This window comes from Phytophthora infestans, genomic scaffold, assembly GCF_000142945.1.
Source record: "Phytophthora infestans T30-4 supercont1.126 genomic scaffold, whole genome shotgun sequence".
Taxonomy (NCBI): domain Eukaryota; phylum Oomycota; class Peronosporomycetes; order Peronosporales; family Peronosporaceae; genus Phytophthora; species Phytophthora infestans.
In genome coordinates this window covers 133,664-205,752 of record NW_003303633.1, presented here as the reverse complement: position 1 = coordinate 205,752, position 72,089 = coordinate 133,664, and the positions used below count along the sequence as shown (strand labels likewise).

The window sequence follows — 72,089 nt, the reverse complement described above, 5'->3', positions numbered from 1 at the left end:
ATTCGAATATCTCGATGCCGCTAGGGGTGAGCAGAAGAAGAAGGACCCTCCGATGTATGCAGGAAAGTATGGTGAAGACATTGAATTGTGGATCTTTGCCACCGAGCAGTACTACGCAAGCAGACGTGAGTTAATGGAGGCAGAATCGTCAGATTTCGTGACGATAATCTCCAGCAACTTAGGCAAGTCAGTGTTGAACTGGTATCGCGCTTTTATAGCCGAATGTGAGAGAGCGAGTATGAACCCCACGTGGTCGTTGCTTAAGCAACAGCTGCGCACGCGCTTTCGACCAAAGGACTTCGAGTATGATCTTCGCGAGAGAATGTTTCGTCTCAAACAGACCGAGACTATTCACGAGTATGTCTCCAAGTTTCAAGACTTGCTGTCGCAGACAGAATTGACGATCAGTGAGTTGGAGAAACGATTCTTCTTTCAAAACGGGTAACGTGAAGAAACAGCAAAGAAGATCAAAGAAGAAGTCCATCAACGCTACACGAAGCCATTGAAATTGCTTCGAACTTCGAGTTTGCGCACTACTCCGGGTAACCTCCTCGAGCACCTTCGAAGCCTTCACAAGGGTCGTCGGAATCGGGGCATCATCCGCCTAAATCGAAACAGCAGAAGAACAAGCGTTACGAAAAGAAAAAGGGCAAGAACGATGATTGGAAGAAGACAGCTACGTGCAGAAATTGTGACAAGGTTGGTCACATTTCTCCAGATTGTACTCAGCCAAAACGTACGGAAGCAAACCGGTACATGCAGGGCGCAGTGTATGCGATCCTAGAGGCTGAAGCTCGAGCATTCAAGACGGAAGACCAAGAGAGGCCCGTCACGATATTCATTGACAACGGCAGTAGCCTGAACGGCGTAACTGAGGAGTTAGTGATGAAGCTTGAGTTGGATGTCACTGAAGGTGACATGATGCAAGTTGATCTCGGTTATGATCAGATTGTGCATCGTCCACGTCGGACTGTAGAGATGTCTCTGCAGTTACCAGGATTTCCCTTGACAACGGGAACATTCCAAGTCATGCCTGTTCCTGAGGGAAAGGACATAGTTTTAGGCATGATGTGGCTGCGGGAGCAGAACCCTGACAACGACTGGAGTACTGGACAGATTGCACCTCGCATCAACGTGGAGAACACGCAGACTGTGAAGTTGAGACTGCCCGAAGACACGTCCAGCCCGTTGGGTGGCAGGACAACGCCGCGCCAGAATTGCGCAGAGCCGTGAGATCTACAACTACTATCGGCAGCATGGCCACAACGGCCAGTTTGGACGAGCGAAGGTTATTTCGTCCAACCAGTTCCAGCAAATGTTGCGTAGGGACAAGGACATCGAAGCGGTGTTTGTTATCAATCCGCATGACTCGGAGAAGGCGGAACGCTTCAAGAGTCAAGGATGGGATGCTCTCAAGGACAATCCGGCGTACGATACGCTACGTAAGTATGCGGATACGGTTTTTCGCACGGAACTTCCGAATGAGACACCCCCAGTACGTGAAGGGATTGAGCATGAGATTCTGCTCAAGCCTGATACTTCGCCTATTTCGGTGAAGCAATGGCGCCAAAGTCCTGATCAGAAGAAAACGATACAGGAATGGACCAAAGAGATGGTTCAAGCTGGCATCATTCGACCGAGTACGTCAGCGTTTTGTGCACCGACTTTCTGTGTGAAGAAACCAGGCGGATGGCGAAATGTGCACGACTATCGTCAGTTGAATTGAGCTACGGTTCTACCGGCTATTCCGATGCCTCGCAAAGAAGACACCTTTGATGCGATGGCCGGCAGCTATTAGTACTCGTGCATGGACTTACTCTGGGGTTACTACCAAGTTAAGCTACGTGAATCAGATATACCTTTTACTGCTTTTTCGACTCTCGACGGTCTTTTTGAATATCTCGTCACGCCCATGGGACTCAGCGGTAGCCCGGGAACCTTTAACAGGTTGTTACAGAAGGTTTTTAGGGATTTACGTGACGTGATGCGGATCTACTTCGACGACATTTACGTGTACACCAAGAGTGAAGATGTTGACGAGCATATTGCCGCGTTGGCCAGGGTTTTGAGGAGATGTGAAGAGCAGAAGCTATACATCAAGCTGTCCAAGTGCCAATTTTGTGTCGACGAAATCTCATGTTTAGGTGACTTTGTCGGACGCAAGGGCGTTCGAATGGACCCCGATAAGGTGAAGATTATCACAGATTGGCCTGTTCCCAAGACAAAGAAGTAAATGGAAAGCTTTCTGGGGACAACCGTCTATGTTTCTCGATTTTGCAAGGATTTCGCTCAGTGTGCAGGTCCTTTGCACGAATGTATCAAGGGAAAACGCTCTAGAGATGCGATCGAACTCAATGAGGACCAGCTGCGGTGTTTTGATGAGCTAAAGAAACGCTTGTCATCACCACCAGTTCTCCGTCTTCCTGATGTCACCAAGCCTTTCGGTATTCGAATGGACGCCTCAAATTTCGCAATTGGGGGAGTCTTATTTCAAAAGGAGGGAGAGTTGGAACATCCAATTGCCTTTACTGGCCGGAAGATGAAACCTGCAGAGCTGAACTACCCAGTACGCGAACAAGAGCTTCTCGCAATTATGTATGCTCTGAAGGCATGGCGTGTATATCTGCTAGACAAGCCCTTTCTTGTCGAAACCGATCATAAGAGCATCGAGATGATTCTTACACAGAAGACAGCGAATAGACGCATTGCGCGGTGGTTCAATGAACTCGCGGAGTTTCGACCCATGTTCAAGGGGATCCCAGGAGAAACAAATGTAGTCGCAGACGCATTATCAAGAAACCCTGAGTTCGAGCATAAGGCTGCGCAAGTAAGCCTTCAGGAACTTCTTGATACGGCTCAAAACCGTGAGATTGTGGCAACCATGGTGGCGAACAACGTGACTGTGGCACAGTCCGCAAAGAAGATGTATTCGTGGAACAAGAACTTGCAGGGAATTGTCAAGAAGCTTAAGCTTGGAGACAACGTTCCGCATTACTCGCTCAGTGATGGTGTTTTATACTACCAGACCGGTGAAGATGAAAGTCCGCGACTGTATATTCCGGATGACGAAGATCTGAGAAACCGTGTCATTTGCGAGAACCACGATGCCGTAACGGCAGGCCATCCTGGATCGTACAAGACTTACGTCGCAGTACGAGAGAAGTATTATTGGCCGAAGATGATGAAGTATATCCAGCGTTATTGCAACACTTGTGAAATGTGTCAGCGCAACAAGGCGAGACAAGTGAAACCGCCGGGATTACTTCAACCGCAGGAAGTACCAAGAGGTAGATGGATCGACATTTCGATGGATTTCATTGTGTCCTTACCTCCCAGCAAGGATGGTTGTAATGCCATCGTGGTCATCGTGGATCGATTGACCAAGCGTGCAAAGTTCATTGCAACGCAGACGACAGATAGCGCAGAAGATACCGCGCATGTCTTCATGAAGAACTATGTAAAAGATCATGGCCTTCCGAAGACGATTGTGTCTGATCGTGACTCCAAATTTACGTCTAAGTTTAGGCAGGCTGTTATATCTGCTATGGGAACGCAGCATAACCTGTCATCGGCATTTAGACCACAGACGGATGGGCAAACGGAACGTACGAACCGTTTTATCGGGGATTATCTTCGTGGAGTCGTGAACCCAGCCCAGAACGATTGGGATGAGTTTCTTCATATGGCAGAGTTTGCCTACAATCGACGTGTGCATTCGACGATCGGAATGGCACCGTTTGAAGCGGATCTTAGGTATATTCCGTACATGCCTGACGAGGTTTCGTTAGATCCGGAATTCAACAAGTTGGAGAAAGCAGCAAAAGAGTTCTTACTCCGGCAAGAGGTCTTCCTCAAGGTAGCACAAGACCGTATGAGTGAAGCCCAAGAACGCATGAAACACTATTACGACAGGAACAGACTTGTCCAAGACTTCGAGACTGGTGATATGGTGTTACTTGACGGAAAGAACATGGACATCCGCCACAAGGGGTATGCACAGTCGAAAAAGTTAGCTCCGAGATTTATTGGACATTTCCCGATACTAAAGAAGGTGTCTCGAGACTCGTATGAGTTAGGACTTTCGCAAGAATTGAAGCTGCATCCGGTGTTCCATACGTCACTATTGAAGCCGTACCGCAAAGACCACAAGCGGAGGCAAAAGGTGAATAAGGTTGTGTTAGCCGATGGTACCGAGGGCCAGCTCGTTGAAGCCGTCATTGGACATCGCAAGTACAAGGGAAAACCGCAATACAAGATCTGGTGGCTTGGTGAAACCAAGAAGGAAGCCACTTGCGAGCCCGTAGAGAATCTAACGCAAATTCCCGGACTCATCGACCTCTACTTGAAGTCAAAGAAGAAAGGGAACCCTTTTCTCTAGGAGAGGCTCTTCTTCGAAGCAAGGTCATGTGACGTGGTGGTCACTAGCCAATGGCATGGCAGTGAACAGCCACGTCAATTATTTGAGTTCAGCTGGTCAGATTATTCTGATCAGCGTAAACTTAAGATTGCGTGTCTTTACATCATACTACAATCCTATTGGTCCAAAATCCCATGGATTTGCAACAATCAAGCTTCCAGCCGGAAATTGTGATTATGGGACGCTGTGCGAATTTTCCGACCAAGATAAGAATTAGGATTCATAGGCTTTCATTGGTAGTTACAGAGAAAATCAGGATTTGAGAAAGATAGGTTTTAGGATGGAACTGGATACGTGCGTGAATATCCGGGTTGTCAAGAACTACTGGGTTGTGCGGCAGCTACTAGCTTGCCGCCGCCAACTATAACTGATTAATCACTTCTCAATTTGCTTTCGAGCAGCAACTCCCCTCCTCCCCTACAACTGTCTACGGCGCCGTACTCGCCGTCTACGCTCCTACGCTTCCTCGCTACTTTTCGTGACACATGAACCCGAACTTTGAACCTGTCAGCGCAGAGCTTCACCAACAACACTCCATGGGGAAGCCCTCATAGTTAAGCGACTGCGCAAGGTTTTCCAAGTACCGGGAGGTGAGAAGGTTGCTGTGAAGGAGCTTGACGTCGCCATGTACAAGGATCAGATCACCTGTCTGCTGGGTCACAACGGTGCTGGTAAGACCACGTTGATCTCGATGCTGACGGGTATGACTGCCCCTTCCAGTGGTAACGCAACCTACCGTGGTTTGTCGATCAACGAGGACATGGACGAAATGCGCCGGTCGCTCGATATCTGTTTCCAGCATGACGTTCTGTTCCCAGAGCTTACGGTCCAGGAGCATCTCCAGTTCTTCGGACAAATTAAGGGTTACGCGAATGAAGAGCTACAGGCTGTGGTGGACAGTCAGATCCGTGAAGTTGGATTGATCGAGAAGCGCGACTCGAGACCCAACGATCTGTCGGGTGACATGAAGCGTAAGTTGTCAGTAGCTGTGTCGCTGCTGGGTGACAGTTCGTTGGTGTTCCTCGATGAGCCAACCTCAGGTATGGACCCGTACAGTCGTCGCAGTACGTGGGAGATTTAGCTGAACAACCGCAGCAGCCGTGTGATGGTGCTGACCACCCACTTTATGGACGAGGCCGACATTCTAGGCGACCGTATCGCTATCATGGCTGAAGGCGAAATGCGTTGCTGCGGGTCGTCGCTGTTCCTGAAGAATCGTTTTGGTGCCGGCTACAATCTGACTCTGGTGAAGGACGACGCTAAGTGCGACAATGATGCTGTGGTCGCCTTTATACAATCGTACGTGCCGGCTGCTGTGTTGCTGAGCAACGTCGGCAGTGAAATTGCTTTTCGATTGCCTCTGCAAAGCTCGTCCGAGTTCGCCACCATGTTTGCAGAAATGGATCGTCAGTTGCAGACACTTCGTCTTCTGTCTTATGGCGTGTCGGTAACCACGCTGGAAGAAGTGTTCATCAAGGTGGCGGAGCTCTCGGACGAACACAACTAGCACACGCTCGGAAAGAACGTTACACGAATGAATTCCGCTGGTTCAGATGGATTTTACCAGCCATGTGATGAGATTGTTTTGACCGAATCAATTTTTCGAAGACATCTCCGTGCGTTGCTGCTGAAGCGTTTCCGCTATGCTAAGCGTGACAAGAAGGCGATCATCTACGTTGCGGCGCTTCCAGTTCCGCTGATTGTTGAAGGCTAGCACGGCTATCGAGGACGATCCTTTGAAGACACTGACAGCTGACGAATACTCTGGTACTGAGACCCCAACACCGTACGTCTGTCAGGCAGGAGCTGGGGCTGGCGAATGGTGCACTGATGTGATGACATCCTCTTACTTCTCGGGAGCCGACGCACAGTCACTATCCATCCCGAAACCAGCGTTCGACTCTGACTCGCCCACAGTGTTCGGGGTCACGTACACATACCCCGCACTAAACGCGAGCGGATACACTGGTTACATGGTTGCCATGGGTCAGGGAGCATTCGAACGTGGATACGGCAAGGGCGCTGATCTTGTAGAGGGCCAGTACGGAGGCTACTTGGTGTACGGCGACAGCAACCAGAACTTGTTCGGCTACAACATCTTCACTAACACTACGGGGTCTGACTCTTCGGCGATTTTCAAAGCATTGATGGACCAGGCAGTGTATCGCTTCTTCGCAGCACACAACTCTACAGACTCGGCTTCGAATGAAGGTGAACAACTACCCGTTGCCGTACACTGATGCTGCAGAGTCTGTATTCAGCTCCAACACGTCGTTTGTTGCGGCTCCTTTAGTGTGCATCGCGTTCACCTTCTTGCCGGCGTCTACCGTGGTTTTTTTGGTCAAGGAGAAGCAAAACGAGCACAGCTCGAAGCACCAGCAATTGGTCTCCGGCGTATCACTACCCGCATTCTGGCTGTCCAACTACATTTGGGATCTGATCATGTACATCTTCCCGTGTGTATCGTCGCTAATTCTGATCAATGTGTTCGAGATCTCGGAGGATAAGATAGAATCACTACAGTTGATTAAACCCACACTCTTAAGGTGGTGTTGGCCACTGACAGGAAGAGCAACACACTACTAATTTAGGAGCCGACACGCACCAGCTGTTTGGTAGTCAAACCGTGATCATATGCGCTGAGCACCTGCAAAGAGGACTTCTACACCAATTCAAATGAAGATACCACCAACATGGATCCGACATTATATGTAGAGGTTTATACACAGCGTGCATTGACGGCTCCATAGCACTTTGAAGCAATCATAACTGGAGGTATTTCTATGATTGTAGTCGTCACTACAGAGCTTTAGGAAGTTGGATCATTTGAAAAAGGCTAGGTAATGCTTGAATGACGTCAAATACAAAGATGGTCCGTGCCCACGCAGCAAGTTTGCTAAGTTTCACACAATTTTTGGCAGCACAGAATTACGTGTACATGCACTATGGCTGTGTGATCATGTAGGTTGTGTCGTGAGCCGCAATGACGATCCAGAACCTGTACCCGCCTATAGTTCGACAGTATGAGTAAATACTGAGGCATTCTAGTTACGTAGAGTATGTGTAGTCGACAACAGAGTAATGTGTGCGCAACGTGCTACGTGTAACGCTAACCTTGCTAATCGAACGACAAAGACCTCAGGATATCATCGTTGACAGTACTTGGTCTTTGCATTATCCTTATTCAATGAGAGCCCGCTACAAACAATACGACGCCATTCTAGCGACGAGAGGCTTAAGGGAGCAACCTCTTGGGGTCACGCGGGAACATGGAGGACTTACTGATGTTGCCCAGACCCAAGTACAACATGACCACACGCTCCAGGCCAATACCACCGCCACCGTGGGGCAGAGAGTCAAGACGGAGAGAGTAGATGTAGTTGCGCATCGACTCCTGAGGCACACCCAGTTCGTCCATACGCTCCATCAGCAGCTTGGGATCGTGCACATGCTGAGCACACAAGACCATCTCCTCGCCTCGGATCATCATGTCGTACGAGTTGCTCCAACGCTTGTCCGTCGGGTCTGGCATCGTGTAGAACGGACGCACAGCCAGCGGGAACTTGTCGAGGATGTAGAAGTCTGTGTCGTATTTCTCCTTGATGAGACGACCCAGCCACTTCTCTTTCTCTGTGCTCAGATCGTCTTCAGGTCAGCGCCAGCCTCCTTCAGCATCCTGACACCTTCCTAGGAGTTGATGATAAGCGACGGCTTGTTGTACTTGAGCGGCTCGAACGGGTACTACTCGTTGATAGAAGCCAATTTGTTGGCGTAACATTTCTTCAAGCCATCGAAAATGTAGATGTACAGGTCTGAGAGCACCTACAGCACCTTGTGGTAGTGCGCCTTAATAGTCATCCATAGATCCAGACCCACGAGATCGCACATGTGACGGTGCGTGTTCGAGGTCTCAGCACGGAAGCCCGGGCCGATCTCGAACACGCGCTCGCGACTAGCAACATCACACGCCATATGCTTGTACGTCTGCGGACTCTGAGCCAAGTTAGCGTCCTGGTCGAAAAGTACTTGAGTGTGAAGTAGTTGGCTCCGCTCCCCGAGGCACCACCGACCAGCTTGGGCGTGTGGATCTCCACGTAGTCGCTGGATGAGGAATGCACGCACGCGTGTCCAGCAGCAACCAACGAAGTGCACGTGGAGACCAATCCATCGACCGCGATTCCGTCAAGAGTGCCAGTCAAGACGGCAACGATCTCCACACGCACTGGGTCCGCACGCGTGTCCAGTAGCAACCAGCGAAGTGCACGTGGGGACCAATCCATCGACCGCGATTCCGTCAAGAGTGCCAGGCACGTCGTAGACGACCTATTCCCCGTCCAGTGCAATGACGCCCGAGTTCTCTACGAGTCGCAGCTTGATGCGATCCAGTCGACGAGCAGGTTCCAGTACGTCCAGCAATCTACCGAGGATTGGGCTCGCCGATCCGAGCCCATAACTGGATGTCTGTTCTACGTCAACCTGGTAACCAACCGCTTGTACGCCAAGATCCCATCGTCAGTCACCGCAGCCATGCTCAATCTCGGCCGTGAATCTGTCGCAAATTAACGCGCCGCTGTTTTTGAAACTCTCAACCGGAAGAAAGCCACGGTACCAATTCTTCTCCCTCGCAGATTGACCTCGTTTCGAAGATTATTGTGACGCAACCACGCGGATCAACAGCTTGTAACGATGGGTTCACTCTGAAGAGCTGAATGTTCAACGTGCCAGCCAAGTACAAGCCACTTCAAGTACTCTGAGAAGGCTCGTACGGCTTCGTTTGCGCGGAGACGGACACGGAGGCCAAGAAGAACGTTGCTATCAAGAAGATCACGCCTATGGAGGATGACGAGTGGGACGCCAAGCACACGTTACACGGACTTCGGACTCTCTTGGTACATCCCACACAGCGCTCGTACGGACGGCGTCACGTCTCCAACCGACGCATCATGTTGGCGCCCTCGAGAGTGTACAATGAGACGGTGGATGTGTGGTCCATTGTCTGTATCTTCGGCGAGCTATTGAATCGTCGACCCATGTTCCCTCGCTCCGACTTCCTGGATCAACTATCTCGCGTCTTCAGAGCTCTACCCGTTCCAGTCTCTTCTAGCTTGGTACACACGCCGAAATGTTCTCAAGCCGCGAATTCTAAAGCGAATGATAGCCAATGTATTCATCAGCTGTTACGGATGTAAAGGTCCAACTAAAACTGCCCTGTATCCAGCTCATGTAAAGGCTGCAAGCAGATCCATCGGGATGCAGATAGGCATGCGGCTACATTCGACGACGCTTGGTCTGGATTCTGGACTCTTGCGCTCTGCGTGTGGGAGTTCTTGATCTTGCAGATCTGCGCAAGCTGTGGGTAGACTGTCGGTACACGGGTGTCTGCACATTCAATGCCTGACGTGTGCTGTTCTCTTCAAATCGTGCAATATCAGGATCGGTCTGTGCTACTGCAACTTGCAGCTCTTCATGTACGTCTGGCAGTGGATCTGCCGGTGATGGAACGACAGGACCTTGCTGCAATGGTACCGGTACCTCCACAGCATTCTGCACTTCACGCAGCTGTGCTACCGGGTTTGGATGGTCGTCTACCAGAGACTCGTTCGCTTCCATGGAAGCAGCAAGTGTAGGTGGCCCGTACATAGCACCTTGAGGCTCTATTGGGCCACCTTCGTTATTGTCTGTATCTAAGTCGCAAATCCCTATCCGCCGAGCTGCAGTGCGCGATTGTTGTGCCGGCCGCACAAATCTTTGCGAAGGAGCTGGCATACCTGGACATGCCAGCCCAGAAAATTCGGTTGCCTTAACAACGTGTAGGCATATCCCAGCTTTCTTAAAGCACAGACACGAACATGTGCGTGCAGTAGCATCAACAATACATCCACCGACGGGCATGTTGACCCAGCTAATTCTAGCGTAGTTTTTGGCCTCGTACGTACACGGCTTTTTAGGATTTGCAGCAAGAGCATGCACAGATTCTCCTGGCTCTTGTGATGAGCTCGTGGGAAGCGGAGATGGTGCGACACGAACCAGAACTAAATTGTTGTCTCGGTGAATCAATTCTGCAGTCATGACCTTTTTTTATCAATCCTTCTGTAAGCAGCCAGTAAACGTTTGGATACAGTAGGCTGATCGCAAAAGGGTTGCATTGAGGCGATAAACGAAATTCGTGACAAATCCAGGCGGACAACAAGTTCTGCCGGGTTAGCCCGTTTGCTGTCATTCACTAGTTTTAATGTGTAGTGGTACTGCTCAAGCGGGTTGTTAGTAGCCGCGTACCCTGTGGGGGTACGATAAGCTTGCCAGCGTGAAAAGCGGGCGCCTAGTATCCACTGCGAAATAATGTGATTTGTCACACGTCGAAACCGAGGACATATTGTACCCGCTCCACGCCATGACCTCACAACAAACTCTCGTTTACGCAGATAGTGCTCTTCATCGGTAGCATAGTGCAAATCATACAGATTTCGAAAAATCAACTGAACTGATATCCCATCCAGCTTTGATTCTTGCGTTTGTCTTTGTACATTTTGTGTAACATGGAACCAGCACATTAGGACCGTGCTATCAGGTAATTCAGTTGTGCAGGCATTGTACTGAGCTTTGTCAGCGTCCATCATGACAAAGTCGGGCGAAAATTGCACGTTAAACAATTCCAGAATCACACGCTTTAAAAACGCCAAGTACCAAGCAACGTCTTCATTGCGACGTTGTGATGTACAGCAGTAAAGAATTGGCTGGAATCTTCCAGCACGATCTGAAATACCCACAACAGAAACAGGGTATTTCGGCTTTACGCAGTCGTGCGTAGTGTCTAGATGAAGAACTGTTGAAAGATCCGGGTTTTGTTGCACATCCACATAGCTCTCAAGTAGTCTTGTACATGTTAACCCAATACGAAATGGATTCCCTAGCGCACCGGTGCCAAGAGCTGGTTCAACTACACCATCCACCACTTTGGTATCGCAAAAAACTAGCAAAGAATTCGGATCTTGATCCCAAACTCTACGAGAATCTTCACAATCATACATGCATTGTCGACAAATTTCTAGCACAGGCTCCATTGAGTCCGGCCGATTTTTGCGCCGCCAACTTTTTTGATAGTTCTGCACCTTGGCTAGCTGTGACGGGGTCACACAGCACCTTGCGCAAGAGGAAGTTATCTTCCGAGAGTATACAAACTCTCAGTGAACGGCAGTTCACAGGTCCCCTCTTTTATTAGAGAGAACGAAGTGACCCAAATAAGGTAGATTGTAAACTGAGTATATTTATAGGTAGGATAAGTTCGGGTTTAATACAAACTATTAGTTACCTATAGAAATGCAATGTCATTTAACCAATGGTTGGCTTTGAACGACTTTGGTACCTTGTACCAAATATCCCGGAGTATGACATGTCATACCCCGGAAGTGTGAAGTGTCACACTTCATGTAACCAGGGTACACTTAGGGCTACGTACCCCGTTACATCCCCCCCCACTTAGGTTCGGTTTACCGACCAATCAGAATGAAGAGGTGTTCGTCACAAACTCTCATTCTCAAAGTCGAAAACCATCGACTTGGCCGCGCGAGCGCGGCGGAGGCTCACTTCACAGCTAGAGCCTCGAGCAGCAACCTGTGCGCTCTTCGTCAAGGTCTCCACTTCGACCGTTAACATGCCTCGCGGCACTGCTAAGAGCGGTGCTAAGACACGCTCCAAGGCTGCAGCCGGTAAGGCGCAGGCCAAGAGCACTAAGCCTCACGGCAAAGGCTCTGCACTCAAGGAGGCTACTCAGGTGGCCTCCAAGGCGATCGGTTCCTCGAATGACGCGGCTGCGGACAAGCGCGCAAGCAGGCGCCGCAGTCCGTCGCCCTCGTCTTCAGACAACCGTCCGAACCCTCGGTTCGTAGAACGCGAGCTCAACTCGGGCAGTGAAGACGATGCCGAGTCCGAGAGCACTCAGGATGCTCCTGCGGGCTCTGTGGGAGGGCACAGCCCAGTGCCCAGTGAGCACAAAGTAGGTAGCGTGCAGTCGCCCGCTAGTGATCACGGTGATCACAGTCCCAGGACCTCTGTGCGCTCTGAGAGTCCGGCCGCTAAGGCTAAGGGCGCTCCCAAAGCCGGTGGCGATGAGGAAGAGAATCCTCGCAAACGTCTCTCGCTTGCCGATGGTCTTGCGCGCGCTAAGGCCTCTAAAGCCGAAGGCGCCAAGCCCTCAAAGAAGCGTACCGCCTCTAAGTCTCCACTCCGCGAGGAGAAGGAGACTCGACGCTCCTATCAGAGTCTCTTCGGCTCCTCGGATGAAGAGGAGGAGAAGGAGGAAGAAGAGGGTGCCACTGTTGAGCTTCGGGAGGTCTCGAATGACCTCGACCAGCAGCAGGAGGATTTCCAAGCTGCCCAGCGTGTGCGTGGGGGTTCGGTGGCGGCACCCGTCAGCCAGGGAGCTGCCATCAGCTCAAGGGGGTATTGGCCTCCCGAGGAGAGCTCTGGGGCTGACCTCTTCTTAGAGCTTCTCGTCGCTCCTCGTGGCCTTGTGGGCGGCCACACTTCTAGGGGCATCTATGAACGAGCCCTTGTTCAGAAAGAACAGTTGTTCGTCGACAACTTGGAGGCTGCTCGGTGTGTGCTTCTCGCGCCACACCGCATTCCCCTTAAGGACTTCACGACTTGTCGTAAGAAGCCCGAGACCCGGGGTGGTCTCTATCCTGTTTGGGGATACCCCTGGGTTATGCCCGAGAACTGTCCCACCTGGAGTTCCTGTGAGGACATGTTCTGGGCATGGGTTGCATCTCTCAAGTACACACCCACGGAGTTACGGGAACTCCATGAAGATCAGCTGCTGTCCCGCATCCTGGACCAGCGTGATCTTCGTGTGAGGTTTGCACACTTGATCAGCAAGCGCATGCTGCCAAGGGACATCCTGAAGCGTGCGGCTTCCAGCGCTCGCGATGAGCGCGGGTACGGAGTCTATTCAACGTCCGTACCCCGTTCGGGCAAGAAGCCCCGGACTACTTATGAAGCTGCCGCCGCTTCTGTTCCCAGATTGCGACAGCCATCGGGCAGTCAATCAGGAGCCGTTCAATCGGCTCCCACGCGTTCTCGGAGTGGGAATAACCCCTCCACTTCACGAGGAGCTGTCGCTTACCGACACCGTTGCGCCTGGAGGATCCGCTCCACGTGGAAGTGGACATCTCCATTCAGGTCAAGCAGAGGCGGAGGTGCCCTCGTACGAGTACGAGTACTTGGCGTCTCCCGAACGCCACTCTCGTCCGAGTGCTCCGACTGCGGGTCCGACACAGGGCCCTGAGGCTGACCGCCTCCGTCAACGTGTCCTCGTGCTTGAGATTGCGCTTGGCCTTGGGACTGGCGGTGATGCTGCCGCCCAGGCCGGGAATCAGGGCGAGCTCGCTCTTCTTGCGGGCCGCCTGGACCTGCTGGAGCGAGAGGTTGCGAGCATGCATCTGCGGGTGGATCGCCGGGCCTCTTCGTCCGATCTGGACGAGGCCTTTCGCATGATTCGATGCATCAAGGATCTGTTGCCACGTCCGGAGCCGCCTGCGGCACATACGCGTATGGTGCGTGCCCGGCGTACTCAGCGTACTCGGCGTATGGCTCCGGGGTCCGTTCGTACGGAGCCCCTCCGGCGTACGGTTATGACCGCAGCTTTGCCGTCCAGACCGAGGCTTGGGCGCCTGATCCGACGCCCTCGTTGACGTCTGTGGCCCGTCCTCGCTTTGAGGAGCTGGGCAAAGGTGGGTCTGCGAGTCAGCAACCCCCTGCGGATCAAAGTACCGCTTAAGACGTCCAACATAGAGCGTCGGGTGCGTCGTCATTGACTTTGGCAGGTCGATGGTGTACGACGCACCATGTCTGGCCAGGACTGCAAATGGTCCGATGAAGCGGTGCTACGCCTTGTTGCTGCCGACAGAGCTGACAGTGTCAAGAGGTAGGTTCCTCGTGTCTAGTAACACTAAGTCCCCCACTTTAAATACACTTAAGCTTCCTCTTCCATGTTTGTCGGAGTACTCCTATTGTTTATTTTGGGCCGCTGCCATGGCATCGCGGACCCTGCTGACAATGTTCAGCTTGGTATCCATAAAGGATTCCACCTGTTTCCGCAGCGAAACTGGCCTCACATCCGAGACCTGGGAGGAAAGGGCTTTCCGAGCCTCTCCCCCACTTAGAATAGAGGAGTCAGTGTCTCCTCGAAGAGTGAGAGGCACTCTGGGGTGGCGGAAGCCGTTCAAGTAGAACGGCGTGAACCCCGTGGACGCGTGCACCGCGTTGTTGAGCGCAAACTCAACAACTGGAAGCTGCGACGACCACGTACGTGGCGCTGCCGCGCACACACTGCGCAGAGTGTCCTCGAGCACTCGATTGACGCGCTCTGTTTGGCCGTCTGTTTGCGGATGATCCGCAGTGGACATCTGCAGACGAGTTCCCAGTAAAGGGAACAGCGTTTTCCAAAACGCGGCAGTGAGCCGCGGGTCTCGGTCCGAGACAATCGTCTCCGGGAGACCGTGATAGCGGAACACGCCATCGACGAACAACCTTGCGGTTTGTTCGCCCGTAACAGTGACGGGAACTGGAGCAAGATGTACCATCTTGCTCAGCCGACACACGAACACCAAAATTCCGGTGTTGCCGTGTCCGTCGGCGGGAAGCCCAAAGATGAAGTCAAGACTAATCGACTTCCAACAGTCAGCCGGTACGGGCAGGCTCTGTAGTGGAGCCGAAGAGTGCCCTGCGGTTTTGATTCGCTAACATGTTTCGCATGTCCTAACGTACCGAGCGACCCACTTGTACATGTGGGTCCACCAGAAGGACTGAGAGACCGACAGAAAGGTCTTCTCGTGGCCTAAGTGGCCGCTGGAGGGCGCGTCATGCGCCTCCGCGAGGATGTCGAACTTTAGATCCTCGTCGTTGGGTACAACCACACGTGGAGGATCAGTGGGCTTCACCCGATAATAGAGGAGGCCCTCCTTCAACTCATATTGGTGGAGCCGTGAGCGCTGTCGCAACGAGAGCCAGTCGGACTTCGCGCTCGTTCCGGCCATAAGGAACTTGACGATAGGCGCGACAGCCTCATCGTCCCGATACGCCATGCGTATCCGATCACATAGATCCGTTGTCACCCGCGTGATGTGGGCCAACTCATAGTCGGGACGCCGAGAGAGGGCGTCCGCAAGCACGTTGAGCTTGCCCGGCTTGTATTCGACGCGGAAGTTGTATTCCGCGAAGAAGGACAGCCACCTCGCCATCCTTTGGGAGAGGTGAGGCGAGTTAGTCGCCGTCCTCAAGGACGCGTGGTCTGTGTAGATCACAAAGGGCCTAGAGCCCAGAAGGTGAACATGGAACTTCACAAGGGCATATTTCATTGCCAGGAGCTCCTTGTCGTGGACAGGGTAGTTCCGTTCGGCCCTTTTGAGCTGCCGGGACTGGAACGAGATGACTCGTTCATGTCCAGCCGTGTCGTCCTGCAGCAATGCACACCCGATGGCGTAATCGGAGGCATCGCAGACGACGCTAAACGGCTTCGTCTCGTCCGGCAGAGCCAGGACAGGGGCCTCTTGGAGACTGGCCTTGATGCTGTCAAAAGCATTCTGGTGCTCTTGTTCCCAGCGCCAGTCGACGTCCTTCTGAAGGAGGCTCGACAAGGGCTTAGCGAAGCCCGCGTACCCAGCGCTGTACTTGTGAAGGTAGTTGGCCAAGCCCAACCACTTTCGAAGATCCTTCTGGGATCGGGGCGTCGGCCATGCTGCTATGGCCTTGACCTTGTCTGGGTCGGCCCGAACGCCCACGTTGCTGACGAAGCAACCGATAACTTTAATCTCTGGTGACGCGAAAACGCACTTGTCGATGTTGGCGTAGAGCTTGTTCGCTCGCATCACGTCCAACACTCGACGGAGGTGTCCTAGATGCACCTCCATGGCCGTCTTGCCTCCCTCGGCACGGCTATGGACGAATATGTCGTCGAAGTACGTCTGTACGAAGGTACGCAAAGGGCGGAACAATTGCGTCACCAGGCGAATGAACGTCGCCGGGGCGTTAGACAAGCCCTGCGGCATGACGAGCCACTCCCAAAGCATGCCGCTTGGAGTGCTAACCGCGGTGAGCGGGATGTCACTCTCTCGCATCAGGATTTGGTAGTATCCGTCTACCAAATCCAGCGCACTGTACAGTACGCTCCCGGTCATGTTGTTCAACAACACATCCTTTCGTGGGATCGGTGTTTGGGCCGGCACCGTTGCGTTGTTCAGCTTGTTCTAAGCGTGAACCAGACGCCACTTTCCGTTCGGCTTCCGAACGCAGAAAGTCGGCGTCGAGGGCGGGGATTTCGATTCCCGCACCATGCCTGCCTTCGCTTTCGCGGCGAAGAAGGCATCAATGACCTCGCACTGTTCGCGCGGGAGAGGCCATTGCCTCGTGACACAATACTTTGTGCCGGGCACGAGATCAATCTCGTGCCGTACGCCTCGATCCGGTGGGAGTTGGGTCGGTGGGTGTTTGTTCACCACGTCCGCATACTCCGTCATCAAAGGATACACCGGATCCTTGGGGTTGTTGAGAATCTCAGAGCCCAAGCGCGCCTGACGCTGCTTGTTCATGTCTTCCAGGACGTTCTCGTCCAAGACAGAGGAGGAGTTCAGCTCCTCCTGAGTGGTCTCAGGTCTCATGAGTACCATCTCAGCAATCTCTCCAGCCTTGAGGTTGGCCAGGAAAGACTCAGCCGTCATTTCCTCGAGGTTCAGTATCTCCGCAACCTCTGGCAACGGTTCCAAGTGGACACCAGATGCCTTGACGGGTAAACCTGTCTCGCCATCGAAGATGTGATAGCACTCTTCCACCGGCCTTGTCGGAGGAGCCCGGGCCCTGGACTCCGAGTCGCTTGAAGCGACGTCGATCGGAACGAAGTTCGGATCCGACTTGAGGCGGCGGTGGCGTCGTTGCCGACGGCGTCTGTGACGGGGAGCTTTGCTACCCACGTCTAGGGATGTCGTCGCTACGACATCCGAGGCACTCGTGGCCTCGTATGATACTGATGTACCCACACAGGAAGCGTGTTCAACGCCTTCCTCTTCAGTTAAGGTCTGGGCGACCGCGTGTGGCACTGTGTTACCCACACAGGAAGCGTATCCGACGTCTTTCTCTTCAGTTAAGGTCTGGGCGACCGTGAGTGGAACTCTGTTACCCACTCTGAACACGCTGTTCTCAGTGTTCATGACAGCTGCAGCTGTCTGCGGAACTAAGTTACCCGCCTGTGGACCTAAGTTACCCACTTGGCCAGCGCCTCTTCTGGGCGCGGCCACCATCAAAACATCCTCGGAGTCGTCATATACGTCGACGACTCCCAAGCATCTGCCGGATGCTTTGGTACCCTGGCAGCCCTCGCGGGCGCCCCGGGTCCTGACAGAGGTGGGAACATGACTCACCAATGCTCTGTCGGACTGCGCAGGGCGGCTGGCACCGATTGCCTTGCCTCGCCAGTCGATCCAGGGCTCGTGCTTCTCAAGCCAGGGCATGCCCAGGATCATATCATATGGATCCATATCGAGAACAGTGAACTGTTCGAGGCTGTCAAAGTCTTCAAACTTGACAGCCAGATCCACTTGGACGTTGTGGACAGTGACGACCTTCCCGTCGGCCAGTCGCACTGACACCGTCCCGTTGCCCTTGCTTTCTCTCAAAGCTTCGGACAACTTGTTGCTGTTACGAGCAGCCGTCTGGCGGCGTGCGAAATTCTTCGACGCCCCAGAGTCAATCAAGATTCTAAAGGGATGATCGTATCCCCGTACACATATGTGTACTACGAGCAGCCCGCCGCTGCTCTTCGCCGATTCGAGAGTGCGAAGACTCTCAGGGGCTAAGTCCCCGTGGTATGCGCCACCCGCGCACCCATCACGAAGACTTAGTTCTTCCCCAGTAGGGCGCCCCGCCCCTACTGGTTCCCGGCGTTTCCCTGTCCCCGGAATCCTGGCTTCTGCCAGCGACCCTTGAGGACGGGCTTGGGGAAGGACCGTCTGCGGAGTCTTTCCGCGGGACAGTCGCGCTTGAAATGGCCCATCTTCCCACAGCCGAAGCAGCGGATGTCACGCTGTTCGGCGGACCCGAGCTCCATGGGAACTGGTCCGTTGGGGCTTGTTCGACCGGGAGCCGACAAGGAGCTCCCAGGCCACGCTGAGGCCGGCGTACGCGCCTGGCGATGGCTGTACTCTTCTTGAAGAGCCACTTGAATCGCCTCTTCAAGGGTGCTTGCCTGCACCCGGAACAGCTGAGTGCGTGCGGGCCCACTCGAAGGCCGTCCATGAACACAGTCATCTTGATGTGTTCATTGAGTGGGTTTCCCACTAGGGACGCCGTGAGCTCCCGTATCTCTTGCACATACTCGTGCAGTTCGCGCCTTCCTTGTTTACACGCGAGGAAGCGCGAACGCTGGCGGTACTCGTAGTTTGCCGGGAGGAACGCGGCTCGGAGCTGTTCGCACAGCTGAGCCCAGGATGTGAAACATCCAGGGGATGTTGCTTCCCGAGTGTACACCCAACTCTTAGCACGACCGCTAAGGTTGGAGAGTGCAAAAGCAACACGCAGTTGCTCGGTCGAGATCAGAGCCGTGTCCATCGCGAGCTCTACTTCTCGGACCCAGAAGTGAAGGTTCTCGCCTTCCTTCCCTTCATACGGCTTTACCTTCAGCCGTATTGGCTTCGGGTGAGGCGGATTTGCTTCCGCCGCCGGAGCCTGCAGGTTCTCCCGCACATACGCGATGAGGCCCTGCTCGTACGCGTCGAATGCATTGACGCGCTCGAGCTGCTCAGCCGGTGTTGACACCATCAGGCTCTGCAGGGCCTCCATCCCGAAGATGCCTGCCATCTTCCGAACCGACTCGAACTGAGAGTCGTTCAAATGGGAGAAGTCGTTCCTATCCATGGCAACGAACTTCGGAGGTTCAGGTAGTCTACCCGCGATGGCGTGGATTGACTACAAGTGCTACCAAGTGTGACGGGGTCACACAGCACCTTGCGCAAGAGGAAGTTCTGGTCGCCGCTGAGGTCGACTATGGCGGGAGTGGAAGAAGACGCTGATGTAGGAGGTGGCGATAGTGAGCTTAAAGAAGACGGTACAGACTTGGGCCGAGTCTTCATATGACGTCGGGGCGACTTGGCAGGAGAATGAGGACGAGATTTCTTGCGCTTCTTCTGGGCCGCTTTCTTCCACGCCTTCGGGCCGAATAGCGATCTACGAGCCGACTTGGGAGTTGAAGTGTCGGCAGGTGGCGCATCACCGAGACCAGCAGCTGCCATCGAAGTACTGGCCTTGTCCGTCGGGATTGGAGCCTTGTCTTCGTCAGAGTCGTCCGGCTCGTCGTCTGAATCCTCGCCACCTGGTCTAAGACGCTTATAGGACTTCCCATGGGCCACTTGGTGAGCGGCCTTGGCCAAAGCTGCAGGAAGGGCTTGAGGATCGTCCGAAGACGCGGTGGCAGACTGGATGCGCCGCAAAGCGACTAACGTCTCCTGATCCAAGTCCAGCGCGTCCAGGTCCAGCTCACCCGCAGTCAGACCTATCACGAAAGATTGTGAACGAACGTTAGTTGCTGAACACACGGTGGAAGGAGCAACATTAAGAGCGTACCTTCGACAGCCAGACGAAGTACCTCGGGATCCATCCCTGCCAGACTCACGTGTGCACGGAGGGTGCGATTCGCTTGGAGAAGGCGAGTGTTTCGGTCTTGCTGGTTCTCGAGGACCTTGAGCGTGTCGTTATCAGCATACTTGCCCTGGGCAAACTTTACCAGAAGGAGGTGAAGTTTCCGAGTCTGCTCGGTATTCGCTCCAATAGAAGACTTGTACACCTCGCGTTCGCGAGCCAGCTTCTTCTGCAACGTGCTGATGAAAACGTCCCCAGCTTGGACCTCGCAGTGCAGACGATTCAAGTCTTCTGCGTGTCGCTCCATAGTGGCTTGAACAGTGGCGAGCATGGCATCGTTCTTGGCGTTCGACTCGCGGAGAATCTTGACGTTGTGGTAAAGGGCTTCAATCTCAGCGTTGGCAGCCTTGAGGAACGCCTCAGCGTTCTCACGAGCCATGATTTCGGGTGCCACCGAGCGTACGGCGGCAGCAGCCTCGGACTGAGCAAACCGCAACTGACGCTCCAAGTCGGCGACTCGTTCGGGTAATGCCGACAGCGCGTCAGGAAGAGGTTGTACCGCAGCGAGGACATCATCGAATCCAACAGCAGTCTCGAGGCGACGTTGAGTGTGTACATCGCCGTGGAGAGGAGGCGCAACGCTGAGCTGCACTTGGTGACGAGCCATTGCAGTCAAGTACGGAATTATCGAGGTCATCATGTGATCGACCGATGCCTCCGTACTTTCAGCCAGCATGGCGCGCAGCGAATCTTCGATGAGTGGTGGTGTACCACCGGCAGGCGCAGGAGGAGCAGCAGGAGCCATCTCCGCGGATTCAGCGGCGACGGGGAGTACTGCAGGAGCTACCGCAGGGAGCGAAGAGTCCGGGGCAGGAAGCGCCGAAGGACCGGTTGATGACACTGCTGTCGGGGGAAGTGCAGCAGACTGAAGGGCGTTCGAACCCTCGGTCTTGCCCTCCTGAGAAACAAGTCGAGTAATGCGAGGTGATGAGCAAGGTACCGATGATTCAAGAGAAGGATGAGCTGACGTACCTCCAGCTGTTCACGTTCGCGACGTCTACGAGGATTGAGACGCTGAAAAGCGTCGGACACGGCTCGATTCAGACGCTTGGACATACGGTGGCGAGATGGTGAATTGAAGAATGAAGAAATGTCACAACGGGCACCAGTACCGTGGCTTCCATTGCGACAGGGGCAGTTGTGGTGTAGTGATTTCTCCGTAGCTGCGGATTATCACTTGTCGACAAAGACGTGACACCGCCCAAGTTGTTCAAGCGACGAACCCTCGGTCAGGTGATGTACGGAGACGCCAAGGTGCAAGGGACTCGACGGCGTCACCTCCGAACGTTCAACGAGCATCGAATACGGGCATATGTCACTGAATCCAGGCTGTCCTTATTGAGGGTTGCTGATCTTGGTACTGTGTACCAGTCGTACCCGTTAACCGGTCAACCTGAACCGGTCCAATACGATCCCGCTGTGATTATGGTGCGTTGTTTATTCCTCCCATGATTGGACGAGTAGAATGATTGGACGAGTACAGAATGATTGGATGAGTAGAATGATTGGATGACCTAGGTAGTGAGGACAGTGTAAGCCCCGATAAATCAATCACTTTCGACTCTTCCTTCTTCCGCTCAAGTGCCTTCACTCCGGTCTCCGCACCAAGTGCAGAAGTCACTCCGTTCAGCCCCAAGCTTCGTTCCAGCACCTCTACACCGTTAACAGGTTATGAGCCCAAGCACCATGTCCTCTGCCCATGACGCCTCGACCAAGGTCACCATCGACAAGTTCAACGGTGACAACTACGCGACGTGGGACCGCTACATGCGTGGCGTGTTTCTGACCAAGTCAGTATGGCACGTAGTGAACCGGGAAACGACGCCGAGCTTCACGGACATCCGGACCAAGGACGACTACGTCAAGGCGAGCAACATTGCGCTCGGATTGATGTTGCTCCACATGAACGCGGACTACCATCACGTGGTTGATGACTGCGAGGAAGCGTGGGGCGCGTGGACGCGCTTGAAGACGCTGTATGGTGGGTCGCAGAAGGCTGGCCGCATCTACCTGAAGCGCCAACTCTTCAGCATGGAGATGTCGGAAGGCTGCAATGTCTTGCATCATTGCAACGAGGTCCCCAACATCAGCGCCAAGCTCAGCAGCATCGGCGCCAAGATGGAGGACGAGGACGTGGCGATCTGCTTACTGCGAAGTCTCCCCAAGATCTACGAGAACGTCGTGCTCAATCTGGAGATGAGCAACGCAGAGCTGCGGTCGCAAGACGTTGTGAAAGTGCTCACAAACGAGCACATCAAGCGACAAGGTGAGAAGACGGCGACGGTGAAGACTGAAAACGCGTCTAAGGCGTTCTTTACCGACCGAGAGTCTCGCCAATGCACGTACTGCGGGAAATTGGGGCACATGATTGACAAGTGCTGGACCAAGCAGAAGGATGAGGGTCGAGGTGCTCGACGCGGCGGCAACGGCCGTGGACGCGGAGCTAACAACATCCAGTGGCGAAACGACGGCGACGACGACTACGACTACGATCGAGTAGCGCTCGCGGTTTCCCTGGAATGTGGAGTATCGACGAACAAGAATGTGTCTGGAATGTGGGCGGTCGACAGTGGTGCCACACACCACATCTGTAACGACAAGTCCAAGTTCGCCAATCTCATCGAGCGCAATGAAGGCGAACTTTCAATGGCCGACGGGAGCAAGGCGGCTATCAAGGGTGTGGGGATCATCGTGGAAAAAGTGGTCCTGCCCAACGGCGCCGAGCGCGAGATCGAGATTAAGAACGCGCTCTATGTGCCTAACATGAGCAAGAATCTGCTTTCAGTACCGCAGATCAACAAGAACGGAAAGTTCCAGGTGGTGTTCGATGGCACCGAGATGCACATCTCACGCAAGGACTCGAATCAAGTGGTGGCATCGGCGGATCTCGTAGATGTACTCTACTGACATCGCACGCCTCTTCGATCAGCAAATACGGCGACCACTGGAAAGACGGTCGACCTGCATGCGCGTATGGGTCACGCTCCAGTCGAGGTGCTTCGCAAGATGGTCGACAACAAGATGATCAAGGACGCGAAAGCACCTTCCAAGCCTAGCGGACCAAGTCTGTGTCGCGGCTGCCAGCAAGGCAAGATGGTCCATAAACCATTCCCTAGCAACCGTGACAAGCGTCGTTACGACACCTTCGAGTTGCTTCACTTCGACATTTGCGGACCCATGGAGAAAGCCTCGCTTGGTGGCAGCAAGTATTTGCTACTGATCGTGGACGAAGCCAGCGGATGCATGAAGGGTTTCTGTCTGCGTGCCAAATCAGAAAGCGAAGACTGCATCAAGACGTACATCACGAAGGTGCAGAAGCAGTTTGGCAAGAAGGTCAAGTTCGTGCGACACGACGGTGCTCGTGAATTTGCGACCAACTCGCTCAAAGATTTCTACGAAGACGAAGGCATCGAGCAACAAACCACGGTTCCGTACGCGCACCAGACTAACGGCACGGCAGAGCGGGCCATCCGCACCATCGTCACGATCGGCCGCAGCATGCTGCATCATGCCAAGCTGGACAAGTGTTTCTGGGGTGAAGCGGCGATGACGGCCATCTACGTGAAGAACCGCCAGCCGTCACCAAAGATCGAGTACAAGACTCCGTTCGAGATTGTGTACAAGTCCGCGCCGAGTGTGAAACACATGCGCGTCTTCGGCTGTCGAGCTTTCATCTTAGCTCTGATGGAGAAACGGCTCAAGTGGGATCCGAAGGCTCGCGCCGGATTGTTCCTGGGCTACGAAGAAGTATCCAAGGCGTATCGACTTTATGACATCGAGGCGAACCAGGTGATTATCAGTCGCGATGTCAACTTCGATGAATCGACCTTTGGATTTTTAGAACCAATTTCCGATGAAGACGTCGACGACCTGGACTTCGAATCTCTCGACATCGACAATGACGGTTCGCGTCAGACGGAGCACAGGCAGGCGGGGAGGCGCAAGAGCCGCCCGAGTGACGAAGATGAATCTGCCACAAGACCGCGAGCTACGCGTCATCGACCCGGACTGGAAGAAGCAAGTGCGCCGACCAATTCGTCTTCACGTCGAGCAGACGTAAACTAAGAAGAAAAAGCTGGAGATCAAGATGAAGAATCGACTCCCCCCGTGTTTTGGCGTGCAAGTGCCAACGCAGTCGAAGCTGCGGTGGATTTATCGGAGCCGGCGACTTTCCAAGAAGCGGTGAACGGCCCCGACCAAGTGCATGGCGCCAAGCAATTCGTGCTGAGCTCAAGTCGATGCGACTTCGAGGAGCGTTCCGTGCTGCTAAGTTGCCGAATGGACAACGCGCCATTGGTACCAAGTGGGTGTTCAAGGTCAAGCGCAAAGCGGACGGATCGATCGAGAAGTACAAGGCACGCCTCGTGGCCAAGGGCTTCAAGCAAAAGTACGGCATCGACTACACTGAGACGTTCTCGCCGGCTGTCAAGTACGTGACGTTGCGCATGGTGATCGCTTTGGCCAAGTACTTTGGCTGGCCGCTAGACCAGCTAGACGTGGTGACGGCATTCCTGTACGGCGTGATGAGGGAGATCGTGTTTTGCGTGGTTCCCGAAGGTGTCGAGCTCGACGGTGACTTCGACTGCCTGGAATTGGTGAAGGCCACTTACGGTCTAAAACAAGCTTCGCGCGTGTGGAACGAGACCTTCGACGTGTTCGTATGCTCTATCGGCTTTCAAGTTTCGGCCTTTGACCCGTGCCTCTACATCAAAGTTGTTGATGGCCACTGTGTACTCATACTGGTCTACGTCGACGATGTCCCGGTCACCGGAAGCTCACCCGAGCTGATCTCACGCACGAAGAACGACCTCAAGACACGCTTCGAAATGACTGACAGCGGCAAGTGTGTGTTCGTCCTTGGGGTCGAATTGGTAGACGGTCCAGACGGCAGCGTGACGATGAGCCAACGGCGTTATGTGGATGACATCCTGAAGCGCTTTGGTATGGACGAGTGCAAGGCTGTGGTGAGTCCGGTGGATATAAGCACTCGCCTGGTTCCAAGCGACGCGGCGACCAAGGTACAAGCTCCGTTTCGCGAAGCTGTTGGTGCACTAATGCACCTGATGACCGCGACGCGTCCAGATATTGCGTACGCGGTGGGCTATGTGTCGCGCTTCGTGGAGAATCCCCAAGAAGAACACTGGGTTGCGGTCAAGCGTATCTTTCGCTACCTGCAAGGCACCAAGACGCATGGAATCTGCTACAAGCCGGGTAACAACATCGACTTTCGCGGATACTCTGACGCAGACTGGGCTGGTGACCTCGCGGACCGCAAGTCGACTTCCGGCTACACGCTCATGCTGATGGGTGCGCCAGTGAGATAGGGCAGCAAGAAGCAGTCAAGTGTTTCGCTGTCTACGAGCGAAGCGGAGTACATCGCGCTCAGTCTGGCAATTCAAGAAGGCAAGTGGATTCATCGCCTACTATGCGAGATCTTAGCGGCTGCTAATGAGACTGGACCCGACCTCAAAATCCAAGAAGACAACCAGTCGTGCATCAAGATGACGAAGAATCCTGTGAACCACGGCCGCGCCAAGCACATCGACATCAAGTACCACCACATCCGCGATGAAGTCAAGCGTGGTGAAGTCATGCTCGAGTATTGCGAGACTTCTGTGATGCTGGCTGACATCATGACGAAGGCGCTCCCAGGGCCACGTCACATGGACCTAGCAGCTGCTCTCGGCATCCACGCGTGTTCGCATTGAGAAGGCGTATTGAGGGTTGCTGGTCTTGGTACTGTGTACCAGTTGTACCCATTAACCGGTCAACCTGAACCGGTCAATACGATCCCGCTGTGATTATGGTACGCTGTTTATGCCACCCATGATTGGACGAGTAGAATGATTGGACGAGTACAGAATGATTGGATGAGTAGAATGATTGGATGACCTAGGTAGTGAGGACAGTGTAAGCCCCGATAAATCAATCACTTTCGAATCTTCCTTCTTCCGCTCAAGTGCCTTCACTCCGGTCTCCGCACCAAGTGCAGAAGTCACTCCGTTCAGCCCCAAGCTTCGTTCCAACACCTCTACACCGTTAACAGTCCTTATTATTAATAATGGACTGGGCCGGATTCGCATTCAGCGGAGCGTCTACGGTACGAACCCTCAGCGGCGGTTGGATGAGTTCGCGGAAGACTCAGCGACCCTTGGAAGGCACGTTCACCGTCTGGGACAGAGCGCGGACCGTTAAAGATGCTCATGCGACGGTGCAGACGACGCTTGGCATGCCAGAAGATCCATAACGGATCATTGTTCACTTGATATTTGTATACTTGATTAGGACTTCTTATTAGGAATAGACCCGAAAGGGTAAGCTTAAATACAGAACAGAATTTCCACTCAAGCACACAGAGCGACGTCCGGCTTCAAGGTAAGCGTCAGGTCAAGCTTGTTTGAGTGTGTTATGCCTGTCGGTGAGCTCGAAGATCTGTAGCGAGGGTTCATCCGGCAAGGCCAAGAGACTTTGTGTATTGGCCGATTGTTATCGGGAGGTTTTACGTGACGGCTTCTTGTTGCCTATTTGCACGACTGGGAGTGCTTGAATTGCCTCCCTTTTATTCTTCCAACCGAGCGTTGAACACTCGGTGATCTCGTAAAAGGCTTATTCGTGCCTGGTACCCTTTCGCTGTTGGGACCACGAGGATTCAAAACACCTGCTAGCTTTGCTCGTGCTAGTAGCGTGTTCTTATTTTTACTGGTTGGCCTATAGAAGTAGTTTACAAGGTCCACTTTGTCCCGGTGCAAGGGCAGAACTGGGGTCTTCAGGTCCGCCCGAACGATCGTTTACTATCCTAATAGACGTATTGTTGTGGGAGCGTCCTAACTACATTTGTAGCTAGAGTTCACGTGGGATTTCCAGCACCACACTTCTCGTTCGCTCCAAAGAACCGTGGTGAAGCCGTTGCTGCCGGTACTACACCAGCCCTAATGGTAGTACTAGTTGTTGCCGTACCAGTAGTCGCTGTAGTCTCTGGAGTAATAGCCGCGCTGTCTGGTTCCCGAGTCAGGTTCAACACCGCTTCTGCATCCATGACGTCCGCCTTTGATTTTTCAGTTGCACTCTGTTCTGCTAAGGCTGCTAGCGGATGGTCAGCGTGCTCGGACTTGATGCGATCCTTTGCGTTGATTGCGCTCCTCGTGTTGCGCAGGGCTTCCTCCCAACTAAACCGATTCGTTTTTGGCTCAGGATTTGATCACTTGGCAGCACCGTAGACAAATGTTATGATACTTTCCCACAGACGGCTTCCACGGGTTCTGCTTCTTGTAAAGAGTCCCCAGCGTGTGAATGGGATCCCAAACATCGTCCGTGAGCCTGACCTCCTCGAATGCTTCACCGTGAGGGGGACACCTAGCTCAGAAGTCGGTGGTGCTGCCTCGGTATCCTGTGAGGCCTCGAGGATGGCAGGCGTCTTGGACACGGTCGTTGGAGCCATCTTTTTCTGTCCTGACTTCGACCCCACCGGGGCAGCTTTCTTCTTTACATCATCGACAACGGTTTTGCGTCTCTTTACAGCACGTTCAGCAGTATGTTCGCAAAGTGGTCTGGCGAGGGTAGTCGGATTCCGTCCAAATGTTTGTGGATTGCCGCGTTGGTAGCGCCTGTGTTGCAGCGGTTGGATGCACAACTTGAACACATCCTTGGCTACAAAACCTGCAATATAATACAAGCAAGTACGAGCTCGTTAAATATCGGGCGGAAACAACCGTGACACCTCTCATTCAGCGCCGAATCAGCGTCTTCAAAGACCCCAATAGCGCACATGTGGTGAGTTGGCTTTTAGCAGACGCTACACGGATCAGTCACGAGGCTATCGCCTTCCTGGCAGCCCTCCACCGAGCACCCCATACTTGGCGTGTTAGGTAAAGACGTGGTTGCTCTGCGTTTATTGTCGAATGACACGAATTGCGATCGTCACACACCGCCCCATTGCTGACCGAGAGCCACTCACTCGAAAATTGTCAAATGAGGGATGCCTTGCTCAATCAGAGTTCCCTGGAAAATAGTTCTTGCAATGAAATATAGTACCGAAATGAGGGAGTATTCCTACTACCCAAAGTGAATACAATACAACCAGGTATTCATATGAGCATTACTGTAGTACTGAAAGCAGTAGTATTTCTCACAAGAATTTTTTCAAAAAGACTACCAACCCCTGATAGGGGTACGCCAGGCGTAAATTACGTAGGATAGCCTCAATAGATTTCACTAAATATAGCAGGAGCTAAGCTGCGAAAATGTCGCTCAAATGTAACTGGACAGGAGTGCTACTGGAATGTAAGAAGAACTTGTACTTTTGAGATGCTACAACGGCGGAGGAGCTGTCACGAACTCCATAGCGCTCACCAACCTCGTAACCATAAAAAAAATGTTGCCGACCATCCACCGACCCAAATTATCGGGCATCATAACCATATACACCCTGCCGGTAAACACCACGACCAGCAACACACGCCTGGTAACGACCTTCACGGGCTCCATCACGCTCGAGACCATGCCCATCGTGCGCAGCCCAACCAGAAGTGAAACCAGATCTGCCAGTAGTGGCAAATGAACGTCATTGTCGTCTCTTCTTCTACATCAACCTGACCTACTGTCGAAGCAATAATAAAGAAGCAAGGGGAAGTAAAACTCGGCCATTTTCAAGTGTTTTTTTTGCAAAGTATTTCTAAACATGTAGTGTCTTCAGTAAACACCGCATTCGAATGTAGCGTAGAAGGCCATTGGAGGGCGAGGTTGGTAAGACTATTCCTCGCACAGCGCACTCGAAAAAAGAAGCACTAGCGGGCCGCACCAGTGAATATCCAGTTGCTCCAAAATTTCTTCTCGCTTCGTGACCATGGCGCTCGCGGTCACTTCGAACAGAGCTTTGATTATGCTTTCGCATTCGTCATAGTGCCTCTTCTGCTGCTGAGGGTTAAACCCCGTTAGTGTTTGAGGTGTTAATTTAAAGTCAATAGATGATGTGGCGAATAGGGTAATAGCTCCGCTCTCATGAAAGTACACGAGCATCTGTAGGCCTATGAAATCAAAACTTTAAGTGAAATGTCAAATTAACCCAAGTTATTATACGTAAGATACGTACATTTGTGTCAACATGATGTTTGTGATCAGGTTGGGCCAGTGATGTCAGTTCAAACACGTGGTCTTGCAGCTGAACGATGTTATACTACGTCTTTCGATCGTTTACGACGCGGGATTGTTTCTCCATACGCGTGTTGGCTAGCCTCTTTCGCCAACGTCTCCAATTCAGCGTCTGCGCCACTATGACGCATGTATCCAACATCCGTCATCCACTTTGTAAACTCCATTGCTGCGATTGACTGCAAAAATAACAATGTATTGACACACTCGTCGAGCATCATGGTTGGCTTCAGTACGTCTTTCAAATGGCTCCAAGCTGCTTCCAGACTAACCAGTTTATTTAGGACAGTGTTGGCAAGGTCCAACGTTATCTTTGCTGCTAAGTAGATCCGAGCCGATTGTTAGTAGCATTGCCTAAATGGGGAGCGTCTACACGTTCAAACCCGCTCCACATCTCTCTACACTGGTGCCCGTTTGCATGAAAATACTTCAAAACTGCATGTTCAGGCTCTGGGATTTCTTAGCTTGTAAAATTTGCTTCCCTTCCACAACGTAGAACAAATATGTTCTACCGCGATCGTATTCAGCCTCGGTATGTGCACTCAACATCATGTGTACATCATCTTCAACTTTGTCACGATCCAGCTCACCATAATCCTGCTTCGCCACTTCGGTTCGAAGATACTTCACGACGTGAAACACACACAGCAGAATTCTAGCACCAGGAAAGGCACCACGCAGCAGCGATATCTCCCGAATATCTTTGTCCACGATGATGACCCAAATTTGCTCCCACGTTGGGTTGAATGACTTAAATAAAGTCATCACGTTAGTAAGACATTCAGTACTCTCATTTTCCATCAGCGCATGCTGCACATACTGTCCCTTTTTTAATCACACCGGCACACACTAGTCACAATCCAGTCACACCACCGCACAATAGTCACAATGCAGTCACACTGCCACACAATATACTACACAGCAAAACAGACTCAAGAAGTCACAAAAACGTTAGGCAACAGGTATACAGGAGTCACCTTCGCAACGGAAGCACATGTACTTACATGACCAAATACGTCGGAGATCATGAAGCTGAACAGCTTATAGTGGGCGTCATTAGTGTTGCGTCCATCATAACCACCTCTGGGAACGCTTAAAAACCTCCGAATGTTCTTGCACAGGGCGTCGATGCCGACGGACGATTCCGAGGGAGATACCATTAAACAAGTAATGGACGAAGGAGCCGCGCACGACCCTTCTCGGTCGCGATGCGCAGGCGCTGGCGATATGGGCATAGTAGTGGCCCGTGTGGCGTAGTACTGCGGGGACGAAATCCTTGTTGGGGCGGTAATCGTCGATGGAATATCCGCGGACGGGTTTGACGAGCTCTGGAAGCGACGGTCGAGCCCGCCGGACACAAGACGACATGGAGGCATGTAGTGTTGTGTTCAGCTTGTTGGCTGTCATACCGGTAGTGGCTCCGCCGGACGGTGGAGCGGCACGCCGGCGCGCCGGAAAGCAGTTTCCAGGGCGGCGAAACGGATGTGTTCCCACAGCCAAAGTCGCTCAGAGCTCTGCGTGTGCAGGAGAGAGGTGGTCTCCGGCGATGGGCCGGTGGCCGGCCCGGCGTAAGGTGGCCTGGTTGCGGCGTTCAGCCGGCATCCCTGGGCGCCTGGAACCACACCCGATAGGGTCCGCCGCTTGGCGGCAGAGATGGATCCGGGCGATGGGGTTGCCTCTCGGTGGCATGGCCAGTCTATCGGGAGCGGGTCGCTTGACTGAGGCGCTGATCTTGGTAGTGGATGACTAAGATTGTCCATTCCACATCGTGTGTGACGCGTCCGATTTTGTGATCGGATGCGCGTTGACGCAGCACAATCACGAAGGCCGTGATCGTGTAGTCCACTACCAGTCACGTCCGTTGAAGCTAGCTAAGCGTAACTACCCTGTACATGACCAGGAGCTCCCTGTCATAAAGTATACACTCGCGAAGTTCCGAGTGTATTCACTTGGGAGTAGACCGATCGCGGTCTACACAGACCACGCTTTACAGCGGACGGCAGCGAAGCCTAAGCACATCTCGCGACGAATGGCGATATGGTTATCATTCTTTGCGGAGTATGACTTCCAGGTTGGGTACAAACCTGGAAGGTGAATGTGGTGGCCGACGCGTTGTCGCGTCGACCTGATTACGCTGTTAAGACAACCGACGTCAATCGAATTGGCGTCGAGCGAGTAAGTATTCCGTCGTCGACATTGATCGACAACGTGAAGAACACGTATGCGAGTGACGCAGACGCGAAACAACTGCTAGACTATGTCTTAGCACCTTCCGACATGTCACGTCGGAAGCCGTCGCCACATCTGCGAGCTCGTGCACACTGATATAGTGTACACGAAGGACGGCTGCTTTACAGCGCAGTGGACGACGATGGGGGTCGCATCGTCGTGCCGATTGATTATGATCTGCGTATGTGGATCATGTACAAATATGACGATACCCCTACGGCAGGCCATCCGGGCCGTGAGAAGACATACACTCTTCTCACGAGAAACTTCTACTTGAACCACCAGTACAAGTGGGTGCGCAATTACGTACGTGCTTGCGTAGTGTGCTAGCCCCTGAAGCCTGCTGTGCATTCGCAGACTCCACTACAATCACCACCGACGCCATCGGAGCGTTGGCAGTTCATTTCTATGGACTTTGTTTTCGGTCTTCTGCCAGACAACAGGCGGAGGACTGGTGTTGTGAACTTTGTTGACTGATTCAGCAAGAAGGTTCATCTTGCTGCAGTACCGTCTGAAGTCACGGCCGTGCAGACTGCATGACTGTTTGCTGACATGGTGTTCCGACACCATGAAATGCCGCCCACATTGTGTCGGACCGTGATCCACGCTTTACAGCACATATGTCGATGTCGACAGCAGATCATCCGCAGACGGATGGTCAAACCGAGCGCGCAATTTACGCGCTCGGTGACGCTGAACAGCTACGCACACTCGTTACCGCAGTGGAGCGACTGCTCCAAAGTTTGCCATCAACAGCTCGGTTCATACCTCGACAGGGGCATACACCGTTTTACGTGAATGCCATGCAGCATCCACGCCTTCCCAGCTTGCTCGGAACGGTGGGTTCCTCCTTAGATCTACGGTTGCGTCGAAACAACCGCAAAAGAACACTGATACCGACGTAGTATCAGCGGTGACGACGCGAAGACATGCGTCTCGTCCCAGGAGCGAGTTCAGGACCAAGAACACCATGACTGTGAAGGTTACATACACAGCGAACACGTAGACGTCTGTGCGGGGCACAGACAGCGCGCAGGCCGGACCTGCGGCGGAGAAGGAAGCCGTGCTGAATAAGTCATTCAGCACGCAATCGCTGGACGTTGGTCAAGAAGCAATAGCAGCTTCTGTAGACAGACAGAAGCAATAGCAGCTTATGTAGACAGACAGAAGCTGAACGCAGTAAATGCCGGCAGAGGAAACACAAATGAATTCAAAAAGGGTTTATTAGTTCTGTTGGGAACCTGCTACGACATGCAGTTCTGATTCCGACGCAAGCAAGCTTGCTCCGCGCTTCATCGGTCCGTTCGCGGTGATTGAACGGCATAAAAACGCGTTTACGCTGAACATTTTACGACGCGCGACTGAAGGCTTACGAGCAACACAAGTCATCTAGTCTTGATGGCTCGAGGACGACAAATCGGCGTGATCCAGCTTCTCGAGCGCGACGACGCGGTCGCGCACGCGCCTTAGCTTCGATACAAGTGCAAATTGGATGTTCGAAGCGGTCTCAGCAGCCGCATAGAGCTTCGCCTTCTGCAGGCGCAGATCCTTTTGCAGGGCAGCGAGCTCTGCGCTCTGGGATTGGTTTTGAGCGACGCAACGATCGTGCAGAACGCGAGATCCATGGTCAACCTGGGGTTGACCAAACGAAGGATTCGATTCAGGAGCGTCCAGATCACCGTCATGGCCTCGTCGTGACCCAACAGGGAGATCGGGCGTTGGTTTGGTCCACTTAGAGTCGACAATGTCAGACGTATAATCAATGGCTATGTCTCCATCAGTAGACATAACGGACGAGCCCTACATGACGACTGACGATTTATTAGTCGTTGCGTGTGCGCGTTTTCGCTTAAGCATAGCTTTATGTTGAGCTACAGAAAGATTATCTTCTGTCGCGGGCGTGTTCGCTTGCGAGGACACAGAAGTGGTGGTGCCTGCAGGTGCAGGCACAGACGTAACAGAGTCTGCCGGAGCAGACTCTTGCGCGGACGTTTTCTTAATCTAAGTGGAACGCAACTTACGCTTCCTCATACACGTGCGCTAACGTGTAAGCCGAAGTAATGAGCTTAGTAGGCTCATTACAGGGGGGAGGCTGTTCTTAGGCGTGAAAGGCAAAAACAATGTGTTGGACGGCAAAAGCCTATGGTAGAGACGGACGAGCTCGAAGTTATTTTGCGGGGGGCGAGTTTTCATACCAAGACTCCAAGTCGCTTGAAGTGACGTCGATCTGAACGAGGTTCAGAACCGACTCTCGGCGGCGGCGGCGGTGTCGTCGTCGAAGGCGACCGTGACTTGAAACTTCGCTATCCACGTCTGGGGATGTCGTGATGCCGACATCCGAGGCACTCGAGGCCTCGTGTGGTACTATGTTACCCACACAGGAAGCGCACCCCGCGTCTTTCTCTTCAGTTATGGTATGGGCGACCTCGTGTGGTACTGTGTTACCCACACAGGAAGCGTATCCGACGTCTTTCTCTTCAGTTAAGGTTCTGGACGACCGTGTGTAGAACTCTGTTACCCACCTTGTACACGCTATTACCAGCGCTCATGACAGCTGCAGCTGTCTGCAGAACTATGTTACCCGCTTGTGGACCTGAGTTACCCACTTGACCAGCGCCTCCTAGCGCCGCTACCATCGAAGCATCCTCGGAGTCGTCATATACGTCGACGACGCCCAAGCACCTGCTGGATGCGTTGGTACCCTGGCAGCCCTTGCGGGCGCCCCGGGTCCTGACAGAGGTGGGAACATGACTCGCCAATGCTCTGTCGGACTTTGCAGGGCGGCTGGCACCGATTGCCTTGCCTCACCAGTCGATCCGGGGCTCGTGCTTCTCGAGCCAGGGGATGCAGAGGATCATATCATACGGATCCATGTCGAGAACAGTAAATTGGTCGGGGCTGTCGAAGTCTTCAAACTTGACGGTCAGATCCACCTGGACGTTGGGGACAGTGAGTCACTGTCCAGTGCTCGGAAGAAAATAATTCCGTACCAATACTATTCGTATTGAAAGTATTAAATTTTTAACTATTGCAAACTGATATCGGGTAGTATTATTGATTTTATTTAAAAATTATTACTACCGGTTGGCCAGTGCACTATTAACGGGCCGGTTCGCTTAACCGCAGTAGGCAAACGTTTGAATGGCCCACAACACACGCACAAAACACTACCTTCGCAGAGCATACTATGCAAGCCTCTCAATCCAAGAACTCATTTTCCTTTTGTTTATCAAGTACAAGAAGCTCAAGCATGACCTCTGTCTCGAACCGCGAGCTCTGCTGGTTTTTCTACGTGGCTGATGCCGAAAACTACTTTACCTGCAACTACTGTGGCACGCAGCGTAAACAGCTACCCTCAAGTGGCTACGCCAATCTGGTTGGCCACCTCAAGGGCAAGCACCCTGGCTACCACGCCGACTACGACGCGCACCAGCGCAGACAGGCTGGCTCACTGACAGCCTGTGGGCTCGTCAACCCAACGGCTTCCAACATGTACAGCTAGATTGAGTGGGTCGTCGACCGCAACATGCCTCTCAGTGAGGTCGATGATCGACTTACTCGCAGCATGTCGAAGCTCAAGCCTGTTTGCTCGAAGCCGCTTAAGGTTTACATCGGCAAGGTAGTGGCTGCTGTTGAGACGAAGATCAGCGCCGAGCTGGACGGGCCATTTGGGATCATGTTTGATGGTTGAACGTGCTTTTTGGAGCATTACGTGGCTCTGTTCGCCGTTTACTGTCTGCAAACACTAATTATTATATTTTGTTATAATACAGGTTATTAACGGAGAAACAGGTAGTCTGACGATGAAAGAGCGCAAGGCCATCAAACGCTTTGAGGTGACAGCCGTCCCAAGCCTCACGGGAAGAAAGCGCAAGAATGACGACGACAACGGGGAGGAGAAAACTGAGGAAGAAGAGGACTTTGCGACGGCGGTGTTGAGGGCGAAGCGTGCAAGCGCAGTTGCCCAGAGGCCGTCCAAATATTACCAGCTCTTGGAGAAGTTGCCGCCCACCAGCAATCGCTGTGAGCGGCTCTTCTTGCAGGCGAAACTGGTGCTTTCTCCAGAGCGAGCGTCTCTCCTGCCGGTCAACTTCGAGATGCTGATGTTTCTGCGAGCCAATCGGTCCTACTGGGACGTGACGACCGTGCAAGAAGTGTTCCAGCAAATGTAGGTAGATGTACGCTCTACGTGGTGCGCTGGACATCAATACAGTGGGTATTTCTCAAAAAATAGCTATTGTCTCTGCCTTATTACGGACTCTGTTTGAAAGCCGTACTATAGCTTACGGTATTTCCCGAGCCCTTTCAGTGACGACCTTCCCGTCGGCCAGTCGCACTGACACCGTCCCGCTGCCCTTGTTATCTCTCAAAGCATCGGACACACTTACACCGTCTCGTTGTATTGGTTTTCTCTCAAAGCATCGGACAGCTTGTTGCTATTGTAAGCAACCGTCTGGCGGCGTGCGAAATTCTTCGACGCCCCAGAATCGATCAAGATTCTAAAGGGGTAATCGTATCCCCGTACACATATGTGTACTACGAGCAGCCCGCCGCTGCTCTTCGCCGATTCGAGAGTGCGAAGACTCTCAGGGGCTAAGTCCCCGTGGTATGCGCCACCCGCGCACCCATCACGAAGACTTAGTTCTTCCCCAGTAGGGCGCCCCGCCCCTACTGGTTCCCGGCGTTTCCCTGTCCCCGGAATCCTGGCTTCTGCCAGCGACCCTGAGGACGGGCTAGGGGAAAGTCCGCCTGCGGTGTCTCTCCACGGGGTAGTCGCACTTGAAGTGGCCCAGCTTCCCGCAGCCGAAGCAGCGAATGTCGCGCTCCTCGGCGGACCCGAGCTCCATGGGAACTGGTCCGTTGGGGCTTGTTCGACCGGGAGCCGACAAGGAGCTCCCAGGCCACGCTGAGGCCGGCGTACGCGCCTGGCGATGGCTGTATTCTTCTTGAAGAGCCACTTGAATCGCCCGTTCGAGGTGCATTAACTGCACCCGGAACTGAGTGCGCGCCGGTCCCACTCGAAGGCCGTCCATGAACACATTCACATGGTGTGTTCGTTTAATGGGTTGCCCACGATGGACGCTGTGAGCTCCTGCATCTCTTGGATGTACTCGTACAGCTCACGCCTTCTTTGCTTACATGCGAGGAAGCGCGAATGCTGGCGGTACCCGTAGCTCATCGGAAGGAACGCGGCTCGAAGCTGCTCGCAAAGCTGGGCCCAGGATGCGAAACATCCAGGCGATTTTCATCTTCCGCGTGTACACTCAACTCTTAGCACGACCGCGAAGGTTGGAGAGCGCAAAAGCAACGCGGAGTTGCCCGGTGGAGATCAGAGCTACGTCCATCGCGAGCTCTACCTCTCGAACCCAAAAGTGAAGGTTCTCACCCCCCTTACCTTCATACGACTTCACCTTCAGTTCGTATGCGACGGACTTGTTTCCGCCGCCGGAGCCTGCAGGTTTTCTCGCACATGTGCGATGAGCCCCTGCTCGTAAGCGTCAAGCGCATTGACACGCTCGAGCTGATCGGCCGGCGTTGACGTCACCAGGCTCCGCAGGTCCTCCATCCCGAAGATGCCAGCCATCTTCCGAACTGACTCAAACTGTGAGTCGTTCAGATGGGAGAAGTCGTTCCTAGCCATGACGACGAACATCAGAGACGTTCAGGCGCGTTTTCGTGGATTGACTACAAGTGCTACTTAGTGTGACGGGGTCACACAGCACCTTGCGCTAGAGGAAGTTGGCTTCCGAGAGTATACAAACTCTTAGTGAACGACAGATCACAGGTTCCTTTTGCCTAAGGGAGCGAAGTGACCAATTTAAGGTAAGCTGTAAGCTGAATATACTGTAGAACATTTGTGCTTCCGGACAGACCAAATTGCATACAAAATGAAAAACCTTATAGGTAGGCAAGATTACGTTTATGTATGTATGCAGCTTGCACATCTATCAATTGATGCTGGATGGGTTACCATCTGATGCATCAAGACAGTGCTCCACAACATCGTCGTCGTCGCAAACTGTTACAGCGTCGTCAATCAACTGCAAACTCTCCATCTGCTCAATAACATCGTTTTCGGCAAATTCAGTCATAGCTCGTTTTGTATGCGGGTTAAACCCACTCTTGATAACAACTTCGCCTAACTGCTTCCATGCAGTCGTTGCCCAAGTCACTGCTTCTCGTCTTGAAGGAGGCTGAAGCTCGAATTTCCCATGGGAGCCGTCAGCGGAGTAATCATTCAATTGCTGTGATAAAAGTTCACCCATTGCCTTCGTAAGCGCTGCTTAAGAGGACGGAACCACGAAATGTCTGCTGGTTGGCATACTGAAGTAAGTCCAGGGGGAACCTTAAGTAGATGAACGTTGAGCAACGTTGCATGCTTTTTGACTTCATCGGTCCAATGTGCCGAGAAGTCATCCCAAAGCAAAAGAATTGGTTCTGCTTCGTCTCTGCTGGCAAAATGGTAGTCCAGAAATGCGACAGAAAGGTCGGCGTTCCACCAAGCAGAGCTGTTGCCATAGATTTGCACACCAAGCTGTGTTTGAGCGTCCTTCATTGCTGGCCAAAGCTTATCGTCAAAGCCGTGCTGGGCGATGTAGTTATATGCAGCTTTCTCTGGGATTTTTGAAGGCTCGGTTTTCACTACGTAGAATGTATCGTACTGCTTCCCCGTAGAATAAGCCAGGAACATACCGGTGAAGCGTTCCTTGTCCTTTCCTCCACACCTTACCTAGACTGTCTTTGCACCCTTCTTACTGATTGTTTGTTTCGGTAAATATTCGAATAATATCCCACTTTGGTCAGCATTGTAGACTTTATTGACACCAAGTTCACGCTTCGTGTCTTCCACTTCCTGCCAGAACGCCTGAGCGGCTTCTTCCATTGCGGCAGGAGATTTCTGCCCTTGGCGAGTTTTAGCTCGCAGTGAAAGTCCGTGACGCGAGAGGAATCCTTGCTGCCAGCTCCATCGTCCCTCGAAAATACCATCTGGCACGCCGATGTCTTTAGCGATCTGCAAAGCTTGTAGCTGCAGCATAAGTCTCGAGACAGGAACACCTTCACCCCGCATTGAGTTGACCCACTCCACTAAACCTTCTTCCGCGGTAGGAGACAAAGTTGTTGCTGTTCCTTTTTTTCTAGCCGACTTTAGATTCGCAGTGGCTGAGCACGCAACCATGGCTTCAATATGTGCCCTCGATTTTCTCCCATTCATATATGCGCTTACGCTTGGACTCCCTTTTGGACGAAATAAGATGGCTGTAGAATTTGTCGAGAGTTTCTTGCATATTGTTGTCTTTTAAAAAGTCTATGACGGCTAGCTTCTTAGTGTAGCTTTCACATTCACGAGAGTATTGATTCGCCCGACGACCACGACCACATGGGGTTCTCTTCCTGCCGCGCGCCATGTTGAGGACCAGCGTTGAATCGGTTTTGCGCGCCCTCTCGATTTTTCTGCAACCCTTTATGAATAAAAATAGGCCTGTCCGTTTAAACAAATGGTCAATGGTGAGGTTTTTCTAATTTCTGTATCACTACGATTGGCCGATAATAGTGTCCTGATGTACAAAACGTCTGGATGCACAAATGTTCTACAGTATTTGTAGTAGGCTAAGCTTAAGTAAAATTTACAAACTATAAGTCACCTATAGAAAAGCAATGTTATCAGCCAATGGTTGGCCTCGAGCGACCCTGGTACCATGTACCATATATCTCGAAGTGTGACGTGTCATACTTCATTTAACTAGGGGTACACTTGGGGCTACGTACCCCGTTACAAAATGACTACTATCCTACATACCAGTTGAGCTACGCTGCTCACGTATCGATAGCACGTAGGTATCATATAATTGAAATAAAATAGCGTTGCTAAAAATTTAGTCCGCGTCAATCATGGACGCCTCTACCTAAAGTGGCACCGGTAATATTAAAACCTGAGCCGTACCAAACAATGGAGCCTCCATGATTGCCCATGTGGATTTTCTCGATTACCGCTTCGTGTGCAGGGGTTAATGGTAACTCCAAAATCGGTGAAGTTAATATTGTGAAAATATCACCTGTAGACCAGTTAATATAAAAAATATCACCTAATATTTTCTTTTGAGACAATATGATATTATTAAATATCAACTTAATATTAGTTAATACGATATTATATTTTTCAATGATTGCGTAATCGGGCTACATTAACTAATCAGATGTCGTTAACGCTCGACTAGCTGAAGTATTACTAATCAACCGTGAGTACCGGGACAATTGTGAGTGACGGCAAGGTTGGCGTTGTGTGTTGGCACTGCTGAGCGCATTAATCTAGCGCCACAGGCAGCAGGTTTATTAGACGCACGATGTCGACGAGGAGATCGGAAGAGAACAAGAACAAATGTCTTGATTTCGCTCTATCAACGTTAAACAGCTGCAAGCGTTTGCAGTTTTCCATCTCGATCGCCTTTGTCTGTGTCACAGTGAAATACTAGAGCAAATACTCGTCAGTCTTAAAGCCTACTGCTTTTCTAGAACCTGATCGAAAAAGTTATTTGGCTCCGCTCGGTTCACAGAGGTAAGCTGGCAAGAAACGTACTTAAGTGGGAAAATATCATAAAATATCATGTAGTATCTAATATTTTTCAGTTCTCCGAGCTAATATAAAAATATTATGTTAGCTTTTGCAAAAATGAGTTACTATTAATATTTAATATCGAAAATAGTACTATTACTATCAAAAATATCATATGATATTTGGTTACCATTAGCCCCTGTTCGTGTGTCAGATTTGATGACCCTCCATAAAAAGGCCTGGCTTTGACAGAAAACATCATCGATAATCGTTTCGTGCGCAGTGATTGCCACTGCTCCGAATCAATATCGTTTTGCCATTCCTCAATCCGACGTCTTGAGCACACTCCGTTCATCACACAACAAGTATTAATATCTATTAAACACCCAGGTGTAAGTCATATCGACCTCCCCAACCGTTTGCGCTTTCAAATCGCACCACGACATGCTGCCGGCCAAGGTCAAGCTCGACACCAACATGACCAAACTGGCAGAGCGACGCACGGCTTGGACGTTTATCCGGGCGCTACTGTGGAAGAACTGGCTAATTAAAAGACGCCACCCCATGGCCACCGCGTGTGAGATCCTGGTACCCGTACTATTCATCATCCTTCTGGGCGTACTCAAGAGCACGACAACGACTGTGGATGTGCCATCTGGATGGAGTGATACAACCGCGTCCGCCGGCGACGCAGCTATCGGGACGAGCTACAACCTGTTCCAACCGTCCGGACAAACCGTCGAGTGGGTGAGCGCTGATATGCCCAAGTTCGCATTGCACGAGTCATCCATGACCGGACTAATCCTCAAGCTCGGCGTGCAGTCGGTGGACGACGCAATCCGTCTCGACGAACTATCGACAGCAAACCAGGCGACGTGTTCGAGTGGTGTCATAACCGGCGGACTCGTTGAGACCAACACCTCGTCGCCCTACCGTGTACCGACCGAATGTGCTGACAAGGTGTCGCCGTACAAGATCGGCATTGCCCCGGATAATGCCTTCACTCGCAACTATTTCGCATCGGTCATGGACCTGTGGTATCCGCGCTTGGACTTGATAAACTCGACGTTGACCGTTCCATCGTTCCTAGAGAGCGTCATGTTCTTTGACACAAACGACGCGTTGACGGACTACGTGAAGAGCGACGACTACGGAAAGGGCATTAGGAACCCGCGTATCTACGCCGGTATCGTGTTTGACTCAGTCCCGCTTGGCGACGACATCGGGTCGTTCGCGTCTATCGAGTACTCGCTGCGATTAAACTCAACGCTTGGTGACTCTGTTGGTCGTGTGCCGGGAACGAGCGGTTCCGTGAGAGACACGGACCCGTTCCAGACGAAAATTAACACGGATTACTACTCACGCTACACCGTGACGGGCTTTATGACGCTGCAGACACTCGTCACTCGTTTTGTGTCATGTATGCCGGAGTGGAGCTCGGCCAACCAGTCTACTACAGGCGAGTGTCAGCGACCGCAGTCGATGGCACTCGCCTCGACCAGTCTGGACGATACGCTCCTAGAATCGCTGAATGACGACGCGTTGATCCAGGAAGTTTTGAACACTGGCCTTGTCGCTGGCGAGTCGTCCTTCTCAAACATGTTGGCCGGCTTGCCTGACACCACGAGACAGCAACTTCTGGCTCCATTACGACAAGCCCCGCAGTCCTACATGGGCTCCACAGTGACCCCGTTCCCTGTCGACAGCTTCGCGAGCTCGTCGTTCTATGACACCGTGTCCAATGTGTTCTCGGTGATCTTCGTGCTGGCATATCTGTTTACAATCTCGCGGATCCTGGTCGTGTTTATACAGGAGAAGGAGCTCCGACTGCGTGAGTTTATGAAGATTCTCGGTGTGACGGAGAAGACGATCACGATCACCTGGTACATTACGTACACCGTCGTGCTCTTCGCTGGTGCCGTCGTCCAAGCTCTTGCGGGTCTTGCTGGACTGTTCGTGAACAGTTCCGTGATCCTGACGTTCCTGTTTTTCTTCCTCTTTGGAATGACTGTCCTATCGCTTGCGTATCTCGTCAGTACACTCTTCAACAAGGCGCGTGTCGGCTCCTTCGTGGGCATGTTAATTTTCTTCTTCATGCATGTGATTTCGCAAGGTTTCTCGGATGGAACATCCGAATCGACCAAGACGATCGGCTGTATCTTCTCGCCCGTAGGTCTCGCTCTGGGTGTGACGGTACTTGCTGACGCCGAGACGACAGGTGCAGGTGTCACGTTCTCTAACGTGAGTGAACCGAGTAACAACTTTCGTTTCAGTACGGTACTCTTCATGTTTGCTTTCGACACGGTCCTGTACACTCTGATCGGACTGTACTTCGACAAGGTGATGCCGAAGGAGTACGGTACATCGCTCAAGTGGTATTTCCCCGTGTCACCGTCGTACTGGAGAGGCCGTCGCCAACGCGCTGCTATGACCCGCACCCAGGGGCCTCTTCTCGAGAATGTGTCACTGAATATGAATCCGAACATTGAGCCAGTGAACGCTGAGCTCCGGGAGCAAGAGAACAATGGAGAAGCTCTAACAGTACAGAGATTGAAGAAGGTTTTCCAAGTTCCGGGAGGTGAGAAGATTGCTGTGAAAGGACTTGATATCACTATGTACAAGGATCAGATCACCTGTCTACTGGGCCACAACGGTGCTGGTAAGACCACGTTGATCTCCATGCTCACGGGAATGGCTGCCCCTTCCAGTGGAAACGCAACGTACCGTGGTTTGTCGATCAACGAGGACATGGACGAACTACGGAAGTCGCTCGGTATCTGTTTCCAGCATGACGTTCTGTTCCCAGAGCTTACGGTCCAGGAGCATCTCCAGTTCTTCGGACAGATTAAGGGTTACGTGAATGAAGAGCTACATGCTGTGGTGGACAGGCAGATCCGTGAAGTTGGGTTGACCGAGAAGCGCAATTCGAGACCCAACGATCTGTCGGGTGGCATGAAGCGTAAGTTGTCAGTAGCTGTGTCGCTGCTGGGTGACAGTTCGTTGGTGTTCCTCGATGAACCAACGTCAGGTATGGACCCGTACAGTCGTCGCAGTACGTGGGAGATCCTGCTGAACAACCGCAATGACCGTGTGATGGTGCTGACGACGCACTTTATGGACGAGGCCGACATTCTAGGCGACCGCATCGCTATCATGGCTGAAGGTGAACTGCGCTGCTGCGGGTCGTCGCTGTTCCTGAAAAACCGTTTTGGTGCCGGCTACAATCTGACTCTTGTGAAGGATGATGCCAAGTGTGATGACAAGGCTGTGTCTGCCTTCGTCACCTCGTTCGTCCCATCCGCGCAACTACTCAGCAACGTCGGCAGCGAGATCGCGTTCCAGCTGCCGTTGCACAGCTCGTCCAAGTTCGCCACCATGTTCGCCGAGATGGATCGTCAGTTGAAGACACTCGGTCTTCTGTCTTACGGTGTATCGGTAACTACGCTGGAAGAAGTGTTCATCAAGGTGGCCGAGTTGGGTGATGAGAACAACCAACACACACTTGGCAATCCTGTAGGAACCAACCACTCCGAGTCCAGCGAGTATGAGCCATGCGACGAGATCATCACATCCACTCCCGTATTTAGCACTCATCTGCGCGCGTTGCTGCTCAAACGCTTCCGGTACGCCCGACGTGACAAGAAGACGATCATTTACAGCGCTTTGCTGCCAGTTCTGCTGATCGGTGCTGGGTTGGGGATTCTCAAAGGAAGCGCCCTTGCTTCCGACAACCCATCTATGGCATTGTCGACGGACGAATACTCCGGGAGCGAGACCCCGACGCCGTACTTCTGCCAGGCTGGTTCCGGTACGGGAGATTGGTGTAGTGAGGTGATGGGGTCGACCTTCTTCTCGGGAGCTGCCGCCCAAACACTCGCAGTCTCGCAACCAGCATTCGACTCGAGCTCCCCCACTGTGTTCGACGTGAGCTACACGAATCCGACGATCAACGCGAGCGGATACACCGGCTACAGTGTGGCAATGGGCCAGGAGCTTTATAACCGTGGGTACGGCCACGATGCCGATCTTGTTGAGGGGCAGTACGGAGCCTATCTTGTGTACGGCGATGGCGACCAAAACCTGCTCGGCTACAATGTGTTCACGAACACTAGTGCTCCCCATTCGTCTGCGATCTTCAAAGCGATGATGGACCAAGCAGTTTATCGCTTCTTCGCCGCCAATACCTCGAGCGATTCGGATTCTTCTGTGGGTCTCAAGGTGAACAACTATCCTCTCCCAGTGACCGCTGCCACGAAGGCATTCTCTGGATCGGGTATCGCGTTTGTGGCTTGCATGTTCATCTGCATCGCGTTCACGTTCCTCCCTGCTTCCATCGTGGTGTTCTTGGTTAAGGAGAAACAAACGGAGCACAACTCGAAGCACCAGCAGCTCGTCTCGGGCGTGTCGTTGCCTGCTTTCTGGATGTCAAACTACATTTGGGATCTGACCATGTACATCGTTCCCTGCGTGTGCGCTCTCGCGTTGATCTACGTCTTCAATGTGTCGTCCATGACCGGCCAAGACTGCAATAGCTGTACATCCGCCACGTTCCCGGCTGTGATTCTCCTTTTCATTCTCTTCGGACTCGCCATTTGCCCGTTCACGTACTGCCTGTCGTTCCTGTTCGAGGAGCACGCAGCTGCACAGACGTACACGATCATGATCAATTTCGCTATCGGCGTGGTGCTGATGATAGTGTCGTTCATCATGAGTGTGATCGGCTCGACGTCTGACGTTGATTCAGTGCTTGTCTTCATCTGGCGCCTCTCTCCTCTGTTCAATCTGGGCACGGGGTTACTGCAGTTGGTTGTGAACGACATCACGTACATTCGCTTCACCAAGGACGAGAAGATCAGCCCATTCAGCGCGGATATCATGGGCTTCGAGTTGGTTTATCTGTTGGTGACGGCGATCGTGTACATGACACTCGCGGTGTATCTCGACTACTCGCGAACTTTCCCCAAGGTGAAGAAAGACAATAGCGACATTGATGACAGCGATATCGCTATCGATGAGGACGTCAAGAAGGAAGCGGATCGTGTGGCTGGCGGTGGGGCTGATGGAGACGCTGTGAAGCTCGTAGGGCTGCGTAAGGTGTACCCGGGAGGCAAAGTGGCTGTTCGTGATCTCTCGTTCGGCTTGAAGCGAGGTGAGTGCTTCGGCTTCTTGGGTATCAACGGCGCCGGTAAGAGTACGACCATGAAGATGCTGACAGGCGACGTCCCTCCGAGCTGCGGCACGGCTACGCTTGGTGGCTTTAATATTCTTACGGAACAGATTGAGGTGCGTCGTCAGATCGGATACTGCCCCCAGTTTGACGCCTTGTTCGACTTGCTCACTGTGCGCGAGCATCTGGAACTCTTTGGGGCTATCAAGGGCGTCCCCCAGTCTTCGCTTGATCGCGTCGTCATGGAGAAGATCCAGCAGTTGAATCTAGGCGACTTTGAGAACAAACTGGCTGGAAGTCTCAGTGGCGGCAACAAGCGCAAACTCTCGGTGGCTATCGCGATGATTGGCAGTCCTGCTATCATCTTCTTGGACGAACCGTCCACTGGTATGGATCCAGTGTCTCGTCGATTCATGTGGGACGTCATCGCCGATATCTCCACTCGTGGCAAGGAGTCGACGATTGTGCTGACAACACACAGCATGGAGGAGTGTGAGGCGTTGTGCTCTCGTGTCGGCATCATGGTTGGCGGTCGTCTTCGCTGCTACGGAAGTGTTCAGCACTTGAAGTCTCGATTTGGAGACGGGTTGATGTTTGATGTCAAACTGGACACGCCTACGGCCGATGAGCTCGAGTACCTGCTTCAGCATGTATTTGGCGACGGTAGCACGTACGTGACGCAAACGGAGCTGGAAAGTAAGTGTCGGGCGTTCGGCAACGTCGACCTCGCGGGGCGGATCACTCCTTCGCACCCTACCGGCTACAGTCTTGCTGCTGCGATGGAGCGTGATGGCTTCATCCGCGCCGAGGCTTTCTGCTCGTGGTGTGGCGAGGAAACACGCTTCGACACATTAAACGATTACCTTGTCAACGCGTTTGGCTGTGATGGCGTGCTGGTGATGGAGCGCCAGAACGACTTCTGCCGATTCAAAATATGTGGGTCGGACAACAAGGTAAAGCTCTCCAAGATGTTCGCGCTCGTCGAGAAAGTGAAGACGGATATGCACATCCGTGAGTATAGCGTCTCACAGACGACGCTGGAACAGATTTTCAACTCGTTTGCCAGCCAGCAAGAAGAGGAGAAGGGCGTCGCTCGTGGCGTCTTCCAGGCGTAGAGCTGTAAGGCTAAACAGCAAAGAATAGCAATACCTAATTCAGTATTAATAACAGGGAGGAGATAATGATGAAATAAACAGCTTACTTACTTGTGCTTATTGCAGTGAACAATTGTCCGACGTAGACGAACGTTCACCTTCAATTATTTCTCCTGGTAGCATCGTCCGGATGGCTTGCACAGCGTGTTGCTGCACCTTCGGATCATCAGGGAAGCGTAGTCGCGCTTTCTCGCACACTGGAAGCGCCCCAGCGTCCAAACACGCACTCTTCATTTCATCTTTCGACAGTAATAAGAGCATTTAATAGAGGACAAGCCACATTGAAGTACCAGAGTTAGTGTATTGGTTACCATTTTTTCCGCTGATGATCGCAATGAACCAAGAGCCGGCCGCTTGGACCAAAGCGGTTGAGCTGAAGCGCTTCATGCTTTCGACCACAGTTTCAAGTCCACCTTTCGAGACGATCTCCACCATACTAGCGTCTTAACCATAACAGCAGACAGACACTGTTAATTCTAAGTACTCTGCAGGGTGCAAGGACCCGCTGTTCGTCGGTACCTTGGCGCAAGCTCAGGTTTGCTAGCGCGAGACAGCTCAGGCCTTGCACTTGCTCGCTCAAAGGGAATCGCTCCATTGCTGAGAGCACGAGGCGTCGACTCTCCGGGCTAACTCGCACCACAGATTCATCTGAAATGACCTCACGCGTTAATCTCCTAAACAAAAGTACTGATACAATACAGGACTTCTCAGTTCTGCTCGGCACACCTGCAATCTTCGGGTGGGCGAGTACAGAAAGACCGGCCATGTTGGCAGAAACGTCGTCAGGAAGTGCGACCAAAGCGCCAATGAGCGAAATAATGCCGCCACTAGAAGCGATGAAAGCGATGTGGTCGTCAGCTTGATTAGCGTACTCTGCTAAGCCCAGAAGACCGTCCCTCTGCAGAGCTAACGAGTTGGGGAACTGCTTCATCTTGTCAATCACCATTTGCACCATGAGTCGCGAGCTCTTCTCAGTCGTCTTCTGATCCTCGACATGCCGATCTCCCAGGTGGTCATCTACATCGGCGTCAAAGGTAGAAATCGATGTCGGATTGGACTCGGCCGATACCTTGTTCTCCTCCGGATCCCCAACGCTCCTTATCAATCCTTTCAAAGCTCGAACACCATGCGACTGGATCCGAGCGTCTGTTGGGAACTTCGTCATGGTCTCCAGTACGGCACTGCCATCGCCCACATCCCGACCTATTGCTCGTCGCATGATGCCTGCTGGGTCTGTAGCCACCGCGTTGGGTTTTATCTTTTCAGTAAAATGCGAGTATCCAGCCGTCTTCGTCTCGTCTTGTACCGATTTCTCCGGTATCTTCCTGTCTTGCTTCTCGTCCTTCTCCTCGTCTTCTTCAACGTCTGCATCCAACGAGGGAAGAGCTTCAATGACAGCTTGGACGACGTTCTGCGTGGCCTCCACCGTCGACACTCGGTTGCTCATGTGGTCGTGGCAGGTGCTCAGCAACTCTCGTGTCACTTTAGTGTACTTAACTAGCGCACACACGAAGGTGAAGGCACGCAGTGGGTCGTCCAGCAACATCGCCGCAAGTTTACGCTCCAAAATCGCTTGTGGCAGGCGATCTAATTGGTGGAGCGACAGCCCAGGGGGCACCAGATCTGCGGGCGGCTGCCGCAGTATACACGACATTGACAACGATAGCGGTAAGAACGACAAGTCTCTGGGATGTTCGTTCTTGATCTTGGCCTGCTGCAGCAGCAGGAGCATGTGCGCCGTCGTATCCAGCATCCGTCCCTTTGGGCTGGTCAATTAATTTTTTTGGATGAGCCCTTTCATGAGACCCTGCACATACCGGTACAGTCGTGCACCCAATTCGGCACCGGTATCAGTCGATACCCTGCCAGATTTGATGATTACGCGAATCGTTACCTTTGCCCATCACCACCAGGGGCTAATGGTAACCAAATATCATATGATATTTTTGATAGTAATAGTACTATTTTCGATATTAAATATTAATAGTAACTCATTTTTGCAAAAGCTAACATAATATTTTTATATTAGCTCGGAGAACTGAAAAATATTAGATACTACATGATATTTTATGATATTTTCCCACTTAAGTACGTTTCTTGCCAGCTTACCTCTGTGAACCGAGCGGAGCCAAATAACTTTTTCGATCAGGTTCTAGAAAAGCAGTAGGCTTTAAGACTGACGAGTATTTGCTCTAGTATTTCACTGTGACACAGACAAAGGCGATCGAGATGGAAAACTGCAAACGCTTGCAGCTGTTTAACGTTGATAGAGCGAAATCAAGACATTTGTTCTTGTTCTCTTCCGATCTCCTCGTCGACATCGTGCGTCTAATAAACCTGCTGCCTGTGGCGCTAGATTAATGCGCTCAGCAGTGCCAACACACAACGCCAACCTTGCCGTCACTCACAATTGTCCCGGTACTCACGGTTGATTAGTAATACTTCAGCTAGTCGAGCGTTAACGACATCTGATTAGTTAATGTAGCCCGATTACGCAATCATTGAAAAATATAATATCGTATTAACTAATATTAAGTTGATATTTAATAATATCATATTGTCTCAAAAGAAAATATTAGGTGATATTTTTTATATTAACTGGTCTACAGGTGATATTTTCACAATATTAACTTCACCGATTTTGGAGTTACCATTAACCCCTGATCACCACCCCCTCAACGGTTTTCCCCTCCTCGCCGAGGGATGACACGCCGCATCGATCTGATTTTAAATTTTGGATCGGACGTCTTCATACAAACACACACTTTGATTCTTACCGCCAAATACAATGGGACATCGCCCTTCCTCCTACATGTCACACAAAAGGATGAATTTCCGTATCTCAGTGATTATCACTGAGATTACAGAAAATAGTAAGCGTTACAATCACTGAGGTCAGTGATAGTATTATACATTTACTTATATTAGTACATACATATCGCAATGGCCAAGAAAGCCATGAGTGAAGTTGGTTAAAAGCTAAAGCAATATACGTGTGCATGTATTGTATTCAACTGCTAACACTTTCATTTTCTTTACCTGCAATGGCCCCAGTTTTGCGCCATGTATCGAAGAAAAAGCCAGGTCGTCCAAAGACGAGGAAGACCAAGACTTGCTGGAGGTGCCATGTTACATTCAGCTCGTGCACCAAGCTAAAGGGCCACCTCGAGCGCAAAAGTGGTTGCGGTCCGAAGGCGGTTGCAGCTCAAGCCGCACGTAGAAAAAAAGCCAGCCGCCTGTCGAGCAAGGTGCAGCACCTAAAAAGACAACTAGACAAGGTCGGATGGTGGGAGGTGCACGAGGTCATACTAGACGATGAGACCAAGGGCAGCGAGGCTATCGCTGGCAGACAGTATGACACCGTATAGTTCAAAAAGCCCATGTCTTTGGCAGCTTCGAGATCTGCAGCATCAAGATGAAATGGAACTTGTCCGTAGCACGGCTTCTTCTTTTCGTTGGAGGCTATTGTCGGGAAGGATGGACGTTATGAAAGTGAAGGAGAGGGTCAGACCATTACAATCCGATCGTTTCTTTTATCATGTACTTTCAGCTTGTGTATAGCTCACCCCCCCCCCCCCACTTCATCGCACAACACTTCTAACTCGAGACTCCTTGTCGAATGTAATACTGTATTACGCTTTAAGTAGGATAATAACAATTCATTACTATTTTATTCTTGAAATGCTATTACTACTCGTCTACTGATTAATGTCATGGACTGGCAATTAACCCCTCGACTCCCAGGAATGAGGGCACCGGACGGCTTATTGTACGTCGTATCTTACGACTTAGTGCTGAAGCTGAATAACTGTATGGGGCAAAGAAAGCCCTAGGGGATGGGGTATAAGTTGTCAACAGGTCCTTCGTGCAATGACGTAGCTTATACAGCTTTGTTTGCATTATTTAGCTATGTATGTCGTAACTTACCACGAGCCAGCACTGACTAGAAAAAGAAAGTCCGATCATTGGCCTGTCATTTGCAAACACGAAACGTAGAATACACATTGATTCAAGGCTCTGTGCATTACTAGCAAAGGACTCATCAAGTTCGCAATCGTCTTTGCTACGCGACTCAGCCTCATCATCGGCTTCGTCACCTCGCAGCTGGATCTCTCGGCGAGAGTCCTACTACCCGTAACCTCTCTCTCCTTGATCGGGGTACCCGCAATCACAACTCCGCTTCACACAAATTTCGGCCGGGTATGCTCATGCCCGGCAATCAAAATCGTTCGTCTCAGATTTCGAAGCACGTCTTCGCCACCCCTTTGTATTCTCGCCGGATCTTGTTGCAGAGCCAACACTTGGCATCATCGATCGAACATCGCTCACAATAGAAGGTTGTCGCGTAAGATTTCTTCTTGCGGTCGATTTTCAACAACGCGCACACCTTGCAGGAGCGCTGGCGACGCTTCTGCACATTGGAGACCATCACCCAGTCCTCACACTGCTCCAAGACATGTGTAAGCCGCGAAGTACGCTTACGTTTCTGCGCTGAAGGTGATGGCGTTGCGACTACACCGGTGAAGTCTTCTGTCTTCAGTTGAAGGAGCTGGTTTTGGAGGACGCCGTACCACTCGCGACGCTTCATAGCTGGTATACCAGCTATCTTCGCAGCCTCGGTGTGGGAGATGTAGGCATTGACTAACGCGAGATCGACGAAGCCTAAGAATAGGCTTTTATAATATTTCTTGAACTTAGTAGATGTTTGAAGCGAGTAGGCTTGGAGGCGGAGCTGATCATGCACATCAACTCCACCCATCCAACCTTGGTAGTCGCTTACGGCGGCTGGGCATGGCACCGTAATTGCCCCAACCTGCTTCACCTTCCGCTCAATCGTTGACGGCGCCATCGTTGCGCTTGTACACAGGTAGTGGACCGGCTTGCGGTCCCACCAGTGGAAAGCAATCATGGATGGTATTGCAACCGAACGTGAAAAGGTAAGCGTGCCGCGTGGAATGTTCGCCGGGCGCGTTGCTCTCTTTACTTGGAGGTTCTTGTCCAGCCCGAGACGGTTGACCATGATAGTACCAATAACGTAAACGTTCATCTTCAGCAGCTCGATTGCAAGGAGAAGAGAAGAGTAGTATCTGTCTACAACAACCGCGCACCACCGTTGTCGCTTGTTTTCTGCAAGTACAATCTTCAGGTTCCTGACCACAGCAGCTGCACCTGTCAAGAGGTCAACTGAAGTGCTGTTGTCAGCGTCTGACGTGCGCTTGCCTGCATACATTTCGAATCTGGTAAGATACGACATAGAAGTCGGTCAGAATGGTTGATGGCGTATCTTACGACATTCAGATGCCTACCTGTGACAATAGGCTGTCCTCGAGTCGCACGTCATAAACATCTTCGACCCGTATCGGTGTGGTTTATCAGGCATAAACATTCTCGTCGTGTTCCGCTTAGACGTGGCTGGTAATACCCCCTCATCAAAAGAAAAAACACCAGGCAGCGACCAGCCCTCCAGGAAACGCTGCTGAAGCTTGGCAATTACCGGTCGCCGTTTCCACAGCTTGTCCCTGTTCCGTTCGCCCTGGTTGTCGACGAAGTGGAGATCTCTCAGGATATCCTGGCAGCGGTTGCGGCTCATGAAGCGTCCGAAGCTGCCAGCAAGAACGGCGCCATCTTCGACCATCGACCAGTGCGCTGCAAAGCTCTTCTGCGGGTAGAGCATGCGCGCAACGAGCAAACCGAGGGCGTGTAGGATCTCGTGAGCCTGGTGCGCTGGCTTAGTTCTCAGGCGGCGCCGTATATTCTTCAGCGTTTCGTGGCGGCGGTCGGGGTGCTTGACTTGTCGAGCATGAATTGCTTCAGCTCGTCTGTCTACTTGCTGAAATGCGTAAATGTTCGTTTCTTGGTCGATATTCGCCCACATGGACTTGAGCATAAAATAGAAGAAGGTAAGAAGTGGCGAGTGTGTGACATTGCGCAGCTCTCTCGTGGGCTGAGCAAGCTCCGCACCAAGTCCTGGATACGCTTCCACATTTGACTCGAAAGAAGACGACACAGACGTCCACTTCATTGCTCGCAAGGCATCCTCGCGCTGGTGCAGACTGCGTCGATCAGGTGCTTCAGTGTCCAACTGAAGTGAAGCGATGAAAGCCTCATCCATCTCCACGGCGTCGCCATCGGAGATGCCATCATCGCTACAGTCGTCGTCTCCACGGTTTGGACCTTCGACGTCTTCTGTGTAGGCAACACCGTCGCTCTCATCCGAGCTGAAGCTTTCGTACGTGCTTGTGTTTTCATTCTCAGGTACGAAGTTGATATCCTTTTCTTCTTTGGTAGCTTGACGCTGGGGCTTCCGTCTTTGTTCATCGGCAATGGACTTGTCCTCTTCTTCGGCACCGCTCTCAGCTCCAGACGCGCCCGACAGCAATTGCAAACGAGCGGCAGCTTCTTCAAGTTGCGAGGCGTTTAGTAATAGGCCTTCAGGTGGCAAATCAAATGCCCGAGTGACTGCCGACTGTGACAGATCTGCCTCCGACTCGCTAGACGTGCCGAACAAATCTCTCATGGTACGTTGCGATATCTCGATACTGGTGTCAATCTGCGAGGCGGTAACGCTTTTATCAGAGGTTCTGTCATCCAGGGTATCCGCATCGTTGTCACTGTCACCTTCGACCAGAAGTCCAGACTCCAGAGCATATTCCACTACGGCGTCTTCTCCAATCAGCACCTTGGTAGCATCCGGACTTGAATAACCCCACTCGGTCTGCAATCCACTGGGCTTCTTCGCTGTCCACCCAGCAGCACGAAGCTGGCGCCAGAAGTGACCAAAGTCGATATCACGCGCGGTGGCGGCGGCTGTAGCTGCTGCCGCGACTGTAGCTGCGGCCTTCCTTCGACGACTGGAACGAATGCGCGCCATTCGGCGAAAGCTGGAATGAGCGGTTGACAAGCCACCGATTCAGATCCAAAAACTGATCCCCGTCCCCTACTTTTCCCGCGCACCCCGTTTCTGGGTTTTCATATAATACCTCTAGGACCTTATTTTTTCAAAATGACTTGATTAAAGTATTGGAAAAATAATTCTGAGCCAAATTCTGTTGTAATGCCTTTTACGTCGTAAGATACGACGTTGGGAGTCGAGGGGTTAACCCCATCTAAAAACAAAATCTCAGTGATAATCACTGAGATGGAAATTCCTCCACACAAAAGCAGTCTTTGTGCGAGAAGCACAAGTCAGATCCTGCATGCTCTCACTCCGAACTTGCGCGTTGGGCAACGGAGCGCTTTAAGACCCCTCAACTTGGGGGCCCCAAGCAGTAAAGCGCACTACCGTCCAGAGTATTCTTGCGGAAGTTGCCGCCTTGCCGGACGCCTATCGCGACCGGAAGCGCTCTTGCGCGCCCGCGATTCGCGCGTCTGACGCCAAAATTATGCAGAAGATTGGCGTATATTTGGTACTGAATTAACAAATAAAATATCAGTGCACTGGATTTGTGTTTGTTTTTTGCTTTATGTTGTGCACTTATGCCCTGGCACTGTTGATATTGTCCGCCCTGCCGAATTGGAGGTGCACGACTGTACTAAACATATTCCAAATTTGCCGTTTTGGTCCTACATGTATTCAGTGACTCACTCGAATACAAATCTCCTGTTATCCCAGATCGTACTTAAAGTGGTCGCATATCGTACTTAAGTGGATAACCTCTCAAGGCAAGTCAAATACAGATTTGCGCTATTGCGTGCGCGTTCATTTAAAGAACCACGCTCGGAAATTTCGAGTAGAACGCACAATAATTTAATTATTTAAAGCAGCACAGCGCCTATTGAGCGACAAGGAGGATCAGGCACAGACCGTGGCTCTACGGCTCGATTTTATAAAAAAGATTCCTCGTCAAGGCGCTGAGACGCCATGGCTACCCTGAGCGGTTCATTGAGACGGTTCGTGTAATCCATTAAGGGTCAGCAGCGAAATTTTGTGGCGTAGCGGGATCAGCAAAATCTGCGAGATTGCTGGATCCAACTTACCAACAGCGCCCAGACACCGGCTAACGGAGGGGGCCCCCGATGATCCGTGATCTGCTGAACATTCCTCACCTTGTGTACCCGTCGGTAGGGCGGGATCTTGCTCTCTCGGTAACTTCCGAAGAGTACAAGTGGCGAAGCTTGAGTGTCTTGGCGAGACGTGGGGATGAGGTGAAGCAGCAGTGGTAAAACCTTCACTCTGCGTCCGTGGTTGGTTCTGGATCCCAAGCGAATATTCGAGCGTGGTGGATCCAGGGCCTAGATCGTGGATCTGGCCGTAGGGCTGCCTTGCGGGTGTGTTCCCTTGCCTTTGTGTTGCTTTTCGTTGTACTTGCCGCCTCCTGTGACGGGATCTTGAGAGTTGAGAGCTTCTAGGGTATAACCGACCAAGTAGTAAATTCGGTTAACCCGTCGGATCTGCACGTGTATGGGAAAGCTTACTAGGTTGTAGGAACTGGCCAATGTATTATCCAGTTATCACTACCAACACTAGATTCGCAATTCCCAACCTTCTCCGAGCTCGTACGGCCAATGTAGTTCCGGTTCTTGAGGGCAGGAAGGCACTTGCGTGTTATCGTGCAAATAGAAGTCTGTATTGATACTTAAGCCTATACCTGCCTGGATTTCTACCTTCTATGTCTTTCCCTCGTTAAATCACTTACCAGGCTCGGCTGCAGGTCCCTTCTTCCCTTGACCCATCACCCCAGCTGTATTATCTTCAGATCCACCGGATCCATGGCGTAATCATTATGGTCGTCACATTGTGGGTACACTTGTCCGGATCCAGGCCACCTTGATCCACCCCACGACAAGCATACGCTCATCATGGATCTGAGCTCTCCTATCTTCCCGCATCGTCTTGCGACCGTCTGTGATCTCCATCGTCCCACGAAAGTTCGAGATCCACTGTATCCAACTTCCCCATATCCTGGATCCAAGTCACTCTGTGTGTGATCCTCACCCCCTTGGATCTGGACTCGGAAGTGTGGTATCTGGGGCATATCGTGGTGGATCTTGCCTTCTCGTTAGTGATTCACCTTCAGATGACACCTACCATCCTTCCTTCCTAGGACCCCCACTTGATCCACCTGTACATAGTATATCCCATATCTCTTAAGTGAACTCAAGTGAGGGTGGATCCGAGTCTCCCCGTGGTGGATCCTACCTTCCTATACGTTATCTATACCAGATCCATAGTCGGCCCATACCTGACGTCACTTTCTCTTGGCCAATCCACTCCGAGAACCATGCCGGGCGATCCAAATCCCTCCTAACCACTTGGTTCTGTCACTAATTCGGGATAGTGACCCTTTGTTAGATCCGTTCTCTTATTTCTGAGAAAGCACTTCACCACAATCGCCTCCTGTACGTGGTCTGCGCTGCACAACAGCGTTCACAGCGTACACTCCCAACGTCACTGCTTTTCCAACAGCTTCCTCCTCCACGTGACTCATGTCTCCCACCAAACGCACGAGCAAATCGCCGAGCAAGGCCCAATCCACCACTCCGCCGGTCAGTCCCTTTATGTCGCCTACGGATTTGCGGGCTCTGGCCCAAGCTCTTTCCGATCAAGTACGGACCTTGACAGCGGAGCTCCAGACGGCTGAAGATGCTCGATACCGAGCCCAACGCGCAGAGGCGGCGGCTCAGCAGGCATACAAATCGCTATCCACGTCCTCCTACGCCACCCGACTCCAGACTTTTCAGGCTCAAGTCCACGATCAGGCCATGGAGATACAAGGATGGGAGCACCGCGCAGCCTCTCGCTCACAGGACCTGCGACTCCTGCTGGCCGATCAAGCGGTGGAGATCCGCGACTTGACTGGACGACTGGATCGCGCCTCCTGTCAACGAGATAGCTTGCGAGATGATAACGACCATCTCCTTCAGAATATGGCGCTCGCCAGATCCGAGATACATCAGGTCCAATCGCGGATCCACCGTCTCGAGCGAGATCTCGAAGCTGCTCAAGCTGCTAGTGTGGCTGCTGACGAGAGCTTGGATCGGCTCCGCGACGAGTTGCGCCTGACTCAGGAAGAGATGGTTACCAATGACTATGTGGGATCCGCCCATGGCGGATCCGCATTAGGGTCAGCGCGCGGAGGGTCCCCCGCACCGAATCCACCTCCCTCTTCGCCAAACGTGGCTCTGGCTCGTCTTTCCGAGGAGCTGAAGGACGCCAAAGAGTCGATTGAGTAGCTATCGACTGGGCGAGACTACGCGCTTGAGGAATTCGTACGCATGACACAAGCCCACGACGAGATCCAGGACAAGCTAACGGATACCGAGCTTCAGCGTGACAAGGCATCCACCGAGTGGGCAGATGCCAAGCAAACGCAAACGGAGCTGGAATCCAAGATCCGCCGCATGAGTACGTGGATCCTCTCTTGTTTTCGTCTTATAATCCCATATTTACTCGTTATGTTGATCCAGGTGACAAATTGAAAGACATCGAGACAATTTCAACACCGCTACGGGATCAGCTTGTCACTGCTCGTACTCAGCACCAGCAGCTGATCCTGGAGCGCGATCGCAGTTTGTCCGAGCGTGGCTTGGCACGTCTACGACTAGTTCTGGTGGCCGCGGCCATCTCGGATCCACTTTCTCCTTCGACTGGCTCCTCGGATCCACTCTCCCCCCTTGCTGGATCGCCCCCGCCCGCTAGCGTCTCAGCTGCTCAGCAGTCTCCAACTGGGATGGGTCTGTCGGCTGCGAAACGGCCGCGCAGTGTATCCCCTGCTCCTGGTACTGGATCTCACCGGCCTCACGAGAAGACCCGAGCTTCTTCCCCAGCTAGAGCCCCTGCCAAGGCCAAGCCCAAAGTTGACTCTGCCTCTAAACCAGTCTCCAAAACCGGATCCACATCCACATCCAAGTCCGGACCTGCGTCCAAGGCAGGATCTGTAGCGGTGGCGTCGACGACTGGTTCTGTGACCAAGACTGGATTCGTCGCTGTGTCAAACACTGGTTTTAGCTCCAAGGCTGGATCCACTATCGCGACGTCGTCCCAGGCAGTTGCCGGCTCGACCGGATCCACGGCAATTGCTCCTTCCACGACGGGGCTAGCCACATCCACGGCCTAGTCTAGTTCGTTTCAGTCGGGATCCACGGCCGGCCCCTCCATGACGGTGCCTACCGTCCCTCGAACCGCTTCTACCGGTTCTCCAATTGTCGGAACTGGGTCTGGTAAGGGGAAAGCTAAACGTGCTATCTTCACCGGCTGTGGACTCGGCAGCTCGGAAGACGACGATGACGAGGGATCTGATTGGCCCGACGGCTCGGGACCTCCTATTCGATTATCCTCGAAGCGTACTCTCCCCACAGGCCACTATTCCTTCAGCCCTGACGATGATGACGATGATGACGACGACGACGAAGATCCTGAGGATTCTGAGGAGGCCCGAATCGCCGACGATGCCTTGGAGGAAGACACGCGGCGGCTCTGTCCCAATCCAGACCCGAAGCTCGGCGGAGATCCCTCTCGACGCCGCCCAAGCAAGTCGCTGGCGCGCCTGGACCTGGGGCCGGCACTGCGGGATCTGCGATCCAGGTCGACAGTGATGATCGATCGGGCACCGATGATGGAGTGAGATCACCTCACGGTGGCCGATCCACTGGATCTGCCTTGATCCCCACACCTTCTAACTCTTCTTTACCCGGCATGCTTTCCGTGGCTCCGTTTGGTCCGGATGCAACCTTCATCCCTGGTCGGCTTGTGCCTGTGGCTTTCGCCACAAGAGATATCGAGCCTTGGTCCGCCAACAAATTGAACCGGGTCACCATCGCCACCATGAAGATCACTGTCCTGTTCCCTGAGCTGCCGTTCGCACTGAATGGATATTCCCTCGTGAAGAGGATGTCCTGCCGACGTCCGGATATGTGGATTCGCTCGTCACCAGATCTCACGTGGAAGAGTTACATAATGCCGCACCACGGGATATGTTGACGACCACGCTGGTGGATTCTATTAGCTTCCGAGGTGACGTCGATGGACGTCTTGGGTTGTTCGTTGGCGCCTTCCGAAATTTCGTTTCCAAGTACCGAATTGCCATATGGGAAGGCTCCCATCGGTTCCCTATTTCTCGCGCCCAACTGCGGGGTTCGACATGGCTGTTGAACTTCAACAAGCAGCGCGGCAACAGGCGCAGTCACACCGGTCGGGCTTGGAAGAAAGTTCTCGTGATCCTTGTGTTGGCAATCCAAGACGGTTGGTGTGACGTGAATATCTGGCTGGATCCGTTCTTCTTGCACCTTCCCCGGCGTGGGGATAAGGTGACGTGTGTTCCGGGATCCGTATATCGTCAGGCCAACTTGGAAAATCCCAGCCTCCACCGCCCGGAACCTACGAACTTAGTGGAGGCTCTGCAAGAGATCGACGAAGCCGAGCCTGGGCGCATCCAATTTCGGAGGGACCCCAGCCAGCATCTAGGACACCGGATCCAGCGTCTGGCGGGCAAGTCCTGCAATGTTCAGCCCCAGACCGCCTGATCCATACCGCTCTTTCACGCTGCGCCCCCAGTTCCAGTCTTCGTGGATCCGCTTCGTAGTTGTAATTAGCTGCTGGAAGCTGGGCCGAGTCAGCCTTTTGCATAAGCTCTTCTAACCCACTCTTCGTTACTTTGAAAATATGTCTTCTCTTAACATTTTCTTGTTGATTGAGGAGCTATGTCAGAGCCTTCCGACGTACACCTGGATCTGGGCTAGATCCACCCTTTCATTGTGGGCCTGCCCTTGCCTGTCGCACAATCCACGCATTCACCGACATATCGATGCACACTCTTGACTAGTCCCCTCCAGTGGAAACAGTCTCGGATCCGTTGGTAGGTCCGACCGATTCCCTGATGTCCTCCTTCTAAGCTAGCGTGATAGTGATGTAGGACATCCTGTTGCCAGGTTTCCGGCATCACCAATCTCATCAATCCGTCTCGATCCCCGCTGACTCGGTTCGCGGGAGGGCAATAGAAGAGCAAATCGTTCAGATCCACTGCATAATCCGTAGCGATAATACTGTAGGATTAGGCGTCTTCCCGACTCAGGTCTCGTACATCCCCAGATACTTCTTTAGCCCCAGGATCCACATTTCTTCGTTCTGTGCTTTAAGAATCCGCTCAATACGGACCCCCTTCACAAATGCTTCATCGAGAATCTGGGGGCTGGATCGAATCCTTCCTCTGGATCTAGTGACAGCCATAATCTGGACCGCCCGCTTCACGGATCCAACCACCACCACTTCGTCTAGTCGGTTTAATGTGACGAGATCCTGACGCTCGACCTCTCTCTCCACCTCAACACCACATTGAATTCGTGAAGCGGCACTTGCCAAGCTGTCCACACTGGCATTCCGATCTCGCTTGACATGTGCCCGCTCGTGATTCATCCAACCACGTAAGTGGGCCATCACCTTCTGCAGTAACAGCGTTAGGGCCGGGGCCTTGCGGTCAATGTCACCTCGCACCTGTCTGATCACCAAATTCGAATCTCCACATATCACCAGCCTTTTCGGATCCTCTTGCTTTAGTAGATCCAACCCCAGCAGGAGTCTGTTGTATTCCGCTTCATTGACGGTGAGACCTTCCGCGTAAGTGGATCTGGCCCTAATCACTTCCCATCCGGGCAGTTTCCACAGAATTGCGCTGTAAGCTCCTCCTCCGCGTCGCACGCGAGCAGATCCATCGAAACTTAGGACGTACCGATCTACATCCACTTGTACCGTCGGGATCGGAATCCGGATCCGGCGTATCGGCTCTTTTTTAGGAGTGATCCTAGTCAGTGCTTCGTCCATCTTGGCTCTGGGCATGATGCTCGCGGCCAAAACGCCCAGGATCTCGTATTCTCCTTTTGAAAATTTTACGATCTCCAGTGTCCATGGTGAAAGTAAAGCTGCCCATTGTCCCAACCGTCCTTGTAGACCGGCCGACTTAAACAACCAGGCGAGCGTGGAGTGTCAAGTCAAAATCCGGATGGACCTTTCCACCAGCAGGCTACAATTGAGATCCAACACCCGCAGGAGTGCGAGTATCTCTTTCATCACCGCACCGTAATTCAAGTCGTTAGGCTTTAGCGTTCGGCTGACGAAGGTGACCGGATGACAGATCCCCTCATGTTCTTGTACTAAAGCTGCCGAGACCGCCCAATCGCCAGCATAGACGATCACCGTAGGTTGGCGCTCCGGATCAATATGGCGGAGGACGGGCGTCGTAGCGATCATGTTCCTTAGCTCCACAAACACGTGCTGAGCTCGGATCCACCGAGGCTCCACCTTTTCCGAGCTCTCCTCCGTCAACTCTGTCCAGATTGGATCCTCTCCCCGTTGGTCCCGGGATGAATCCAGTTCCTGTTTCAGGTCGTCTTCCGGCGTCGTACTATGTGAATCCCCTCGTGGATCTGGTATTTCTAGGGCCAGAGCTTGTTGGATCTTGATCCGAACAGCCGAAGTGGCCATCGCAGCAAAATCCACCTCCTCAATTTATAGAGTACTGCAGCAAAAACGTGCGTAACCCTCGATGAACGACTGTAGTAGTTCAACCTACCCAAGAAGGATTGCATCGCCCGTAGCGACTGTGGGAAGGACAAGTCTGCCAACGAAGAAAAGTCCTTAGGATTCGCCTCCAATCCCTCCTTAGAGACTCGATGACCTAAGCAATCCACCTTGCGCATCCCCCAATAACTCTTCACCACGCTGATAGAGAGATCCCACTTAGTACACGCCTCCAGTAGGGATGTCACTCTCCCGCACAGCTGATCCCACGATTCCGCCGGGATTAGAATGTCGTCGACATAGGATCTGCGCCCTAACTCGGATGGGGTTCCCAGATCACCTGGCTCTCCTGCTTCGAATGGATCAACTTCCGCATGACCTTCCCGGATCTATCCCCTTCGAGCTCCGGTATTCGGGTAAATCCGTAGAGGGCATTATTGATCAGGCGTTGATAGATCTGGGGTGCATTCTTCAATCCAAACGGCATCCGGCTCCATTCAAACAGTCTAAATGGTGTGGTGAATACGGATATTGCGCGTGCTCGATCCGTCATAGTCACCACCCAAAACCCACTTGTCATATCTAGAGAACAGTACCAGAGTACCTTATCCAAATCTTCCAATAGCTCATTGATTAGAGGCATCGGATACACCATCAGTCTGGTCAGGCCGTTAACCATCCGGCAATCAATACACAGACGTATATCCACTCCGCTCTTCTTAACGATGATTACCACTGGAGATGCCCACAGGGAGGTTGAGAAACTTATGATTTTGGCTTGCAGCAGACCTTTGATCAGATCCGATAGTTTTTGTTGGAACTGAGGCGCCACCTTCCGCACCCTTTGAGCGATCGGCTTCGCATCACTAACATCCATGTCACATTTGACTCCGCGTGTAGCGGGTGATGATACGTTTCCCTTGCCAATTAGCAGATGTCGGCTTTTCCAGATCTTCTGACGTAGCCGATCCACTTCCGCGGGTTCGTTCGCCCCCGGATCCACTTGGATATCATCACTCGTGACCTCCTCTGTGGTCAGTGGTATCTCCGGGATCACCGCCATACCTTCTCCAAGATCCTCGGCGTGTAGATCCCCGCCTTCATGGTAGCAGACTTGTTCATCTTCAGTCTTTGTCGGATCCACCACTGGATCCAAGCACCGCGACTCCCCCTCTCTCGTCATTCCTTCTGTCTTCATTGGATCGGGTATCCTGGTACCGGGGAAAATACCTTTTGGATCGACTTGATCTTCTGGTGAGTTTTCACACGACGGATCCTGTTTAGCCAGTGTTGACACTCTCGACAAGGATCCAGGCACTCTGTCCAATGGAAAGCTCGGATCCAACTGCGGGTCAGCAGGATCCAGCGACCCGACTTCAATTTCCTGCGATCCCCCATCCACCGAATCTTCGTTATCTAGGGATCGGCTCTGGGTATCACCAGCGGCCTTGGATCCAACCTCTACCACTTGGATCCCAATCCGACGATCCCTCTGTGGGATCTTTCGCGGAGTTGGGTTGAAGGCCGATCCATTAAAGGGCCAGTTGGCTCCGCTGGGAGTTCCGCCTCTCCGAGAGATTCGGCTCGGTAGTCGGTTCATACGCCAGATTCTGTCATTCTCTATAGCGACGGGATCCCACTGAAACATATCCAGGTCGCCTAGGGATACCATCCTTCGCCAACCATCGCCCAATCTCATCATAGTGGTTCAGTAATTTTTCTCTTGTCGCTGACATTCGTGCCTTGGAGATATTGCGAGCGACCTGGTCCTTGGATTTCTGTAGGCACCCACGTTTCACCCCGGGTGACCCACAGTTTCTCATGTTCCACCCACTTCAACCGATCTGGCAGTTAGAGGTCTCTCCGGGCTCGATCCAGGTCGTCTTATCCGCCCTTATGATCCTCATCTTCGCCCCGTACAAAGGTCGCCGTCCGCTGAGCTGGATCCGCATCTCGTCCGGGAAACACAGTGTCCCATCCGCCAGATCCAACCTTACTCCGGCTGGTACCATGAAATCCATCCCGAGGATGGCGTCTTGACCAGCGAGGTCTCCAACCCAAATATCGAACCAATATACCAGACAACCTGCCAGCGTGATCTTGATCCGCGTTCTCCCATTCGTACGGTACACGCCTTCACCAATCCCAACACAATCTTGGCTCCAACTCCCATCCACTTGGCACCCAACCTTACGAGCAAAGGCGGTATCTAGTATAGACACCTCGGCACCACTATCTAGGAGTAGGATTGCTTTTTCATTGTTGATCTTGCCCCCTACCTTGTCTCGTCTGATTCTATAACCTGGGGCATGGTACTTCCAGTATCCACGGGACTCCACTGGCAGCAGATCCATGGATACAACAACATCAGATCTACGGGATCCAGTAACCTGACAAACCTTGGTGGATCTGCAGTGACCTCACCCATGGTAGGCTCAAGCCATCGACCATGTTGGCGTTTCTCCCAATAACCGCGCGTTTCTCCCCTCTGTAGATCCAATGTTGAAGGGACTTCGGAACTGGCAAATTCGTCCACTTGGCGCAAGCTAGAGACCTTGGCAGCTGACACTTCATGAAGATCACGTGTATTATCGACTGGATCTAGGGGCCTGCTACATGGATTTAGCGATGTCTTGTTCACAAATGCATAAATGCACTACCTTGAACGCTCGGTTTGTACCGGATTCAAACCCGGAGAGCGTCCTAGTTAAACATTTTTTTTGCCACTTCTCGCTACATCCCTCTGCGCTTGTCTGAATCAAGCCATTGGCGGATCTGGTCGTAGAACTCCTCCATCGGGCACTTGCCGGCGTCGTGGATCTCGCCACAACCGCGACACACGTAAAAACAATGAAAACGGGATGACCCTTCTTGCCACACTTCTCACAAACCAGATGTTTCCAGCACCCAGCTTCTGTGTGCTTCTGGGATCCACACTGCGAGCACCCGATTTGCCCTGTCCCGTCCATCAGCTCTCGGGATGTGTACATACCACGGTCCCCGGATACGGTATCACCAGTGCGAGAGTTGTCTTCAGTCTTCGCCGTACGATCGTTGAGACAGACTCGACGGTAATCCTCTGGATCGGAGTCCAAACCATCGGATCCCGATTCAGTTCCTGAGTCAGGCGCCGTGACTTGGTGGACACGTCGCGCTGGGGCCGTGGGTGTCGGAGCTTTTTGGCGATACTTGCCAGATCCGACCGCCTTCTTCTTCTGGCGGTGTTTCGCGCGATCCACAGCCCGCAGCACTTCTTCAAGCTCATCTGCGTCTGGAAGACGTAACAGGGTCAGCCTGCCGGCCAGATCCACATCTCCGAATGTCTCGATGAAATTATCCACGTGTTCCCGTAGTACCTTGGATCCCTCATCCTTGATCTTCAACTTGGCCCGTAGACCGGCCACATCTAGCCGATGCAGATATTCAAGCGGGGATTTATCCGATCTGCGGCGAGCGTGGTAGTATTGTCGTGCCACCGACACCCCCAATCCACAGTACTGGGTTTGGAAACTGCGCAGCAAATCCGGCCACTTGTTCCTGGTGGATCTGTTCAGCTGCCGATACCAGTTTCTGGCTGACCCCGCTAGCAGATCCGCAAAGAACAGACATGTTTCAGCATCCGACGCTTGATCTCTCATGAGGGCCGACTTCACTTTGCGGATCCATGTTTGCGCTCGGTCTTCGTCTTGATTCTTGCCCGTGAGCTCTTTCAGATCCGATATGGCTGAGATCCGTACCCTCTGGATCATAGACGATCCATCCGTCCCGGCTGCAGCTGTTGCTACCGCCGCTGGCGAGGGGGATGGGCCATCCAGATCATCTGGGTCGAACTCATCATGGGAGTTGTCTCCCTCCACTGACTCCATCTCCACGTCTCGTGCCCCATGTTCATGGAACACTTGCGCATGCGGCTTGGGCGCTCTCATGCCTTGTTCGGCCAGGAAACGACTCATCGTAGCTTTGAAGTGCCGTTGCAGGGTGCCCGAGGAGGTGTCGGAAGAGCCTGTAGCCGTTTGGTCCACTGGCGAGACAGGATCCGTGAGGCGATTACCTTGCACCCGATGTGACGATAATCCCACTGGCTTCTTGCTGGATCTGGCTCGATCCTGGTTGGATTGAATCAGATCACGGGTAGGGCGTCCTGGATCCCGAGTCTTCACACTCGAGGGCGCTTCCTGTTCCCGGTTCCTCGCCGCGCTTTCAGCATGGATGCCCCGTAAAAACCCAAAGACATGCGTCGTGGCTCGGACGACGTATCTGACCCATCCTCCGCCGCGAATTCGTAGCTAGAGGATGCAGCGTGACTGATCCTCGGCGACGACACTGGATGAATAGTGTGCAACCTTTCTCGGTGATGGACTTGACTCTGACGAAGAGGTCCCGCGTCGCTGATACTATGAGATCCAAGGCCAGCTCGAAGATATCCTTTGCATCGAACACACCAGCTACGATGCCTGAATCCGTAAGCATACGTAATAGATCCTTGACTGCTACCAACTTGTTCGCCGTTTTCGTTGGTGCTCCCACCGGTTCCCTTGGATCTTCGATCTGTCGCGGATTCAGGATCCGCATGACAGGATCTTGATGCAGAAAACCGCGTAGAGCTTGGTGGCGATAGACAAACTCGAGATCCTTGTCGGACCAGCTTGGTCTTCTTCCGACTCTGGAGCTTGCATCTGCTTCCGCGTAGTCTTACTCGTGTTCGTCTTCTTTCTCGTTTTTTCGACTAGCAGGCTTGGGTTTAGGTATGGTGTTGGCTAAACGGTGAATCTGCAAATGCATACCGTTTCGCCTTCACTTTCCCTTGTTTTGTTAGCGGATCTTGACTTGCGTCAAGATCCGCAGGGGTCCCCGAGAGGGCCTGAAGAGGATAGAGAGGTTTGTCTTCTAGATCCGGATCCGGATCCACCTCTCTTCCGTCGACGGAGTTCCTCCCAGGACTCCATCGATCCGCGGATCTTGCTTCATTCAGCAGCGTCTTCGTCGATCTGACCTCCGATGACGCCTCTTCCCCTGGCTCAATCTTCAATTGAACATCTTCTTGGGACTCACGGTGAAATCCCGAGTCACCAAACGATCCGGGCATGCGCACCATTGTGGCGTAGCGGGATCAGCAAAATCTGCGAGATTGCTGGATCCAACTTACCAACAGCGCCCAGAAACCGACTAACATAGGGGGTTCCCCAATGATCCGTGATCTGCTGAACTTTCCTCACCTTGTGTACTCGTCGGTAGGGCGGGATCTTGCTCTCTCGGTAACTTCCGAAGAGTACAAGTGGCGAAGCTTGAGTGTCTTGGCGAGACGTGGGGATGAGGTGAAGCAGCAGTGGTAAAACCTTGACTCTGCGTCCGTGGTTGGTTCTGGATCCCAAGCGAATATTCGAGCGTGGTGGATCCAGGGCCTAGATCGTGGATCTGGCCGTAGGGCTGCCTTGCGGGTGTGTTCCCTTGCCTTTGTGTTGCTTTTCGTTGTACTTGCCGCCTCCTGTGACGGGATCTTGAGAGTTGAGATCTTCTTAGGTATACCCGGCCAAGTAGTAAATCCGGTTAACCCTTCGGATCTGCACGTGTAAAGGAAAGTTCACTAGGTTGTAGGATCTGGCCAATGTGTTATCCAGCTATCACTGCCAACACTATATTCGCAATTCCCAACCTTCTCCGAGCTCGTACGGCCAATGTAGTTCCGATTCTTGAGGGCAGGAAGGCACTTGCGTGATACTGTGCAAATTGAAGTCTGTATTGATACATAAGCCTATACCTGCCTGGATTTCTACCTTCTATGTCTTTTACCTGCTAAATCCCCTACCAGGCTCGGCTGCATGCCCTTTTTCTCCTTGACCCACCATCCCAGCTGTATTATCATCAGATCCACCGGATCCATGGCGTAGTCATTATGGTCGTCACATTGTGGGTACACTTGTCCGGATCCAGGCCACCTTGATCCACCCCACGACAAGCATACGCTCATCATGGATCTGAGCTCTCCTATCTTCCCACATCGTCTTGCGACCGTCTGTGATCTCCATCGTCCCACGAAAGTTCGAGATCCACTGTATCCAACTTCCCCATATCCTGGATCCAAGTCACTCTGTGTGTGATCCTCACCCCCTTGGATCTGGACTCGGAAGTGTGGGATCTGGGGCATATCGTGGTGGATTTTGCCTTCTCGTTAGTGATTCACCTTCAGATGACACCTACCATCCTTCCTTCCTAGGACCCTCACTTGATCCACCTGTACATAGTATATCCCATATCCCTTAAGTGAACTCAAGTGAGGGTGGATCCGAGTCTCCTCGTGGTGGATTCTACCTTCCTATTTCCCGCTTCCTTACCTTGTAGCGTGTCGGTCTGTCTGTCTGTCCGTCCGTCTGTCAATCCGTCCGTCGCACTCCCTGTCTTCCTGCTTTGACCTGCCTTTCCGCATGGCTACACTCCGGCCTTTCTAATACAGTTTCCTACCATCCTACCGACCGCGCCTATCTTTCTGACTTGACTTAACTATGCCAAAATTACAATTGTGGCCAAAAAGCGGACACAATTAACTCGCGCCCTGATTGGTTAATACCTGCCGACCTGCGACACTGACTGGATCTGTCGCACGATCAGGTCGCCTCTCGCCCTCGCGATTTGACGTATGGTAAACATTTTTGCCGAGCACGAAACGCATCGATTGGTTGCAAACAGCCAGGCGAGCTGCGTAGGTACTTGATTATTGACGCAAAACCTGTCGTATGTACTGCAAATCGGGCACAGTAACCACTTTATTTTCTAAGAGCTCTGCACACTTCTCAAATAGAGATATCTATTATTATTAATGTAGACTTCACAGACCAGTATTTTGTAAGAGCTCTGGGATGTTATTTTCCACACACTTTTCAAAGTAAAGACGATATTAATGGTATTTATATTATTAATATAAGCTTCACAGGCCGCTTTTGTAAGAGCTCGGCGATGTTTTTTCCACAGACTTTCTAAAGTAGAGACGATAGTATTTTTTAATATTAAAGTAGGCTTCACGACCAGCGCTTTTTGTAGGGACTTTGCGAAAATATATCTTTTTTTACTTCACCTGGCACTCACCACTGCCACCGTGCAATGAAGGCGCGCGGCTGCACGGTCATTGCTCTATCCGCTCCCGTGCACCGCACTCGACGAATGCATGCGCGCATGGTACATAATTTTTTATTCACTTTTATTGCATGTAAAGTATCTATTTGTTTGTAAATCTGATAATAATATTATTAAAGCAAAGCCAAATTTTAATATTATACGGTGGACAGCCGCAAGCTGACCGTCCCTATCTGCATACGCGTCACACGTACACTCGCTCACTTGCACAAAGTCAAGACCACGCTATCTGTATCGTCAAGGTTCACAGCGCTTATTCCACTAATGCGCGCTCACAAATTGAAACTACAGTATTAAATCTGCGCTATGCGCGGCGAATTAGTTGCTGTCTTCATAGACACGAGCACGTGTGCGGCACGGCAGACCATGCCGGTGGACCTGGCAAGTCGATGTGGCTGTACGCAGAGCTGTATTTCAGTGCCCTGTCCAGAATGGCCGAGATAAGAGCTCGGTTGAGTCACGGATGGCTATAATGTGTGGCCGCCGCGTGCGTATATAATGCTTTGAATACTGCTAACAGACGCCTGGTCAGCTTGCCTGTATCACCGCGGGTATGACCTGTGCCCAATTAGTGACGTGCTGGATCATATAGACGGATACATCATAATCGTAGGTACAATAAGCTAGCACGACGATGCAAAAGTACCGAGATCGCAGCAGTGGCCCAGTGCATGGGTGTTGGCTATCACGACAGCACCCATTGGCGGCATTGCGGGATATGCATGGACACACCAAATAGCAGACCGAGTTGATAAGTAGGCAGCGAAAGCACTTCATTTAAGTGAACATGAGCTACTATTCGGTTTAAGTCTAAATGTCACTACGATTGTATCTTCTGCTACCGCCATGAGGCTTTGAATGAGCGTCATACATGTCGGAGCCAGCAAATGCCACTAGGAAAGGATCTACGCCTGGCTAATAGTCAGTAGCTATGCAGTTAAGTCAGTATGTCAGTCCATGGCGTTCATCCTATCATGCCAGGGTTAGAAGACGGAATTTAGTTTTAATATCAATCCGATTATTAAAACGAGTTAGTGAACATTGAGTACACGCCCTTCAGTACTATCTGATATTAGGAAGAGCTCAGCGAGCCATATGGAGGGGAGGAATTGGTCATTTGGGTGGCCATCGACAGATACTAGCGGCTATAACCCATACTATGCATGCGAAGATGATCAAAAGTTGGTCTAGCTGACCGTCGCAAGCAACGATGCGGTCACGAATACCTCTCGGCTAGGCAAAATAGTACCTGTCGTCCAGTTTACCGTATGACGTGGAATCCCAATACGCGCTGGTAGGCGTGTTTACTATCGCTAAACTTATCTGGAATCTCCTCACCGATTGATGTTGAGGCTTGGGGCACAATTGATAATAACCAACATTTTGAATAACAGAGAGGGACGTTGCAACGAGCGCACCTCAGCGTGGTGCCAGCAATATACATCCGAGCTAGATCTAGCGCGGGAATCTATCTGTAACAGCCAATTGTCACACATACATAACTATATGCGATGTTGTCATAAGCGACTTCTGGATACTAAGACGGAACATGTGAACACCAAAAACACCCTGAGTACAGTGTTTTAATCCAAAATGAGTATAACACGATTTACATATAGTTTATATAGCTTTGCTTTGAGTAAAAAAAATAAGCCCACCGCGGCACAGAGGAGGTGGTCAGTCCGCACTACACCAACTAACCATGCCCTAGCGTCCGCGGAGCGGGCGCCCAGAGCGCTAGTACGTTATCTATACCAGATCCATAGTCGACCCATACCTGACGCCACTTTATCTTGGCCAATCCACTCCGAGAAGCGTGGATCCATGTCGGGCGATCCAAATCCCTCCTAACCACTTGGTGATGTCACTAATTCGGGATAGTGACATCTTGTTAAATCCGCTCTCTTATTTTTGATAAAGCACTTCACCACAATTTCTCGAGACTCACTGTGTGATGGGGTCACACAGCACTGTGCTAGAGGAAGTTGGCTTCCAAGGGAATACAAACTCTCAGTGAACGGCAGTTCACAGGTCCCTTTTTTATTTAAAGGGAGCGGTGTGACCAATTTAAGGTAGGGTGTAAACTGAGTATATTTAAAGGTAGGCTAAGCTTGAGTTAAATATGCAAACAATAAGTCACCTATAGAAAAGCAATGTCATCAGCCAATGGTTGGCGTCGGACGACCTTGGTGCCTTGTACCAAATATGCCGAAGTATGACGTGTCACACTTCATGTAACTAGGGGTACACTTAGAGCTACGTACCCGTTACATCCTCCCCCACTTTACCGACCAATCAGAATGAAGAAGTGTACTTCACAAACTTTCATTCTCAAAGTCGAAATACATCGAATTGGCCGCGCGAGCGCAGCGGAGGCTCACTTCACCGTTAGAGACTCGAGCAGCAGTTTGAGCGCTCTTCTCCTTGGTTTCCACATCGACCGGTATCATGCCTCGTGGCACTGCGAAGAGCGGTGCGAAGGCACGCTCCAGGGCTGCTGACGGAAAGGCGCAAACCAAGAGCACTAAGCCTCACGGCAAAGGCTCGGCACTCCAGGAGGCTACTAAGGTGGCCTCCGAGGCGATCGGCTTAAATGGTGATGCGGCAGTGGGCAAGCGTACGAGGACTTCCAATCCGCCCAACGTACGCGTGGTGGCACCCATCAGCCAGGGAGCTGCCATCAACTCTAGAGGGTATTGGCCTCCCGAGGAAAGCTCTGGGGCTGACCCCTTTCTGGTTCTTGTCGCTCCTCGTGGCGTTGTTGGCGGCCACACCTCTAGGGGTGTTTACGAACGTACCCTGGTCCAGAAGGAGAAGTTGTTTGTCGACAACTTGGAGGCGGCTCGATGTGTGCTTCTCGCGCCGCGCCGAATCCCTCTTAAGAACTTCACGACTTGTCGTAAGACGCCCGAGAGCCGGGGTGGTCTCTACCCTCTCTGGGGCTACCCCTGGGTTCTTCCCGAGAACTGTGCCAACTGGAACTCATGTGAGGACATGTTTTGGGCTTGGGTGGAGTATCTCAAGTACTCCCCCCCTCGGAGTTACGGGAACCATGAAGATCAGCAGCTGTCCCGCATCCTGGACCAGCGTGATCTTCGTGTCCGGTTTGCTCACTTGGTCAGCAAGCGCATGCTGCCAAGGGACATTCTGAAGCGCGCGGCTTCTAGCGCTCACGATGAGCGCGGGTACGGAGTGTCGTCAACGTCCGTACCCCGCTCGGGCAAGAAGCCCCGGACTTCTTATGAAGCTGCCGCCGCTTCTGTTCCCAGATTGCGACAGCCTTCGGGCAGTCAATTAGGAGCCGTTCAATCGGTTCCCACGAGTTCTCGGAATGGGCATAGCCCCTCCACTTCACGAGGAGCTGTCGCCTACCGCGACGCCGTTGCTCCTGAAGAATCCGCTCAACGGGGTAGTGGGCTTCTCCATTACGGTCAAGCAGGGGCGGAGGTGCCCTCGTACGAGTACGAGTACTCGGCGTCTCCCGAACGCTACTCTTATCCGAGTGCTTCTCCTGCGGGTCCGACACTCGTCTGCAGATGGCCACTGCGGACGGCCAGGCAGAGCGCGTCAATCGAGTGCTCGAGGACACTCTGCGTAGTGTGTGCGCGGAAGCACCAGGTACGTGGTCGACTCAGCTTCCAGTTGCTGATTTTGCGCTCAACAACGCGGTGCACGCGTCCACGGGGTTCACGCCGTTCTACTTGAGCGGCTTACGTCACCCCAGAGTGCCTCTCACGCTTTGAGGAGACACTGATCCTCTATTCTAAGTGGGGGAGAGGCTCGGAAAGCTCTTTCCTCCCAGGTCTCAGATGTGAGACCTGTTTCGCTGCGGAAACAAGTGGAATCCTATTTGGATACTAAGCTGAGCGTTATCAGCAGGGTCCGCGATGCCATGGCAGCGGCTTAGGACAGACAAAAGGAGTACTCTGACAAACATGGAAGAGGAAACTTAAGTGTATTTAAAGTGGGGGACTTAGTGCTATTAGACACGAGGAGCCTACCGCAGTCAGCTCTGTCGGCAGCAACAAGCTGAAGCACCGCTTCATCGGGCCATTCGCAGTCCTGGTCAGGCAGGGTGCGTCGTACACCATCGACCTGCCAAAGTCAATGACGACGGATCCGACGCTTTACGTTGGACGTCTTAAGCATTACTATGATCCGCA

At 52.3% G+C, this 72,089-nt stretch overlaps 3 protein-coding genes across 3 annotated transcripts; 1 reads left to right on the top strand and 2 right to left on the bottom strand.

The window, feature by feature from the left end:
- Nucleotides 1-7,652: 7,652 nt before the first annotated feature.
- Nucleotides 7,653-8,697, bottom strand: PITG_20240 (aspartyl-tRNA synthetase, putative; the record flags this gene model as incomplete). Its single annotated transcript, XM_002895864.1, has 3 exons — nt 7,653-8,052; nt 8,244-8,401; nt 8,488-8,697. 3 exons carry the CDS (start codon nt 8,695-8,697, stop codon nt 7,653-7,655), a joined length of 768 nt encoding a protein of 255 aa, XP_002895910.1.
- Nucleotides 8,698-40,469: 31,772 nt separating this feature from the next.
- Nucleotides 40,470-46,307, top strand: PITG_20239 (ATP-binding Cassette (ABC) Superfamily; the record flags this gene model as incomplete). The annotated part of the gene is made up of 1 exon (XM_002895863.1): nt 40,470-46,307. The coding sequence occupies one exon, from the start codon at nt 40,470-40,472 to the stop codon at nt 46,305-46,307; it is 5,838 nt and encodes a 1,945-aa protein (XP_002895909.1).
- Nucleotides 46,308-46,607: 300 nt separating this feature from the next.
- PITG_20238 (uncharacterized protein) lies at nt 46,608-48,113 on the bottom strand (the record flags this gene model as incomplete). The annotated part of the gene is made up of 3 exons (XM_002895862.1): nt 46,608-46,789; nt 46,866-46,994; nt 47,073-48,113. The coding sequence occupies 3 exons, from the start codon at nt 48,076-48,078 to the stop codon at nt 46,608-46,610; spliced, it is 1,317 nt and encodes a 438-aa protein (XP_002895908.1).
- Between the last annotated feature and the right edge of the window lie 23,976 nt (nt 48,114-72,089).